General features: G+C 32.4%; 6 protein-coding genes and 3 non-coding genes across 10 annotated transcripts; 6 read left to right on the forward strand and 3 right to left on the reverse strand.

Moving 5' to 3' along the window:
* The first annotated feature begins 10,076 nt into the window (after positions 1 to 10,076).
* LOC130818890 (thioredoxin H-type-like) lies at positions 10,077 to 13,623 on the forward strand. The gene is made up of 4 exons (XM_057685140.1): positions 10,077 to 10,097; positions 10,471 to 10,587; positions 12,221 to 12,343; positions 13,232 to 13,623. Exons 1-4 carry the CDS (start codon positions 10,077 to 10,079, stop codon positions 13,376 to 13,378), a joined length of 408 nt encoding a protein of 135 aa, XP_057541123.1. The 3' UTR covers positions 13,379 to 13,623.
* A 2,871-nt stretch (positions 13,624 to 16,494) lies between these two features.
* LOC130819609 (small nucleolar RNA SNORD34) lies at positions 16,495 to 16,574 on the forward strand. Its single transcript, XR_009044648.1, has one exon. It is a non-coding gene; the product is annotated as a small nucleolar RNA SNORD34 (small nucleolar RNA).
* Positions 16,575 to 16,828: 254 nt separating this feature from the next.
* Positions 16,829 to 16,911, forward strand: LOC130819612 (small nucleolar RNA SNORD34). The gene has a single exon (XR_009044651.1). It is a non-coding gene; the product is annotated as a small nucleolar RNA SNORD34 (small nucleolar RNA).
* A 268-nt stretch (positions 16,912 to 17,179) lies between these two features.
* Positions 17,180 to 17,263, forward strand: LOC130819610 (small nucleolar RNA SNORD34). The gene has a single exon (XR_009044649.1). It is a non-coding gene; the product is annotated as a small nucleolar RNA SNORD34 (small nucleolar RNA).
* A 6,999-nt stretch (positions 17,264 to 24,262) lies between these two features.
* On the reverse strand, positions 24,263 to 32,227 carry LOC130818891 (serine/threonine-protein kinase AtPK2/AtPK19-like). Its single transcript, XM_057685142.1, has 7 exons — positions 31,881 to 32,227; positions 30,919 to 31,529; positions 30,711 to 30,793; positions 25,925 to 26,045; positions 25,635 to 25,808; positions 25,347 to 25,454; positions 24,263 to 25,244 (listed from the first exon to the last, which is right to left on the reverse strand). The coding sequence occupies exons 2-7, from the start codon at positions 31,324 to 31,326 to the stop codon at positions 24,972 to 24,974; spliced, it is 1,167 nt and encodes a 388-aa protein (XP_057541125.1). The 5' UTR covers positions 31,327 to 31,529; positions 31,881 to 32,227; the 3' UTR covers positions 24,263 to 24,971.
* Positions 32,228 to 34,391: 2,164 nt separating this feature from the next.
* LOC130818409 (uncharacterized) lies at positions 34,392 to 36,709 on the forward strand. The gene is made up of 6 exons (XM_057684579.1): positions 34,392 to 34,637; positions 34,788 to 34,973; positions 35,097 to 35,511; positions 35,622 to 35,969; positions 36,052 to 36,245; positions 36,314 to 36,709. Exons 1-6 carry the CDS (start codon positions 34,392 to 34,394, stop codon positions 36,707 to 36,709), a joined length of 1,785 nt encoding a protein of 594 aa, XP_057540562.1.
* A 612-nt stretch (positions 36,710 to 37,321) lies between these two features.
* On the forward strand, positions 37,322 to 37,714 carry LOC130818410 (uncharacterized). The gene has a single exon (XM_057684580.1). The coding sequence runs from the start codon at positions 37,322 to 37,324 to the stop codon at positions 37,712 to 37,714; it is 393 nt and encodes a 130-aa protein (XP_057540563.1).
* Positions 37,715 to 39,666: 1,952 nt separating this feature from the next.
* LOC130818892 (methylesterase 17-like) lies at positions 39,667 to 42,922 on the reverse strand. Its single transcript, XM_057685143.1, has 3 exons — positions 42,377 to 42,922; positions 40,116 to 40,241; positions 39,667 to 40,018 (listed from the first exon to the last, which is right to left on the reverse strand). The coding sequence occupies exons 1-3, from the start codon at positions 42,737 to 42,739 to the stop codon at positions 39,737 to 39,739; spliced, it is 771 nt and encodes a 256-aa protein (XP_057541126.1). The 5' UTR covers positions 42,740 to 42,922; the 3' UTR covers positions 39,667 to 39,736.
* Positions 42,923 to 55,359: 12,437 nt separating this feature from the next.
* On the reverse strand, positions 55,360 to 65,740 carry LOC130818893 (GTP-binding protein BRASSINAZOLE INSENSITIVE PALE GREEN 2, chloroplastic-like). Of its 2 annotated transcripts, none has more exons than XM_057685144.1 (5): positions 65,486 to 65,740; positions 65,270 to 65,399; positions 59,345 to 60,440; positions 57,103 to 57,270; positions 55,360 to 56,149 (listed from the first exon to the last, which is right to left on the reverse strand). In XM_057685144.1, exons 1-5 carry the CDS (start codon positions 65,541 to 65,543, stop codon positions 55,811 to 55,813), a joined length of 1,791 nt encoding a protein of 596 aa, XP_057541127.1. In that variant the 5' UTR covers positions 65,544 to 65,740; the 3' UTR covers positions 55,360 to 55,810. The 2 variants fall into 2 exon arrangements, with proteins under 2 accessions (XP_057541127.1, XP_057541128.1); XM_057685145.1 differs by having other exon boundaries at positions 56,007 to 56,193; positions 65,486 to 65,732.
* Positions 65,741 to 72,089: the final 6,349 nt, after the last annotated feature.

The raw sequence follows: 72,089 nt of genomic DNA on the forward strand, positions 1-72,089 counted from the left end.
ATGTTTAAGAAGATGATAAAAAATAGTAATACATTCACTTATTACTAAGTGGACGTTTGGTTCGTAAACATTTGAAAATATCTTAGTTGCGTGGTCATACGCTTCTAATATTTTCTGTGCACCTATAGCTAGTTCCCATGTGTCATCACTTATATAGCTATCTGTACACTCACTATAAAGTTGTGTTATAACTGGACGATAAGCAATCGCTTTTTTTAATAAATCGTGGATTGAGCCCCAACGTGTAGGAGTATCTAATGACCAATACACTTTTTTTAATTGATAATGGTCACATAATTACTTATATCTTCTCTTTACCTGTCCAACTCTAAGCCATTCACTATGTCTCTAATGGGATCTAATAAATCACTTAATTGTTTAATACCTGCTTGGCAAGATAAGTTTACTATATGAGCACAACAACGTACGTGTAATAATTTACCCCCAAGGATAATACTAAAGGCAGGTTCGTTATACAAAAGTTCGATGCATTTAATGTTGGCAGTTGCATTATCGGTAGAACAACAAAATATCTTATCTAACAAGTTCCATTCTTTACATATCTCTATTAATCTGTATTTTATTTTTCACCCGTATGTCTTTCGAGCATTACCTTAAAAGAAAGTATTCTTTTTTGAATAATCCAATTTTGATCTATCCGATGTGCTGTTACACACATATAAGCTTCTAAATGTGGGGAAGCAGACCAAATATTAGCTGTTATGCTAACCCTACCATTAAAAGATTTAAACATTTCTACTAATTCATAGCGCATTGATTCATATAATTTAATTGTGCGTCGTTTAAGAGTGTTCCTAGATTTCTCTATATTGTGGTTGCAAAGTTATTCTAGTATAATGCTCGTATGCCCTACTTTCACCATGGTTAAATGGCAATTCACAAATTACATATTTAGAAAATTCATCAATCATATCATTACGATTATATTTAAAAGGCATACATCCGCTGGGAATGTCCCACTGTCGGCTTCCACTTATGGTCCCGCTGCCGCTTGCTGCATGAGTTTCTTTTGTGATTCCATGCTTCTTTGCCAAATGTTTGTTAAAAGATCCCATACCACCACCTAACACGTATTCACAAAACACAAAAAATGAATTTTTAATATATTCTTGATTTATAAAATATGAATATCATGTATGTATAAAAACTTAAAAACTATTTACCTCTAGTGAAATTGTATGAAACTAAGGGATTTACTCCTTGACTTTCACAAATTTGACAAGTGCATAAGAAAACATCTCGGAATAACTCGGGTCGTACGAAAAGAGAAAATGACCTTTTCAAAAAAAACGAGATAAGTATTATCCGAGTCAAACCGGGATGTTAAAAGGCAGTTTAAAACGGTTTGAAGTTAAGGAAAGCTTGCGGACCGAGTTCTATTAGTGTTATTATAAACTACTAGATATAAGAAATTCTTAGCAGCGGATAAGAACGAAAGTTAAATCAACTTATTACAACTAGAGAACGAAAATCGCCTCATAAAACCAAATGTTCTTTAACTTAATTTAGAAGTTCTTATCAAGACTTCTATATCCTAACAATTTATTTCTTCAAGAGTCAATCCTCACTCCCCAGACCTACAACTTAACTTACTGCTAGTCATTGCCCAGATAGGAAACAACATCATTGCAGGGTCGTTAAGACCAAAAGTACACGTCAGCAAACGTCGCATACCAAATAAATAATAACACAAGAGAAAGTTTTAATTTATTAGCTGACAATTCACAGAACCGTACGCTTCGAACATGCTTACTAAGAATATTTATTTTCATGTAAAAGTTAGTCAGCCATACTGCTGTACTATCCAGCCATACTGCCGGTACACTTCAAACTCCATAAGTGAGACAATACATTAGGGGGAGCTAACCCCTAAGCAAGTCTCTACCATAGACACTCGCCTTACTTCGGTGCCTATGGTTAAGTATGCATACCCCCGCGGTGGCTCATAATGCCCTCATAAACCGCGAGTAATTCTTTTCCACCAATTGACGTCATACTACGTCCACTTTAAGGTTAGTGAGGTCATACTACCTCTGCTTATCAAAACAATATATCAAAATTATTTATTCGAAAAGATAACATTATTCATACTATATATCCCTACTTTACTTTTGTATACCATTATTATATGATACATCGGTCTAAATGCGAACTTCGCTGCGTGTACATACCTTAAGCAAGATAACCAACTCACAAGCGTCTTAATCAATTCCCGGTCACGAATCGACTTCCTACAAGGTTCAATCGTATTCGGGAAATAAGCACACATACACATTTTCCTCAAATCATCTATAACACACATATACAATCACATCCATACCTAGAATACTACACACAACATGAGCATCCATCACATGCTATAACATGGTAAATACACAAAACATGACAGCCTATACAATCTGTCCAGAAACTCAACTTAAAACTGTCAAATTAAAAATCCGACTTCACCGTTGCGTCCGGAAAGCGTCAAAACCCCCGGGTACCAATTTTCATAATTTATAACATAGTATAAGTATTTTTAACTTAATTTCAAAGCCAAAAATGCTCCAAAAACACATTTTTTTCACCATTTTCAAAACCTACGGGATTTCATTTTTTTTTTATCACAAAAATATAAATTTCAATGCTTTATTTCCTATTAAATCTAAACAATAAAATTTACATAATTTTCATGATCACATACAAAATAAATTTTAATTAATTATATATTTTTTTTTCTCAAAAATAATTCTTTTTACACAAATGTACACACACAAACACATCACATATATACATGTATATTTCTCTACCAACATTATAAATTTCTTCTTTTAATCAATAAAAAATAAAAATAAATTTCCATCACCACATACATTTTTTTATATGAGCAACCATTTTTTTATGTATATATATATATATATATATATATATATATATATATATATATATATATATATATATATATATATATATATATATATATATATATATATATATATATATATATATATATATATATATATATATATATATATATATATATTTTTCAATCATTCATCAAACAATTCTTCACACACATGTAAACATATCTAAAACCCTAAAAACCATACATTAATTTAGATAGAAAAACATCATACTTCCACACATGAATTTTAAATCATGAACAAATCATAAACTATAAAATAACACACATAAAAATCATAGAAATTTAAATTGAAACTTAAAAATAAAACTAGGTTAAGAATTACTCACAATTGCACAAGGACAAAACACCAAAATTGATGAACCAAAGGGGTGATTAGGCGTGAGGATTAGAGTATTTGGGAGTGTTTTCTTTACTTGCAAATGATTTTGAAATGAAAGGATGTAAGGTAAGGAATTAATTAAGGAATTATGGGATTTAATTGTGATAATTTCCTTAACCATTCAATTGCCAAAATGGAAGTTACAATCTTCCCCAAATCCTTCATGTGGCCGGCCAAACCCATACACATTCCCACTTTTATTTTTTTTTTTTTGAAATTAAAGATAGATTAGGAAAAAGGTTTGGACTTAAAATGGTTTTAATTGCCTTAAAAGTTGAAGTCTCATGATTTAATCTACTAACAAAATAAATAATAAAAAGAAATATATTTTTCTAAAAAGAATAATAATAATAAAAATAATAATATTACTAGCAAATCATTTAATATATCGGGAAAACATCGGGGTGTTACACATGTGAAACAGCTCTACCACTAGGGGGTGGCATTGCCGGAAAAGGTTGTCTTACTGGTTCATCTTCATCTAAATTTAAATATAAAGACATACTCAAATACCACAATATATAAATAAATAATAATTTAAAATTTAATCAATTTAAAGAATAAAATTATAAAACTAACCGATAGTTTGGAAATTGACTCGTTTACCACGAGCTTGTATTTGTTGTTGTTGTTGTAGTTGTAGTTGTTCTTCATCTGATCTTGTTGATGACTGTCGAGATCTATGTATCCCAATAGGGGTCGTTGCTTCCTCTTCTTGTTCTTCTTCTTCTTCTTCAATTTGTATTTCTCTTTCCATTTCTTCTGCATAATCGTGTAATTCTTGGTCGTACCCTTCTAGATAATTTGGTTCATAATTATAATTACTAATCCAAGGTGTTGTTGATACCGACAGAGTTGAAGTGGGCTTTCTTTTGGAGCTAGCACCTCCCAATAATTTTGTCACTTTAGTAACTTTTTTAGAGGCTTTTTTCAAAAAAGAAGACATGATAATATTGAAATAGTAATGAAATTAAGAAATAAATAAATAATTAAAAGACTAATTATGCAATTAACTAAATTAAGAAATAATTAAAAGACTAATTATATAATTAAGACAATAATTGCGTAATTAAGTAATTAAGTAATTAAGTAATTAAGTAGAGAGAGTAAGTAGAGAGAGTAGGAGAAGAGATGAGTTGTGAATGAAAATGATTGAAAGTGATGTGTATTTATAGTAAAAATCACAACGGCTAGTTAACGGCTATTTTTTGGACGGTTCCAAAGAACCGCTGGGTCGGTTCACCCGGCCGGTTCCGGTTCCAAGGAACCGTTGGTCCGGGTGAACCGGCCCGCGGTTCTTAGGTCCGGTTCAAGCGGTTTTTTCCGGCGGTTTCACGGTTCCGCGGTTCGGGTCGGTTCGGAACCTGTCGCGAACAGTTCCGGTTCCAGGACGGTTTCAAGCGGTTCGGGACCGGTTCGGTTTCGGGTAACCCGCTCCGTGGCCATCACTAGTAGTTTTATATTATTAATTTCTTAATTATTTTGATTTATGTGTATTTGGTTAAAGAAAAATGGTTTTTTTTTATTATATATGTTTTGTAATTAAAATAGACATAATTTGAATACTTTAAATAATATAAAGTTTATATAGAGTTAAATCGGGTAAATTTGGGTTAACTAATTTTGTTTCATGCGAAGTTTCATTAATTTTGTTTCATGGGATAACTATATATGTTAAAAGTTGTTATTAATTTTATGTTCTCGGTAAAAAAGAAGATCTCGCCGGAAAAGGGACAATCGCCGTTAAAACAAAAAATGGCTCATCAAAATTAATTCATGAAGTATTCTATGTTCCTGGCCTTGCACAAAATTTATTAAGTGTGGGGCAATTAATTAAAAAAGGATATATGGTTAGATTTGAGTATAACAAATGTCAAATTTATGATAAAAATAAGGGTCAGATAATAACAACTGTCGAAATGGCTCCCAACAAAATATTCCCATTAAAACTGCTATTTGAAGAAAAAATGGCTTTAAGCTCAATAAATGATGAATCCACCCTTATGGCATTTGAGATTCGGGCATCTAAATTTTAACAGTCTAAAACTATTAAAACAAAAAGAATTGGTAATTGGACTATCATAAATAAAAAATGAAAGAAAAATTTGCGAAGGCTGTATATATGACAAGATGCACATATTGTCATTTTCTACCGCATCTTGGAGGGCTAAGGCTCCTCTGGAGCTTGTTCATGCAGATATATGGGGTCCGACCAAGAATCCCTCTCTTCGCGGAAAAATATATTTTCTTTTATTCGTAGATGACTACTCCCGCATGATGTGGGTATATTTCCTGGAGAAAAAATCAAAAACTTTTTCCCACTTCATGCAATTCAAAGCCCTTAAAGAAAATCAAACTGGGCATTCTCTTAAGATTCTTAGAACGGATCGTGGCGGAGAATTTACAAGCAACGAATTCAACAGCTTCTGTAAGAAGCATGGAATTAAAAGTGAACTTACAGCAAGGCGTACACCTCAACAAAATGGTGTCGCAGAAAGGAAAAACCGCACTATAGCTGAGATGGCCCGCAACATGATGCAAGGTAAACATCTACCCAAAAGATACAAGGCCGAAGCTGTTCAAACGGCAATATATATCCTCAATAGATCTCCCACAATATATATCCTCAATAGATCTCCCACAAAAGCAGTTAAGGATTTAACACCATATGAAGCTTGGCACAAGAGAAAGCCAAGAGTAGAGCACCTCAAAGTGTTCGTATGCGTAGCTTATGCCCACATCCCGAAGGAGAATCGGGAAAAGCTCGATGAGAAGGAAGAAAAATGTATATTCATTGGATACAGTCACGAAACAAAAGGATATCGCCTCTACAAGCCTGAATCTAAAGAATTAATCATCTCTAGAGACGTAATTTTTGACGAAGCAGCCGAATGGACGTGGAAAGAAAAAGAAATTGAACCTCTCGCGAAGGAGATACTCTCCCAAGAGATTTAAGTGAAGAAGACGGAGCAGACCAACCCATCATCTCCGAGTCCAAGCACACCTGGAAGTACAAGATCATCCCCAAGCTCAATAAGCCAAACATCACGTTCAAATCCTTAACATCAAGAAGCCCGAAGATCAACACGAGATCGGCAACCGCCATCATGGCTACAAGATTACCATTATGACTAAGCAATGATGGCTCTCTTCTCTAGTGAGCCACAAACATTTCAAGAAGCAACACAAAAAGAAACATGGATTGAGGCTATGAATGAAGAAATCAAAATAATCGAGAAGAATCAAACATGGGAACTTGTAGACAAACAACAAGACAAGGAAGTCATCGTACTCAAGTGGGTCTACAAGGTGAAACATAACGATGATGGCTCCATCAACAAATACAAAGAAAGGCTTGTAGCAAACGGATATGCGCAACAACCAGGAATCGACTTCAACGAAACATATGCACCAGTTGTCCGCATGGAGACAATCAAAACAGTCCTGGCATTAGCAGTACAACATCAGCTACCAGTCTTTCAGCTCGATATCAAATCAGCATTTCTAAATAGAGAACTCGAAGAAGAAGTGTACGTCGAGCAACCGCAGGGATACGTCATCAAAGGCCAAGAAGACAAAGTATACCGCCTTCGAAAAGCTCTGTACGGACTCAAACAAGCACCCCGAGCGTGGAACAACAACATCGAAAATTATCTTCTCCAGCATGGTTTCATCAAGAGTCCGAGTGAACCATCATTATACATCAAGACACGAGGTAACAACTTTCTCATTTTATGCCTGTACGTGGATGATCTAATCTATACAGGCACACATCCAACAATGATCGAAGAATTTAAAAAGGCTATGATGAAGGAGTACGAGATGACAGACCTTGGTACAATGAAATACTTTCTTGGCATACAAATCAAACAAAGCCCAGTAAGAATATTTCTATCACAAGAGAAATACGCAGAAGACCTTCTCAAGAAATTCAACATGGGTGAATGTAAACCGCTGGCTACACCAATGGAAATCAATGAGAAGTTATCAAAGTACGATGGCAAACCTAAAGTCGATGGAGCGTATCGAAGCTTGGTCGGCTCTCTCATTTATCTCACACATACAAGACCAAATATTGTCAGCGCTGTCAGCATCGTATCCAGGTTCAGGAGTGAACTGAGCAAGGATCATCTAACAGCAGCAAAGAGGGTTCTCAGATAAATTAAGGGAACGAAAAGCTATGGGATCATGTACGAAACTGAAAAAGATTTCAAGCTCGCAGGATACACCGATAGTGACTGCGCTGGAAGCGTGGATGATAGAAAAAGTACAAGCGGGTACGTATTTCAGCTTGGAAACAAGATGGTCTCATGGTCATAAAAAAAATAGGCGACAGTAGTTTTATCATCAGCAGAAGCAGAGTACATTGCAGCAACAAGTGCAGCATGTGAAGCAGTCTGGCTCAGAAGGATATTAATCGATCTACAACATAAGCAAAAGACACCAACTACAATGTTTCGCGACAACATGTCAACAATAGCAATGACGAAGAATTCAGTGTTTCATAGCAGATCAAAAACACATCAAGATACGACATCACTACATTCGTGAGTTAGTAGACAAGAAAGAGATTGCAAGACGGGGGAGCAACTCGTAGACATTTTCACAAAACCCATATCAACTGATAGATTTATCGAGTTCAGAAGACAACTCAGAGTTCAAGATTTTTCAGATTAGGGGGTGTTTAAATAATCTAGAAAAATCTAGGATTTTAATTAAACATAAAAAAATATCTAAACTAAAGATTTTACAAAAAAAATTTATCTATAATATAATAAAAGTTCCTAGAAAAAGTAATTAAAAAAAATAAAAATATCTAAAATATTTTAATAAACTTGTAACTAAACTATCACTATAAATACCCATTGATGTAATCAATTTTTGGGCAATAAATAAGAATAGCCATTTTACATATTCACTCATCTTCCTCTCCAAATAAATCAATTCACTATTTTTCTATCTAAATTTTCCTACATAAAATTTTATCACATAATCACTAAAATTAAATGGATCTTTTTATTAAGAAAGTAATATGTACACAATTTGTTTTTTTAGTATTAAAAACTAAGTTACTAAATTCAAAAGGGTATTCAAGACTGGTATGGATTTATTTTAGAAAAAAAAAATCCAAATTTATTATCTCTGTACCATTCTATTCGCATCATTTGCATTTTAGCTTGTTCCACTAATTTTGAATCATTTTTATATTTGAAAAGGAACCAACAATTTTTATTTTCAGATATACATTATAACTCTCTTTAAATTTTATCTTTATAATTTAAACTAGTTTTTCATTAATTAACAAACATATATTTTTTCTTAAAAGAAGCTCAATCTATGTTATAGAGGAAGTAGTAAATTCATACGTACGAAGTATTTAAAAAATAAAAATAGTTTTAAAAATGACAATTTTTGGTTTAGAAGGATGTTTGTCTGGCGGGCCTTTTCCCTCATTGGTCATAGAGAAATTATTAGAAATACTTCATGTTATTGCTCCTATTTTTACCATTATTTCTTGGGGGATTTCAGACAACATAGAAACTCAAAGAGAGGAAGAATTCCACCGATTAATCAATCATTGTATTTAAAATGTATTCAAATTTCATATGATTTTTAATATTAAAGGATTTGGGTTTTGTTGACGACAGAACAAACCCAGGTATTGTTTTATATCTTTTTTTTTTTTTAAACAACTTTGATTTTGTATGATCCATGCATCATTTACCATTCTTTTCAATTTGATTATGATTATATGTGAAATCAATATGTTTAATATTTTTTTTATGATCAACTCTCATCTTTTTCACATTATATTATTTGATTAATTTTTTTTAATTTTCATTTCTCATATGCACATCTATAAATTAAGGCTATAAATCTAATGTCTGTACATATGAATAATAAATTGAAAATAGGGAATTGTAGACATACTTAAGAGCTTCTATAAGAAATTTGATGGAAAACATATCACTATGATGATTTAGGGTAGGCTCAAGGGGCATTCACCCAAAGCCATTAATACTCATTGTTAAATATAAAGGCCCCTCGGAGAAAATTCAAAAATTCATAAACGAACAAACTAAATAAATAGGTTTGGGAAACTTAAATTTGGCCCGCCAAACACCAATTCCCTATAAATTATTAAGTAACTTTGACAGAGCTAAAATTAGTTTTTCAAATATATAATTAATTAGCTTCTGTTCCAACCTTTACCACTAACCCATTGAGCATGAATTTTTATGTTTTGAGGGAATGCAAATTGGTTTTAATGGGTTTTTTTGTTAGAGATGCTAAGTTATTAGTTAACAAATTTATTATACAAAACTTTTTTATAATATTATTTATAGTAGATGTTATTTACAACTAAAATTAGACATTTATATAGTTTTTATTTATTTTTTTATTGAGGTTTTAATGAGAGATTGGTTGTTGTTTATTTAATGGGTTACTAAAAAAAGGAGTATTTACATAAGCACGCTCTACAATAATAATATTTTATTACCCTAACGCCATTAAATGGCTCTTCCCTAGACTGTTGTAAAGGGGTTGGGTGTACGCAACCATATTTTATTAGTGAAAACACTAAGAAAGAGGTTGTTATGCTACTTTATATAAATACATTCTATTGCCTCATAATGAAATATGGATATTTAGCAAGTTCAGATTAATCATTTGTATATCTATGGAATAAAGATACATCAAGGCTTAAGAAATTCCAATTCTTCTACAGGAGATTATTGTGTTTGTAAGAAGGCTGGCTTCCTACGCTTAATGGGACAGTGCTGGACTAGGGTAATTTTCATCCATTTTGATTTTGAATTAGGCTTAGAAATACGTTGAGTGTAACATTTGTATTTTTTATTGTTTCCATGTTTTAGGTTTGATGTATTCCTCTTTGCACACAACGTTGAAGCTTAATGCTTTGTTCATGATTAAATGTTTTCTTGAATGCTAACAAGGACTTGTAGTTGTTGTAGTTGTTTTAGTATTATAACTATAGGATTATAGGGTTTATCTTTAGTGAAAACAATATTTTGGATTATTTGTAACTTTATGAGATAATTATAAGATCATGAGTCGAGTTATTTTTATGTAAGATGAATTTTCATTGTGCATGATGGGCTTGAGTCATAATAAGAATATTTAGAATATTTAACTTTGATAGTTACGCAATTGCAAAGGACATCATAAGCGGCGTCAAATTGGTGGAAAAGTTCAAAGTATTTCTAAAGAAGATATTTGGGAAGAGAAACTAACCGAAGCCAGAAAAAATGACAAAATTGTAAGTTGATACACCATCATCCATTTTTGTTCTAAAATTTCCATAGCACTTCACTTTTCTATTAATTTAATTTATATTTACTACACCCTCCGTTCTTTTTTTATCTTTCACTTTGAGTTTTTCACACATATTGAGGAAGATAGAATTTTTGGGTTATAGTGCGTATTGTTTTAATTAAATAGTAGTGTGAAATAATGATTGTATTGAAAATATGAGGTTGTAATGGGTATTATTTTAATTAAATGTGGGCAATGTTACCAACATAATATACCCTAAGAGCTGAGTATAATACTTGATATTTGGACATGTTTTTGTTGTTATAAGGGGGGTTCAATGTGCCGGATAAGTGTCGGGCCAGACTTAAGTAAATATAGGCCAAGTTCGAAAAGAGCTCTTTAAACTTAATATGGCCTTTAAATGAGCCGGCCTTTGAAATTCCGATCCGGCTCAACCTGGCCCATTTTTGTTACTAAAAATTATTAAATATCTATTTATCAATTTATAACAATTAAATTATCATTTATGATAATTAAATTGAAAAAAAAAATTAATAATCCCCATTGACATTGTCATTATAATATTTAATTATACATTAATTATGCTATTTACAAAGACCAATTTCCAACCCTTATTCAACTCTTTTATAACCCGCTTCATTTTAATTATAGTAGAGCCAATTTTCGGTCCAATACTTACAAAACCTATCTAAAAACGGGTTGGATAAGGGCTCAAAATAGGGGTCTGGCCCATTAAACACCCCTAGTTGTTATTATAACATAAAGTAACATATAAGAAATAGTAAGATATATACCTTTTTGAATATGCTTCGTGTCCAACATTTTATTTTATGAGGGATGGATGGGTCATCCTGGTCTCCAAGGAAATTTCTTCAATTAGTGTTATGATTAGTACTAGGGAGTGAAATCATTGAAATAGGTGATGGAACGGTTGAGAAATACGAATAGTAACTGCAGCAGGGGCACTAAATTGCACGTTTGAGAAACAACATATTGTGACCTCTTGTCTTTGAGAATGCTAGGGGCACTAATCATTTATATTTTGGACTCTTCACCAAAGACACACTCAACTCCATGCCATCAAGTACCATGCTTAAAATAGCTAAGTTATCACTTGGGTGAACCAAGCCACCTCTTCCAACTATTACCTATAAAGTTTTCTACCCAATCAGCTGAGACAGTAAAACCTTGATGATACAGTTTAATTCTTATCAATCTTGTAACTGGTTTAGCTATATGGAATTGTTTTGGCTTGTTTTTTATTTTTTTAAATTTTATGTATGATGTATAATAATTGTGTGTGAAACATAAATATCGAATCCCATCATTATAGCAGACTTTAAATAGGTTAAGACATCAAGAGATATGAAACTTTAGCGTTACTCATTAAAAGTTCAATTTCATGTGCGACATAGTTTTTCTCGTTCATCGTGTTAATACTTAGTAGCCCTTTCATTAACTTCATTATATAGTCTTATTATAACTTTTCCGAGCTTATCTTAAAGATGTCTTTTGACTTTTTATTTTGTGAAGAGAAGTGACTCCGAGTGATTAAGTGATGTAAAGGTTTTTTAGGTAATGTGGGACTTAATTTGCCTTGATATTTTGTAACACAGGTTGTGGTGAAATTCTGTGCAAAATGGTGCAAGAATTGTAAAGAGATAGCAACAACCTACCGTGAACTTGCTGATAAATATCCTACTTTAGTTTTCCTCTCCGTAGATGTTGATGAAATGACAGTAAGTTTTCTTACTTTCACATTATTTCTTCTTTAAAAAAAATTAAATTTAGAGAGTTGGATAGAGGTTTTTTGGAGGGTAATTGAAAAGCTTTTATTTCAAAGCACCAAAACATTACATCAAACTTTACATAAATTGTAAACAAACCTTCCAGGAAAGACTCCTTACTAAGTACCAATTAACAAACTCCCAAAACGAAAAGAATTATAATGATAAAAACTTTGTGAAACTTTCCAACACTAGCCTTTCTAGCGCTCTTTGGCCTCAGTCTTACGCGCACCTAGGAAACTTTTCAAGAAATCACTCATTCTAAGATTACTCCCCACCAAGTACGCTTAACAGTGGAGTTATTAGCAAATAGGTTCACATGAAAAAAAAATGCACCTTATTAATATGAGTAGTCTACCAGTTCTTTTCAAATCTCAATTAGGGGTATCACAAAGTTAGTGCTATTTTTGCAAGGTAATGTCAATTTATGTCCATAGGGATCAAGACAATCTGTATTCTTAACCTTTTTTTTATTACTTTTTAATTTTTTTAGTGTCTTTGTATACATCACAACACAACAAACTAAGGTGTGCTGGTTACTTTAGGTTTTAGTAGTGAACCAAAGACGGGCTAAATTTATAAAGTAATGATTTGTGAGTGGAATCTACGCCTGGGCTTCCCTTGATCTTAAACCGAGTTATTTGTTTATAAATTCTATTAATATTAAATTGTCTAACATATAAAATAGAAGAAAGATAGCTAAATTTGTTCAGCATACATAATATAGGTGCTTTACCCACCCTATGCAAGTATACCTTACATTGGCTTTTGCATGGTATTGTTGTATTCTCTTGCATAGTTGTGGATTGATAACAAGACTATTATTGTTTTCCATTGTAGGAATTTAGCGCTTCATTTGATATCAAAGCTACCCCAACCTTTTACTTTCTTAGATCTGGACAACCTATGGACAAACTTGTAGGAGCCAACAAAGTAGAACTTCGCAGGAAGCTTGCTACAATTGCTGAGTTATCATCGAGAATGTAAAAGCTTATCAGATTCATGTTGGAAGTTCTCCTTGATGAAAGTGGCTTTGCAATTGCATATGCTTTGCTAGTCATTCCATGTTGCAAAAGCTCTTGTGCTCACTTATCAATATTAGAAGGCGGATGTGAAGTTTGAAGGACGAAAAGGAATTTATATATATATGTCTTGCTGCAAATTTCGTGCAATTGTGGTAGCCTTTAAATTGATCCCTAAACTATGCTTGATAATGAGTGACAATTATTCGAATAATAATTTTAAATATCAGAATATTTCTATTTTATCCAATGACAACTTTAGTAGAGTATATAATATATTTTCGGCCAATAAGCTTAACTATATGTTGTGTTGATAAATAACTTTTTGTATTGTATATTCTCCTATCCATTCTCATTGTCTCATTTTTTGATAATTTTATGACTTTAATAGATTGTCGTACTTTCATTTAAGTCTCCTTAAATATCATCTATACTTTTTCTTTATTTTGTTTTATGTAAATATCATTATTATTTTCTTCTATTTTAATCTATACATTTTAATCTTTTTAAATATCATCTACACAATTTAAATGTTCTCACTATTTCTAAATTTTAGTGCAAACACAATTTTCTCAATTTCTTAGGGACAAAGTGAGTACTATTTATTGATCACGGTTGTATTTTATTCTTAATTTGTGTTTTATTCTTGAGAAAGATTGTATTTTGGTGAAATGATCTCATACCAAGGAGCTCATATGCTAATAACTGGTACTTTTTGTATCCTTAATGCCCACTTACATCATCCTTAATGCCTACTTACAATATCCTTAATGCCTACTTACAGTATACTTAAATGCGTACATATAGTATCCTTAATGCTTACTTACAGTGTCCTTAATGTGTATTTACATTATCCTTAAATGCCAACATATAATATCCTTAATGCCTACTTATATCATCCTTGAATACCTACTTATCGTATCCTAAATACATATTTACCGTATCCATAATGCATACTCACAATATCCATAATGTCCATCAAGGAAGCATGTAGTATTTACAATATCTTAAATGGCTACTTACAATATCCTTAGTGCCCACCGGGTAAGCGTGTAGCATAGTTATTAGAATCTCGATCCTGATCTACAACTCTATGATGCTACGATCCCACAACTCAAAAATAGGCGATCGATCTGGATCGTAGCTAAGATCTTAATGTGGTAAAATCGTGCGATCCTAGTTAGCTCAACAATTTAGGTGGTAAGATCATAACACGATTCTACGATCCTACGATCCTACGATTCGATCCTAAAAGAGTAGTTTTAATCGTAAAATATTTTCATATAATTAAGATTTTATATGTGTATAAATATTATTTGAAATAATTATATCAATTCTACGATAAATTTCAAGTTTTTGTTGTTTTGCAGTTTAAAAACAATTATTAAAAGTATTAATTTTTAAGACTTAATAGATGAAGTCAAATAAGTTTTGTACTTGCATTTTAAAATTTAAAAACGAAAAAAATATAATTGATAATAAGTAAACCAAAGCACATTATTGCATATATGTAAGATCACACGATCCTACGAACCGATGCTACCGATTTCGATTCTATCCTCTCGATGATCCTAGGTAGAATCTCGATTCTAATAACCTTGGCGTGTAGTACTTTCAATATCTTAAATGTCTACTCATAATATATTTAATGTCCACCGAGTAAGCGTGCAGTACTTACTCTACAGTTTCCTTTATGAGCTAGCTCAATTAAAGATGATCTCTCAAAGAGACTGTCTCTCACTAGAATTTGTAATATCTAGGCCTTAGGTAATCCAACTTGAGAAGAGTGTTAAACCATGTACTATTATGTCCTCTTTAATTTGCATCAAAGAGAAATTGGATTATTATTAAGAAAGTGGCAGTAATGAACATAGAAAATCAATTGTATGGATGAAATTAAAAGAGAGTTAAAATATATGAATGAGAGTAAAACAAAGTGGTGGGCCATTATCTAAAAATAAAAAGTAAAAATTAGCTAGAATAATCTAATCTTTTTATGATTTTTCTATAATAATCCCACCAATTGATTAACTATGAATAATCTTAACTTTATGGAGTATTTACCTAAAGCAAACTCGGGTAACCGAATGACCTGTGTACCATGTTTTATTTTTTTTAAAAAAAATAGAGAAATTAAAATAAATGTCAAAAAAATGTTTTAAAATTTTGAAATTCTTTTAGAATATTTTATGCAAATTTTTGAAAATTTTCTCTAACTTTATATTAATTTTCAGTTTACTTCTTTAGTAAATTACCTACTATAATTAAGTTTATTCTAGGCCAATGTCCTTTAAAGTTGGGATTATTCATGGTTAATTGATAGTTAAGATTATTGTAGAAAAATCATGAAAACGTTAGACCATTTTAGATACTTTTTCCAAATAAAAATAATATAAATTAAGTGTGATGGACCAAATGAAAAGTAATACAAATTTAACGGGTGGAAAGAAGGAACATGTCCTCGATTTATATTTTAGGGCTAAGCCCATGTAAATATATGGTTTAGGGTTATCTTGATTTTGAAATAAATAGAGCAACAAGGAGAAGAGTAGGATTCTACTTTCTCCGCTCACTTTCTCACTACTCTCTATTGCACAACCAGTTTGTCATTGTTCAGACAGAGCAATTTCATATCTCAAAATTAATTTATTTTTGAGAAAGGTATAATCTTTTCTATTAGATCGAATCATCCCATTTAATTATCTCATCTTCCTCCATTTTATTTTCTTTGTTTTTTTTGCAGTAAAAATGGTCTATACATCTCTGTATTATTTCTTGGTTTTGGTTGGGTTGTTTTAATTTTTTACAAAAATTTCACTTTCATTTGGAATTTATGATTTTTGGGTAAAAAGTTTGTACCTTTGATCCAATGAAGCTGCAAATCAGTGTGATTTACTATTTTCATTGGCTTTTAAATTGCTTATGTTAAAACAGTTGAGAAACTATTTGTTTGCTTTTAAATTGCTTATGTTAAGTTTCTACTTTTTATGTTAAGTCTAATCGAGATAAAACCCAATTGTTAACAGCCTGTTTCTTATGCTTCAAGGCTTTGATTTTGATACTACTATCTAAGTACCCTTCAAAGGCCGATGATGATTGAAAGTTTTGCCTACATTGTCTGATTATACAATGATACATCACTCTTTGTATCTGAGGCCTATGCCTCTTTTAGGAAGATGTTTATTGATGTTTCTATTTATCAATCTATATACTTGGGCAAGATCTATTGTTGTATGTGTTTTGTGTCTCACTAGTGAAAGTTGTGGACATTGGAAAGGCTCTAAATGCCTTAGAAAATGTAATTCTTTTGATAAGGATATGATTTTTGAATATGTATTTTTGATTTTTGTTGTATCCCAAAAGAATACTCACTCATAGTGATTGATATTCTTAAGGTGAGTAAAGATGTCAATGGAAGGGCCTGTGATGATGCTTCAAAAGTTTGCCTACATTGTCTGAATATTCAATGATAAGTCATTATTTGTGTCTGAGGCCTATGCGTGTTTTAGTAAGATATTTATTGATATCTTGTATTCCTATTTAAGTTCAAGTAATCGTTATTCGTTTGTGTCTCTCTAGTGAAAGTAGTGGACGTTGGAAAGGGTCTAAATGCCTATGAAAATGTAGTTCTATTGATAAGGATGTTTGATTTTCTTAAAGTGTGCAACCATGGCAACGCAAGGGCCTGTGATGATATTTAATTGGTGATGAGATTTTCAAATGTGTGGTACTCCCAACTAATCTTACGGTGTGCATACACTTAACTAAGGGCCTGTGATGATTGTTTAAAAGTTTTGCCTACATTGTCTGAGAATGCAATGATACGTCGATACATGTATCTGAGGCCTTTGTGTGTTTCACGATAGTGAATTAGTAGTTGGGTTTAATTGTTAGAATATTTTTAGAATATTGTCTGAGAATACAATGATACGTCGATACATGTATTTGAGGCCTTTGTGTGTTTCACGATAGTGAATTAGTGGTAGGGTTTAATTGTTAGAATATTGTCTGAGAATGCAATGATACGTCGATACATGTATTTGAGGCCTTTGGGTGTTTCACGATAGTGAATTAGTAGTAGGGTTTAATTGTCAGAATATTGTTAGAATATTGTCTGAGAATGCAATGATACGTCGATACATTGTCTGAGATTGGATTTTGCTTTAGTTATAAATTTGTTTGAACTTAAATCAATCGTCTAGAATATTGCAATTTAATGTAGTTGTATTTAGTAAGTGAAAATGAATATAATGAAATTACACGTAATGTGAATGCAATTTCAGGGAATTAAAATTTTAAAATTTCTAGTTTTACTTACTCCACTATTAAAATCTCAACTTTTAATTTATATAATTAAGATCGCAATTATTATCATTTATTGAAACTTATTTATTGCACGGTGAATCTGGTATTTATATAGGTATGATAATCCAAAAATATGATTGTTATTATTAATTGTTATTTATTTATATTATCTCATTTATTTATTTTTTTTACATGAAAAAAAATCTAATAATTCTTCCTTAAACCTCTGTATCAATGTGTTCTTCCTTAAACCTCCTCATCAATGGCTTCTTCCTTGGTCTACCCATGGAGTCCTAAGAACAAGCACTGAATTCACTACAAAAATCCCCAATTCTACACCAATTTTAATCAATTCTACTCCTATTCTACTCAGAGCTTCTTCCTTAAACCTCAACCTGATTTTTTTAAATCCCCAATTCTACTCCAATTTTATACAATTCTTTTCTACAAAATCCTAATCAACTTATACTCATAGACGTAAACATCCTTCTAAAAATCTCTTCTTTTCATCTTCATCATGACAATTTGTAAGAGAGCTATTAATTAGTTAGACAAAACTCAACAAAAAAATCTACAAGTTTTTACTGAAAATTGAAAAAAAATGAAACTCAATAACAAAAGTTAACAATGAAATTAACAAAATTCTCCATAAAAAATGTACCTGAAGAACATTTTGAGAAATTCGTTGAAATTAACAAAGTCAAGCACAAAGTTAAGCACCCATCATCCAAAAGTGGAGTACTTGTAACACCCCTAATTTTTATAAATATAAAAATAATATATATAATAAGACACAAATAATATCTCGTAGCATCTGAAAGTAAAAACAAGGTATCCGCCACACTCACAATGTGTAAGGTGAAAACTTTTATCAAGACAGCTGTAGGATTATCAGGAGAGAAATGCTCCTATGAGACGCGTATAGTGTAAGAAAAACAGAAGAGAGAGAAGTTCTTGTGTCTTATTACTTAGATAAAAGAAAGAAAAGAAATACACGGATACTTACATAGGAATAGACAAGTAGAGAGCCAGGTGTACATTAAAGTTGGACCAAACTACCAAAAATAAAAGAACAACAATAAAGCTTAAAAAACAGAATTACACAAACTGACCCCCTCAAGCTTGGAGTGGGTTCACTAACTCCAAGCTTGGATAAAAGAAGCCTAAACTGATCAGAGGGAAAAAACTTTAGTGAGAACATCAGCTAACTGACATGAAGATGGTAAAGAAGTTAGCTGAATAAGACCTTCCAAAACTTTGTCACGTGTGAAGTGACAGTCCACTTTGATGTGGTTAGTGCGCTCGTGAAGAACAAGATTGTGAGCAATGTGGATAGCAGATTGGTTGTCACAATGAAGAGCCACATGTTGAAGCTTGGAAACTCCCAATTCTTTTAACAATCTGACAAGCCAGGTGATTTCACTAGATGCAGCTGCGAGAGCTCGATATTCGGCTTCTGAAGAAGAACGAGAAATAGTAGCCTGCTTTTTGGATTTCCAACTAATAGAAGATCCACCTAATAGAAGAATATAGCCGGTAACGGAGCGTCTAGTGTTTGGACAAGAGGCCTAGTCTGAATCCGAAAAGGCTTGTAAGGATAATTTGTCAGAGGCTTGAAGAAGAATGTCTTGCCCTACTGTGGAATGAACGTAATGCAGTGTGTGAACCAGAGCATTATAGTGGTCAGTTGAAGGACTCTGAATGTGTTGACTCAAAGATTGAACTGTAAAGGAGAGAGTCAGCCTTGTATTGGTGAGGAAATTTAGCTTGCCTACCAAACTTCTGTACTTGGTAGGATCAGCAAACAAGGGAGAGGTGTAGGAATGTAACTTAGTGTAACTTTTAGGAATTAATATTTTAAGACGAGTAAGTTTAACAAACTTATCAGTGTGAGAATGATCTTAAATACACATGACATGAAACATTCTCAATTTAATTTCTTTCCTCTTTTCCTTTTCTTTTATTTTGATTAAAATACCCAAACCCTTTCTCCCTCTCTCACTTCGTAAAACTCTGAAAACAGCCAACCTTCCTCCTTGTTCATTCCTTTGAGACTTTGAATGCCACAAGCAAGATTCGTCCTCAATTCTCGCCTTGATTTTTGATGAAGCAGAACCTTCATCCTCTTCCTCTTGATTCAAAATTTTCTTTCCCCTTTTCCTTCCTTTCTGTGCAGCAGGATCGGGCAGCAGACCCAGACCTCACCGAAGCCACGAACACCACTTCTCACGGTGGTTCTACAATCCTAATCGACGTCCCTCTTCTCGAAGCTAGCACTGTATTCTCTGAAATTTAGTAAGGAAACAACCTTCATCTTTAATCCTTGTCTATTTTTCGAATATAGAACAAATTTATCTCCTTCCTCACTCTATGCGTTTCAATATTATTATAACCAATTCTTTTTTCATTCTTGAAGATTCAAGACACATCAATTAAATTGGATTACTGATTTTTCGTGAGGAAACAAGCAGTTTCTACAAAATACAATCAACACTCAATAGTTGTTTCTTTTGGGGCAAACATCAATTAGAAAACCGCTCCATTTCTCGAAGGCTCCTATTCCTTTAGGATAGGGTAATAATCTCTATTCTTTTGTTATTTTGAAATCCTCCTGCAAGTTCTATAACAGTGTGACTACACTTCTTTCCCTCTTTTTATGCAAATGTTAATACTCTTTTTATATTATATCCAAATCAAAATTATTTGAAGTATGAGAATTAATTAGTGGATTTCATGATTTTGTTATATATACATGTTTTAACTAGAGTAGATGAATAATTTAATTTGTGATGTTGAATTGGTATTTCTTTTAAAGAATGCGAATGATCCTAGATAGTGTTGGATTTATAAAGTCTTTATTTCGTATTTGATAAGATTAGTAGGGCCTGAATAATTATTATGAATTAATAGTAAAAGAATGGATGTTAAAGAAAGTTTGTTGAATCTTGAGGACTAGTATAAATATTACAAGAATTATGAAAATTGGTGGAAATGTTTTAATAGTAGGTTATATAGGAGTTTAAACTCTTGTGTGAAGTAGGAGATTCTTTTGAAAATCATTGATTATGAAATAAGAGCCTAAGTTAAACTACGGTCTTAAGAGGAGATGTAATAAGTTATACTAGTATAGTCGCATCGAACGCCTTTTTGTGATATTGTGATTGTTATGCTTCAGGAGATGACATCATCGAGGAACCCTTTTAGTGATCGCGGAGTACCAGACTTAGCTTCTTGAAGAGTTCTTTTTGGTGAATAGTAGCAGTCCCTTAAAGGGTTTGGCCAGACTACATTCTTAAAAATAAACTTTTTACTAAAGCTCTTTGAAATTGGAAACTGTTGAGACAAATGTTGTTGTGAATGTTTATGTTGATATTATGGTATGGTCAATGGATCGGACTTGCGAGATGGTCATTGACGGAGTTGAGGAACATTGTTTCCTACTCCCTGTTTTTGAAGCGAATTGTCATTCAGATATTGACTAGCTTAACCCGAGAGTGACATAGCCTTAGAGCTATGGATGTTCCTCTCAACTAGACTCCCTGTGCGCACATAGATCTAGGAAACTGATATTGCTTTTAAACTATGATTTGAATTACTGTGTTTTGTTGTTTTGGATTGTTACTTCTCATTCAGTTTAATCAGACCTTCTATTGTTTCCAACTTTTAGCTTGTCTACAGATCGGAACCAGTCGAGAATAATGGATTAGCGGAGGTGATTAGAGGTTCCAAGGATGTATATTGAGCTGAGCACTTAGGAATTTATAGTTTTGTATTAAGATTTTGGATAAATGTAAATTTGATTTGGCTGTGTTGGTTATATCGGACTTGTAAAGAATTGTATGATTATCCTTTGTTTTAGTTAGATGTTTGTTTTGACATATAGCTGAGTTAGTTACGTTAAGAGCTGGTGAGCCCTTTACTCAAGTTTTGGAAGTGTGATTTTAGTTTCTTGGGAAAATAAACCCCGTGATGACCCTGTTACTCAGTCAACGGTAAGTCGAGTTGTTACACTTAGTTCCCAAGGGAAGAGGTGTGGCAACATTTTTGAATTTGGTGATGCCACTGTCACGAAGCAATTCAGAGTGAATTTTTTGTTTGTGAAGAACAATGGATAATAGATAGCGGTGCTAGTGATCACATTTGCTCCTCTCTTGATCATGTTTTGGATTACAAAGATGTATCGTCTTTAAATTACTTCATCCCTATTCCAAATGTAACAATTATAAAGGTTGAAAAGGTGGGTACTATCAAACTTTTTGATAGCATGCAGAGGAGGGTAAACCATACCATTCTTCTAGTTCCCTCCAGATTCGTGTGCTAATTTGTGATAAAAAACGCTTTGAGAAATGAAATCATCTAAAGATGAAAGGATCCAACCTATTACAATATTGTTACACCTATCCCATGCTTTAAGATTCTGGGAGGAAGCTGAAGTTCTTGGAAATGTTCTATCCACAAAATTTATTTTGTTCTTTGCACTAAGGCTAGAATCATAGATCTCTTCCACTTCCCATAATTTGTCCCATTAAAAGTAGTGGGAACAAGCTTATTGTTGGCTTGATCGGAGGGATGGAGATAATACGTGCTAGCCGGATTTTGTGTTGCATCGGTATAAACTATTCTACTTATGTCTTTAGCCATGATCGAGAATGAAGGTTGAGATGAAACTTGAAGAAAAAAAACCCCAAAAAAAAGAGAAAATAAAAAAAGAAAGGAATGAAAGAATTAGAAAGATGATTCGAAACCTGTGTACTGCATTATTGATTTGCAGAAGAAATAATAGAAAGGAAGGGTAATTGATGTCCCTTGCTCTAGTACCATGAAAACTTTTATCAAGACAGCTGTAGGATTATCATGAGAGAAATGCTCCTGTGAGACACGTATAGTGTAAGAAAAACATAAGAGAGAGAAGTTTCTGTGCCTTATTACTTAGATAAAAGAAAGAAAAGAAATACAAGGATACTTATATAGGAATAGACAAGTAGGGAGGCAGTTGTACATTAAAGTTGGACCAAACTACCAAAATAAAAGAACAACAATAAAGCTTAAAAAAAAAAAATTACACAAATTGATTAGTTATTTTAACATAAGGCGTCAAAATAAACATTTAAAATTAATTATTTAAACGCACACATGACGTATGATCTACGCCGCCACACACTCATGCATTAAACAAATAAAAAAACTTGTCATTACCTGTGGAAAACAAAAACATAAAACATGAGCCACAACTCAGTGAATAGTTACTCTAACTTGTCAAACTATTTATACTTGAAAACGTTTGACTTTAAAATAATTTTTTTTTTAATGTTATTTGAAATTTAAAAAATCGTAAAGTATTTATATATTTAATATAAATCAAAATATACTCATATAGTATAAAACAATTAAGTTGTCACACTCTTAAAAATTTATTCACAATATACATTTATATAATGTCATAAAAATTACACATCTTCTTTTATGAACTCCTTCCAAAAGGTCAGTCCACCTGACACATTAGGGAAATAATTTGCTCTTGGCAATATAAACATATGTCACGTTTAGGTGCACCAAGGGTTGACCTACCCTACACAGTCTAAGGCAAAACATTTTTTTTTAATTATTATAATTTACACTCACGACATAACCGTGTATATTCGCATTAACATAAAACTCAATCAATATAAGGAGCAATCAATTAAAAGCAATACTTATGTACAAAAAAATCGTACACTACAAATTTGAAAGTAGTATTTTCAAATTATAAAAATATAAGGTGGCTTTAAAGATAATAAAGAAAGAGATAAAACAAAATAATGAAAGAACAATGGAAAGTCCACGTTTTAACCGTCCATTTATTTTATGAAAGTTAATTAACAAAGTACTCTTCCATTGATTCCTTCATTGAAGCTTGTACTAGCTTCAAGCATTTATTTTAATTTTTTCAAATACTTTTACTCAATAAAATAGAAAAAAAAAAACTAAATTAATATTTAGCAAGATGAGAAATTCACCACAAAAACTCTACTATTATAGTAATGGAAAAGAAGAATGTAGATGTGGATGAGTACTTGACTCTCACCACAGCGAGAGTATTTATAAGGGAAGATAAAGAAGATGAAATGTTAATATATCGATGAAGGAAGTCACAATGGTAAGAAATTCATGGCGTATGCTGTACCATTTCAGAAAATCAAGCACCAAAGGTCAGCTTTTAGAACGATTCTCAAACGTATATTATTATTATTATTATTATTATTATGATAGAGAAGGTAACGTAGTATATTATTATTCTCAATTATTATTATCCTTTTTAGTTTCTTTTTTTTATTATTTTAATTAAATTATAAATTTTATCCTAATAAAAATTAATAACAGTGAACAATTACCAATGTTATAATTTTTAATGATATACGACCCTTCAAGTTATCATTGGTTATATTCTAATAACTATATTCGACATAAAATTTAGTCAATTGGTCATAAAATATTATCATTTAACACACATATAATAACCTTTCTAATTATTCCTACTAAAAGGAACAATCAAATGGTTTAATGGTTGGAAAGGGTTTGGCTTTATTAATCCTAATTTACAAACTGAAAAATGAAAATGAAAATGAAAATAAATATGAATAGGTTTGGTCATTTTGCTGGAGAAAGCTCAAAAGTTGAATACTCAAAAGCTGAATTTAGATGAGGAATAAGAAAACGAAGAAGCCATTGATGCGGAAGAAGAAAGCTGTTTTTGGTGAAGAAGAAAAACTAGTTCAACTGGTTAAAGGTAAAAAGAACCTTAAAAGTGGAGGCACTTCAAAATTCGAACCTTTAAAAAATAAACGAAAGTTCAAACCTTTAAAAAATAAACGAAAGTTTGAACCTTTAAAAGCGGATAAACTAAAGTTCGTACCTTTTAAATTAAATTTTCCTTTTTCATTTGGTCTGATTTTAATGTAAGATCAAACGGAACGGTCTGCATTTTATTTATGCATCACTATCTAGTTAAAAAGAGGTGCTTTGTTCTTGTAAATGCGCTAAAACTTAAAATATTTTGGGTAGCTTATTCAATTTGCTACGCATTCAAAATAGGATATAATATCTCTTTAATGCCTTTAAATCAAGTATAGTTGTCAACGAACAGACCCAAAAAAAAAAAAAAAACTCGTGTGAATAAAATTTATAACAAAAAAATAAAAAAGATTGAAGGAAGCAATATTCGTAATTAAAGAGGCAGTTAGCCAAGTATTTACAATTCCATGGGAAACATGATTTTAGATGATACAATCAAAATCCTTGAACAGATTTTGTTTGTTCTCTCCTATCCTTGGACTTGTTGCTGGTGAATCCAGTATAGGCATTTTGGTCCATTCCTCAGCTATATTAACAAAACATTCTTTTCCTCCAACAACTGGCTTAAAGCTTGGTTGAATTTCTCTTCTTTCCAGCTTCTTCCAGTTGATGCCCTTGAACCATCTATGGCTACGTATCTCGTCACCCCCATTAGCCCCACTTCCAAGTCGCTTGCTCGGGTCTTTTTGAAGCAACTGATATATATTCATCAGAGAAAGAATTAATGAGAACTGTAAAGACATGTACGTAGTAATAATTACATATGAAATCATAAAAGTTACAAATCAAAGACTTGCCCCTTTGAGTAAAGAATGTGCTTCACTTGACAAAAACTTGGGCAACTTGATCTTGTTATTGATTATTTTCTGCTGTAATTTGTACTTATTTCCACAACTGAAAGGTAACTGTTCAACCAAAATCACATACTACTATCAGTAAAAATTAGTCACATGCCATTTTAATACCAAAAAACAAACACAGCTAAAATCGGACGTTTCTATGACAAACTAATCAGCAACAATAACAACGTCAAAGCTTTTAACTGGGAACGGCTAAAACCAAACTAATCAGCAAAAATGGGATACCTCTCCGCTAAGCATCTCGTGTAAGAGAATGCCTACGCTCCACCAATCAACAGCTTTATTATGACCTTTGCCAAGAATAATTTCAGGTGCCATGTATTCTATAGTTCCAACCATAGAGTTCGCCCTAGTTGTGTCGTCGAATTGTTTTGCTAGCCCAAAGTCAGTCAGCATAACCTGATCATCGGAATATTTTTTTAATTTATATAGTCAACGAAAAATTATTGGAATTGATACTTTAACATATTTGGTGTTTAAATATTAGAAAAGGACGAGAAAAAAGACGTACGTACATGACCATCCGAGTCTAAAAGAACGTTTTCAGGCTTAAGATCCCTGTGCATGATGCCTTTGCCATGTAAGTAAGCAACTGCAGAGACTATCTCAGCTGCATATAATCGACCTAAATCCTCCCTGAACCACATAATGTACAAGTGTTCATTTCATTCATGAGATCATGTTTGAATCAAGGATAATAAAATAACCTCTTTGTCTTGTAATTTTGTAAGGGTGTTAAGTAGATGAGAATGAGAATTATGAGAATTATATGTGAGAATTGAAATGAGAATTGGGATGAAATTTTAAGAAAAAATGTATATAGCTTTGTTTGGTAGATTTTATAATGGAATGAAATTAATTAAAAGTAGCCACAAAGTTGTTACACAAAGTCACCAACCATTTTTCTTTTCTCAATGCATAAATTAGTCAAATATTTACAACCAATGGTGGTAAAATTCTACTCCTATCACCCCTCTCTATTAAGCTAAGCGTAAAAATTTTAATTACTTACCAACTTTTGTTGAATTTTGGAGCATTTCTAGTAGTATAAATAGGGTGCTCATCACTTTCATTTTCATCATCCCACCACAACATCATTGAGTGGTAAAACAAAAGTGAGAGCAATATTTTAGAGTGAGTTATTGTAAGAATAAGAGTGAGCTACTACAATATAGTAATAGTATATATTGTAATCTTATATGTTTCTAGAGCTATTATTATTACTTAAGCATTAATTGTTCAATACCGCTCAAAATTTTATTGTCCACATTATTATTTTGCTATCCTTTCAACATAAATATACCTCGAAATTCTCTACAATTGGTATCAGAGCCAAACGGTCTATTGTGAGACTCACTTTAGTAAATTAGTCAGGAACTGGTAAAAATTAGTCAAAATAATTTTTGCTACCCTAGTGATCTAATGATCACATTGAAATTCCATATGTGTGCAATCTGGGGTTGTGAAGTTTTTGGTGAGATACCAAACTTACTCATTACGTGAGAGGCGTAACCAAGTCAAAAATGGCGGATATTGCGAGTACATCTAGTAATATTGAGAAACTCAACAATAATAATTACACTACGTGGAGCACACGTATGCAATTTTATTTGTTGGGTCAAGACCTTTGGTGGTGTTGATACTACGGTACCAACTGATGTAGAAGAGTCAAAAAAGTGGAAGATTAAAGTCGGAAAGGCGATGTACGTGTTGGCAGCAACTGTTGAAGACGAGTTGTTGCACCGTATCAAGGATACAAAGACACCCAAGGAGGCGTGGGACACATTGTCAGGGTTGTTCTCAAAGAAGAATGATGCTCAACTCCAGATGCTAGAGAACAAGCTAATGTCGATTCAACAAAATGAATTGACGGTGAACCAATATTTCACTAAAGTCAAGACTTTGTGCGAGCAAATCACAAAGTTGGATCAGGAGAATCCGGGCACGGAGACTAGGATGCGAAGGATCATTGTGCGCGGCTTGAAGCCGAGTCTTAATGGTCTTTTCACGGCCATCCGAGGTTGGGCTACACAACCAACTCTAATCGAGTTTGAAAATGTGTTAGCTAATCAGGAAGCTCTAGATAATCAAATGTCCGGAGTTTCTGACAAAGATGAAAAGACTGCTCTATTTGGAAACAAAAATCCAATTAAGAGTGGTGAGAAGATTGGTCAGTTGAGTAATCCATTACTTGGCAAGTCAAATCAAAAGTCAGGAGGATTTCGGAAAGGACGAGAAAAAGAAGACTTCCATTAAGGGGGAGCTCGAGATCGACAAGAAAATTAGAATAAAGATAAGACCCCGACACGACGAGAGGTTGTTTGCTACAAGTGTAGTAAAAAGGGACATTATGCTCGATAATGCTGGTGTAAGTCAATAGAAGGGAATGCTGCAACTTCGATAGAGCCAGAAAGCCGAAGCGAAAAAGAATGGTATTTTCAAGCTTCCTATGTCGTTGAAGAGTCTAGCTTAAAATGTGAACTAGATGTGGGAGAACAGTCTTTCGACATGATGGTTGTGTCAATCTGCAACACCGAGCCAAAGGAAATTGCATTTGCCACAACAAATGATAAGATGATCAATTACAAGGATGACTGGATCATCGACTCTAGTTGTTCGAATCAAATGACTGGAGATAAAGAAAAGTTTGTGAGCATGTCCGAGTATAAGCGTGGTCGAGTTGTTATTACAGCAAACAACTCAGAGTTGGCAATTAATCATATTGGCAAAGCGGTTATAACTCCGCGATTTAGCAACAAACAAGTTCAGTTGGATAATATCTACCATGTTCCAGGTTTGACAAAGAATTTATTGTCAGTATCACAACTGACTGCCTTAGGAAACTATGTGCTCTTTGGACCTCGAGATGTAAAGTTGTACCAGAATTTAGAGGATAATTCAACATCGATATTAGAGGGACAACGTTTGGAATCTATCTATGTAATGTCTGCTCAAACAACATATGTAGACAAGGCAAGGAAGAATGAGACAGCTGACTTGTAGCATGCACGCTTGGGTCACGTGAGCTATACCAAGCTAAAAGTGATGATGAAGAAATCGATGCATAACAAAGTCACCAACCACTTCTCTTTTATCAATGCATAAATTACTCAAAAATTTACAACCAAGGGTGGTAAAATTCTACTCGTATCACCCTCTCCCTATTAAGCTAAGTGTAAAAACTTTAATTACTTGCCAACCTTTGTTAAATTTTGGAGCATTTTTAGTAGTATAAATAGGGTGCTCATCACTTGCATTTTCATCATCCCACCACAACATCCTTGAGTGGTAAAGCAAAAGTGAGAATAATATTTTAGAGTGAGTCATTGTAAGAATAAGAGTGAGCTACTACAATATAGTAGTAGTATATATTGTACTCTTATATGTTTCTAGTGCTATTATTATTACTTTAAGCATTAGCTGTTCAATACCACTCTAAATTTTATTGTTCACATTATTATTTTGTTATTCCTTCCACATAAATATACTCCAAAATTCTCTACAAAAGTTACCTATTTACCCTTATTAAATCTTTGCTCATTCTATTTCATTAATGGCAAAATGTCATTTTCTAACAAATCAAAGTCTCACCGTGAATATCCTCCTACCCCTATGACATTAAAAGGTGAGACTTAGAAATTTGAGACAATATTATAAACAAATTTCATAACAGATCAATAAGTTAGTTTTTTAATATGATTTTGAATAGATTATTGTATTAGAAAATAATAATCAATAAGGTATACTGCTTTGTTCTTTTGAGTATATGGATAATACTTGTTTTTAGTGATCTTTGTGGGTATATAGACAAGACTTGTTTTTAGTAACAACTTTAAACAAAATGTACTATTGCATCAATCGAAGTGTGTCATTCTCCTCCTAAGTGAGACGTCAGAGAAATACAATTTTCATTACTTTGAATTTAAAGTAAGGTATACTACTTTGTTCTATGGATTTCATCTCATTTGATAATTTTCTAAGAGTTAGTCAAATGGAGCAAAACTCTAAGAAAGATAAAAAAGTATATTTATTTTGTTAAAGTTTTAGTTGGTGAAAAACAAGAACAAGTGAATTGAAAAATAATTATACGAATGAGATGATAAAAAATGATACTCCTTATTCAGTTTTATCATCACATTTGCTTTTTAAATATTATTCATCGATCAATTTAAATGTGTGTTTTATTCTTTATGTATAATTAAAAATATAATCATGTGAAATTTTACTCAATTCGTCTTAATATAAATTTATTAACATCAATTTACTACATTTAAAATTAAAAAAATATATTGACAAATGTGTGTAAAACAAAATGTGACAATTGAATAAGAAGTATAATACTTTGTTTGAATAGAAGTTTTTTGGGAAAAAAAAATTGAACGAAAAAGGAAGAAATGTACAAATTCCTTTATTTGGATAAAGGATTAAGGGAATAGTGGCCGACTTAGGAGGCTCGAGCGCCCGCAAGTGACATCAACTCAAATAAAATTTTACAATAACATGCTGCCAAGAGTTCGATTAAATATTGTGATTAATTGCGATTACTATCAATGATTACTATTAATTGCGATTACTATCACTTGTATATATATTCTTGATTACTATCACTTATTATCAATTTTGTAAATTAGTTGTATATATGTTCATGATTAATTGTTTGGTTATTATAAAATATTTTTTATAAGATTAAATCGAAAACTATTTTTTGTATTAATAATTTTTATTTATTAAATTTTTATTTTATCGATTGTGTTCTCACTAAGTTTGAATTCTGGGTCCGACACTATAAGGGAATAAGACATGTTGATTAATACTTTATATGTTCCTCTTATATTGTACCTAAATAATATGGATAGAATTTCAAGAAAATGAAAATTAAGTTGGAATGTAAAAAAAAAAAAAACTAAATGAGAAAATAAATTAAAAGCAAAAGACAGGATCATTACTTTAAAAAAAAAGAAAAAATTACGGTGTATAATACAATACAATTTTTTGTTAATTTTCCTACAATAATACAACTATTGATTAATCATGAATAATACCAATTTAAAGGGGTATTTTCCTAGAAACTCCCTCACATGTTAAAAATCAAACTATAAGTGATTATAAGACAAAAAAATTGTATATTAGTTAATATACTAAAGTTGGTATTAATCTAGGGAATATTCCATAAGTTGGTATTATTTATGGTTAATCAATAATTGATATTGTAAAAAAATTAACAAAAACTTGTATTATTTATAATAATTTAAAAAAAAACGCAAAATTAGTGACAACAAATAAAAAAATAGAGCATGTTACTTGAATAAGCCATGTTGATCAAGTTGATATAACAGCTGGCCTCCATTGACAAAATCCATCACAAGATACAGTCTATATTTGGTCTGCACACAGGAATAAACAAATACTTCATAATTAATATACAAATAAATCATTTGTTACACCTATTTTTAATCAACCTAATTAAAGTTTTAAATTATGAGTTAGATTAGAAATCCCATTGCCATACCTGAAATGAGTAAGTAAGCTTAGTAATAAAGGGATGATCAACTTTTGACAATATCTCCCTCTCCAAATTAATGTAATCAACATGATTCTTCTCAATCATTTTATCTTTCCTTATCACTTTCATTGCATATATCTCATCAATTGATCCCTTCTTCTTTACTTGGTAAACTTTCCCAAACGCGCCCTTACCCACAACTTTAAGCACTTCAAAATCATTTACTCCAATTAAATTCTTGTTAAGATCCAGCCGTTGGATATCAGGAATTCCATCCTCTAATCCTTTTTTAGGGCAATAATTTGAATCCTTGGAATCATGGATACAAGTCTCATTTGAAGGTTGTAATGGTAATGGACCAAAAACGTCAGAAAAATCATGAATACTAACACAATCTGAAGTTACAATCACCATTTGTTTTATGTTTTTGGGTTGTTTGGTTTATGGTTTGAATTAGTTGAAACTAAGGAATGGGATTAATGTGCCCAAAAAACTTGGAAGTGAACAAACTAAAACCCAGAAAGAAAAACTATTGTTGTTCCTGTTTCCCTGCTTGTGGGAAACAATTGATGATCCTGAACCACTTCTTGAATTCATCAACTTTATATGATCACAATCTGCAGTCATTAAAACATGAATATTCAGCCAACACAAATCAAAGTATGGAACACACAAAAGTATAATTCAATCATTACAATTACACAAATATCAGTCAAACCAAGAAAATTTTAATTTTTGGAATTTAAGATCAAATTTTATAAACATGAAATTTTTAGCATGCAAAAAAGCTTTTTAATCCAACCAAGACATCATAACACCCAAAGAACATTATTTATATTCTGACAAATCTTAAATTTAAGAAGATCACTCCTGAAGATTAAAAGATTTTACATATCATTAGGTAATAATTTATGGCTAAATGTTGAAAAAATACCCAGAATTATGAAAAAAATAACTAAAATCAATACCATAGATCAATGCAAAGCAGAAAAATGAACGCTATGGAAGGAAAGTTTGGAAAGAGAAAACAGAGGAAAATGCGTAGGCGTCACGCCGCTTATTTTAAAAAGCCAAGTAACTGAATAACTGAATTTTCCGTACACGTGTTTGATTTTGATTGGTGGGTCTTTATAGTATTGTAAAGTGGGCGGATGGGGCGGGGTGGTTGTTGGAAGTGATTAACAAGAATAAGAATAGTTAGGGATTGATCAGTTGGTGATAGATTGAATGAAAGCAATGAAATTTGGGCAATTTTAGGTGTCTTTCTTTCAATAAACAAAAGTAGCAAGTGTTTTCTTCTACGTTGCTTACTCATCTTCCCTTTACTTTCCTTTGTTGTGCTGCCAATTAACCTATGGAATTCGTTTTTCAAACTTTATTATGCTTCTAAGTTGGACGAATAATCGAATAAACTATGAAACTATCCACACATAATAATAATAATAATAATAATAATAATAATAATAATAATACACTATGAAACTATCCACTCATCTTCAAAGACAGGGAAAGATCTTAGGCCAACGAATCTTTTACTGTTTAACTGGCTTCATGGCAAAGATGAATCTGTGGATGTAACCGGAGGTTTGCCCTTTGCTGGCACGGAAGTCTCCTCATGGGTCCCTGGGGCCTCTTTAGCCAATGTTGTAGAAAGAAAGAGAAAGAAATACACAGCTAAGTACGAGGAGAACGACTACAAGTTCATCCCCTTAGCTTTCTCCACTTTTTGAGAGTTAGGTGAAGACGCTTTCGACCTGTATCAAGGATTACATTGGTCGCTTTAAGCAACTCTAGTAGCACCAAGTCTAGGGCATTATTTTTCATAGGTTAACTTCCTGTATTAAAAAGGTGTGGGTGCTCAAATTCTGGCTCGATTCCCCACCAACTTCTTGTAAAGTTTCCTTTTATGATATGGAATACTGGATAATAATAATAATAATAATAATAATAATAATAATAATAATAATAATAATAATAATAATAATCTGGCTCGGCTCAGATTCTGGCTTGCACTGTTTCATTGCTTGCTTGCTTGTTGGCTCCATTTTCATGGCGAGAACGAGGAGAACTCCACAAATTTCTCTGACAACCGTTAAAGCGCCCAGTCAAGCTCCTTCCCAAGGCTTGAGTGAAGTGCAATCTCTTTCCATTTCGAAAAATTGGGGTAGTTCAAAGGCGGATCTTAACAAGAATTTAATTGAAGTCTCTTTTATCTTCTTTTAATCGCAAGAATGCTCTTGCTATTGCTATGGAAGGTCAAGAAGTGCCCCAAGAATCTATGAGTCTTCAGCCTTCAAGTGAAACTCCGGTTCTTTATAATGGAAGTGTTTCTGACCGAGTGAAGAGTGGGTCGTTGACATCTAGAAGGGTCGCTTTTAATCCTCCATCAAGTATGGCTCTGAATTTTGTTGCTCCTTGTGTGAATAATGGTGTTGTTAAGGCTGTGGTTGATAAAGATGAAATTAGGGCTTTGAAGGCTAGATGGGATTATATTGTGGATATGTTCATTGTGGGGTTTCAACCTAACTTGGTTACTTTTAATCGTTTTGTGGGTAAGCATTGGCCTAGTATTGCAAAATTTAATATTATTTTACATCAAGATGGATATTATCTTGTTCAATGTTCTTCTGATGATGATGTTAGATTGATTGTTAATGGGCGAAATACTATGATGGGTAAACGTCCAGTTTTAGTTAGGCATTGGGATAAGGATTTTGATTTCAGGAAGGATATTCTTTGGGTTATTCCTGTTTGGATTCGTTTGTTAAAGCTTCCTATGCATTTGTGGGGGATGAGTAACCTCAGTGGGATGAGTAACCTCAGTAGGATTCGGAGTATTTTTAGCGTTCCTATATCTGTTGATGGTCCAACTGCTAGTCAGTCTAGAGTCCAATATGCTCGCATTTTGGTTGAAGTTGATATCTCAAAACCTTTTCCTAAGGAAGTGCTAGTGGAGGATGAGGATGGTCGAGTGTTTAATTAAGCTTACTAGCTGAATGGGTGCCTCAATTCTGTTCTAAATGTTAGGCAGTGGGGCATATCTATGTGGCTTCGAAGCAGGTTGATTCTGATTTGAATAGGGAAGGTGTTCTTAGGGGGAAGCAAGGTGTAGTTTCTAGTAAGCAACAAGCTGGTTTGACCAGTTCAGGAACTGTGCAGGGTGCTCCTAAGCCTGATTCTGGTGGGAATGAGGAGCAGCAGGTTGTTGGGAGTTCTCATGTGCAGCAGACTGGTTGTTCAGGTACTGTGTAGGGTGGTTCAGATATTGGGCAGGTTGTTTAGCAGGCTGTGTCTAGTTCAGTTCATTCTAGTGGTGTTTCAGGTGTGAATGTTGATAAGCAAGTCTTGGATGGTAGTGTTAGCTATGATATAGTGTATAGGCAGCTTGAGGATGAATGGACTCTTTTAACTCATAGGCATTTTGCTAAACGGATCTCTATTGTGGAAGGTGCTAGGATACCTAATCTCATTAGTGCGTCATGAATTGTTTTGCTTGGAATGTGCGAGGCCTTGGGTTATCATTCAAGGCCAAGGAAGTGGGGAAGTTTTTGCTTACCCATAAAGTTTCTCTTGTTGGTATTTTTGAGACTCGGGTTAACAAGGAGCTTATTGTGCATTCTCAAAAGCTTATTGCTCCCTCTTGGAAGTGGGTTGATAATTCTTTGCATTGGCATAAGGTTCGAATTAAGGTGGAGTGGGATGAGTCTAGGTTTTGTTTGTCTGTTGTATGTGATCATAGACAATTTATTCATTGTAAAGTACAGCTTATTGATAGAGGGAAGATCTGTTGGATTACCTTTGTTTATGGGTTGAATATCATTGCTGACAGGAGGCCTTTATGGCAGCAGTTAATGTAGTTAGGGGGTTCTTTTCAGGGTCCTTGGCTTGTTATGGGGGACTTTAATGCTGTGTATGACCCTTCTCATCGGGGTCATGGTAGGAAAGTCTCTAATTATGAAATGAAGTATTGGGATTGTATTTCTGCCTCTGGTTGGCTTCACCCTAATTCTATTGGGCATTGGTTTTCTTGGAATAATAAAGGTGTGGATTCTGATGGGCGGGCCTCTAGGATTGATCATTGTTTTATCAATGAGGAGTGAATTTATAAGGACTTCAGTACTTCTGTGCATTTTTTGAATCCTAACATCTCTGATCATTGTCCTTTATTGGTGTCTTTTGAGCAGATTTCTGTTATTGGTGGTAGGCCGTTTTGGTACTTCAATTATATGTCTGATCATCCTGAATTTTTCTCTTTGGTTCAGCAAGCTTGGAGTTCTACTTGTAGGGGTAATGGGCTTGAGTTGGTCTGGCATAAAGCGAAGGCTGTGAAGAGGGTCTTGAAGTCCCTTCGTGTGGTTCATTTTAAGAATCTTCAGGAGAAGATTAATTTTTGGAGGTCTGAGTTGGATCATGTTCAACTTGCTCTTCAGCATTCTCTCTTTTCTATGGCTTTTCATCGATGGGAGATTCATGCTAGTGACATGTTAAGGAAGTGGCTTCGTATTGAGGAGGGTGGTTTGCTTCAGAAGGCTCGGATTGCATGGCTTCATGAGGGGGACTCCAACTCTCATTATTTTCATAGTGTTGTGAAAGAGAGATGTAAGAAAAATAGAATTGATGCTTTAGTTGATGATTGTGGGGATATTGTAACTGATACTGATGCCATAAAAAGTTCAATTACCCTTTTTTTTTTTTTCAAAACCTCTTAGGGAAGGCTACTGATTCTCTTAAAGGTATTGATCTTCAGACTATGCGTGCTGGCCCCCAGCATACTATGTCTCAGGCTCAGGATCTTATTAAGCCTGTTAGCAGAGCGAATATTGGTGATGCTCTTAAGGATATTGATGAGTTTAAGAGCCTTGGTCTTGATGGCTTTAGCTCACAATTCTTTAACGTAGCTTGGGATATTATCAAGGAGGATGTCTATTTGGCTATATTTCAGTTCTTTAATGATGGTGCTATGTATAATCCTATTAATATCACGTCTATCACTCTTGTTTCGAAGATATTTAATTGCCTTAAAGCCGAAGGAATTTTGGCCAATTTCCTGTTGCTCTGTGCTTTACAAAATTATTGCGAAGATTCTTATGACTAGACTTTAGAAAGTTGTTGCTCATCTTGTTAATCCGGCTCAATCAGGCTTTATTCCTGGTAGGCAAATCTGTGACAACATCTTGCTTGCTACTGATCGTATTCATGGCTATAATTGGGCTAATGCTAGTCCCCGTTGTATGCTTAAAAATGATATGGCGAAGGCATATGATTCTGTTGATTGGTCCTTCCTTAGGAGTGTTATGCAGGAGATGAATTTCCTTACTCAGTTTATTGATTGGGTTATGTGTTGTGTGTCTTCTGTGTCATATTCTATTTTGATCAATGGTTTTCCCGGTATTCCTTTCAGAGCGCAGAAGGGCTCCGCCAAGGGGACCCTATGTCTCCTTTCCTTTTCACTCTTGCTATGGAGTATTTTAGTAGATATTTGAGGAGTAAGAAGGGTGATATTATTAAGTTCCATCCTAAGTGTAAGTGCTCAGAGGTCTTGGAACTTTTATTTGATGATGATCTTTTGGTTTTTCTTAAAGCTGATATGCCCTCTATGCATGCTTTGAATCTCGTTTTGGATAATTTGACTTTGGTCTCTGGTCTTTCTATTAATAAAACCAAGAGCGCCCTTTATGTTGCGGGTGTTAGTGATGCTATGACTCTTAGGCTTGTCCAAGCTAACCAGGTGTCCAAAGAGGTTCTTCCTTTTCGATATCTTGGGGTTCCTTTATCTGCTAAGAGGCTTGGTATTTAGGATTGCTTAGTATTGGTGGAGAAAATTACGAGTCTCATTACTCATTGGGCTACTAGGAATCTCTCTTTGGCTGGTAGAATTTAGCTAGTTCGTAGTGTTATCCAAAGTACGCATTTCTATTGGGCTTAGATCTTTATTCTTACTTCAAAAATTATTCAGATGATTGAAGCTGTGTGCAACAAGTTCATTTGGAGTGGTGGTCGAAACTCTAAAGCTAAGCCTCATTTAGCTTGGAGTTTTGCTTGTCTTCCCAAGTCTTGTGGTGGTCTTAATTTGAGTCAGTTAGACCTTTGGAATAAGGCTGCTATGCTAAAGAATCTCTGGTCCTTTGCTCACAAGAAGGATAGGCTCTGGATTCGGTGGATTTAATATTACTATCTCAAACATTCTGATGTTTTTAGCTATGTTTTTCCTAGTACAACATCTTGGATGCTTGCAAAGATTTTTGATAGCAGACATTTGGTTGAGAATCTTCATGACTTGAATGCTTGTGCCCCTCATGGTCGATTTAGTATGAAGATTGTTTACAAGAAGTTATTAAGACAATATCCTAAGGTTCCTTAGAGAGGTATTTGGTGCAATAACAAGGCGACTCTAAAGAGTGCGGTGTGCATGTGGCAAGCTATTCTTAATCGACTTCCTACTATTGATAGATTGCGAAAGTGGGAGATGTCTTGGGATCCTATGTGTAGGCTTTGTAATGATGCTCCTAAGATGAGAGATCATTTGTTTGGGGACAGTGCGTATATTCGGAAGGTGAAAGCCTTTGTTTGTAGAGATTTTTCTTGGCTGTCCTCTTTTGACCAAGATGTTCGTCTTATGAATCAGTTGAGTAAGAAGAAACGCAATACCAAGGCTCTTGCTATTACTATGTCCTGGGCAGAGATCATCTACTATGTATGGTTCCAAAGGAATGTCAAAATCTTTGGAGGAAAGAGTATGGATGAGCAACAACTTGGGCGGATGGTGATTTTCAATGTTATAGCTCGGCTTTCTGATAAATAGAAACAATTTCTCCTTGTGTAATTGTTGTCTGTTGCTTCTTTTGCTGTTTTGTTTTGGTTTTTTGTATGACTCTCCCTTTTGTGGGTTTTGTTACTCCCCTCTCAGTGTTTAGGGAGTGTGCTTTTTGGTAATAAGATCTTTAATTGCCAAATAATAATAGTAATAATAATAATAATAATAATAATAATAATAATAATAATAATTCTTTATGGCTCCAATACTATTTCTCTCAATTATACATTCTATTAATTTTATTGTATAATAGCAAAAAAAGAAGTTTGATTATGAGCATGCCATTTGTCTTTTTTTCATTGGTTAGTATTAATGAAATTTGACTGATTTGCATTTTTTACACTTACCATATTTACAAATTTATATTTTCGGAAAAACTCATTTATTAATAGATGCAAATATGCAATAAATGACAAGAACATTAGAGAACGGAGAGAGTACTATTTTGTTTAAGAAAAGCATATAATTACTATATATTTTAATAAAATAATTACTTTGCATACTAATACAACTTTAATTAATATTTAAACTAAATTAACTCTAAAATTATACTAAAATATGTTTTTGATGGTCTCTTCAATTAAAAAAATAAACAAAATATATGAATAAATTAAGCTTGTTTTCATTTAATTCAAATTAATTTATTTGATTTAAAATTTTAGCTATTAAAACATCATTTAATTTAATTACCATATTTTCTAAATATTAATTTCTTACATACATATAAAATGTTTTATTGAACAATTAAACAGTTCAAAATTCTTATTTAATTACTTGACTGTAATGATATATATAGTTTTTTAAATGCAGATTAATTCTAAGCATTATTAATTTTTTTATCCTTAAATGCAAAATCATAATTAAAAGGGATTTAATATAGATATATGTAAAAGAATTTGTCATACTTATGCTAGTTGACATATTGTGATTGACTTATTTTAAATATCAGTTTATTGGTTTCCATTTTTACTTTGAGGTCTCGTATTATATATGGATATGATTAAATTGTATAAATATTTAATTGATATAATCATTAATTATTTCCTTAATCAAAGAATTGCAATGTAGACATTTTTAATCCAATCAAAAAATGACAAATGGCTCAACCATCCTAAGTCTAGCACTTGTTATTATACATTAAAATTATTAGATTGTATGATTTTTACTTTGAGGTCTCGTATTATAAATGGATATGATTAAACTGTATAAATATTTAACTGATATAATCATTAATTATTTCCTTAATCAAAGAATTGAAATATAGACATTTTTAATCCAATTAAAAAATGACAAATGGCTCAATCATCTTAAATCTGGCACTTGTTATTATACATTAACACTATTAGATTGTATGATATATTACTTTGAGGTCTCGTATTATAAATGGATATGATTAAATTGTATAAATATTTAACTGGTATAATCGTTAACTATTTCCTTAATCAAAGAATTGCAATGTAGACATTTTTAATCCAATCAAAAAATAACAAATGGTTCAACCATCCTAAGTCTGACACATGTTATTATACATTAACATTATTAGATTGTATGATTTTTACTTTGAGGTCTCATATTATATATGGATATGATTAGTATAAATATTTAATTGATATAATCATTAATTATTTCCTTAATCAAAGAATTGCAATGTAGACATTTTTAATCCAATTAAAAAATGACAAATGGTTGAACCATCATAAGTCTGTCGCTTGTTATTATACAAAATTATTAGATTGTATGATTGGTGAAGTAAAAATTGAAATTACTATTGTGAAATGTGGTTTGTTGAATGTGGAATGTGTGATGTGGTACTAAAAATCCGAAATTAGTGTTGTAGTTTTGTTGTTTTATAGAAATTACTGCTCAAAATGGATTTGTTTGGTGTGGATAGTTTGGAGCAATGAAATGGACCCAAGACACATATATAAAGGGCCATAAAATGTCAATCAAAACCATTAATATAAAAAATTTGTTCTATTAATTACATGGTTTGGTTAATATATAAACTAATTAATCAGATAACCCTAAATTGGTAGCAACTTTAAGGAGCAATGCCAAAAGATCCAAATGAGCAGAGAACATTGGGGAATGATCAGTAGCAATCTCATAAACTTCAGCTGGTGGCCATTGTTGGATCAGATATTCTTGCATCTCTTTCGAGTAGATATTGTCATGCATGGTCTTGATATAAACTCTTGCTACCTTTTCAACGTCATTCCCTTCTGAAATCTTTTTGTCTCTTAAGGCTATAGTCGGGAATGGTCTTAACATCATTGCCGCCAATGTGCAATCCTTTACAATTTAAGGCATTTAATTAGAGGAATGAGTAAAGTAAGATCAGATGAATGTTAAAATATTCTCATTGTTATGCATGTATATATGTAAATACCTCTAAAGGACTATTATTAAATAAGATTTGTCGCTGAAATTCCTTTTTAAGAATAGCACTTGTTGGAGGATGATCATGTCCATGGTGGTATCCAAATTCAAAGAGATTAGGCTCCTTAACTGTTACCTGCATAAACAATAAGTAATTGATTTTCAGCTCCCTTTCATCTATTCAAAACACCCATAACCCAACTCGCTCTGCAAAGACCACCACCGCGACAACCTAGTTAGTGGAGATATTGTGGAGAGGGGCTAGGGACAGTGTGGCGCATGGGGTTGGGGTAGGATAGCGATACATTGCAATAAGGATGGGGAGGCGGCTGGGGGAGTGGTGACGAAGGCTGCTGGGGTGGGGTACTGGGGGAGGGAGAAGGGTGCAATTTTTTAATTGTAATTATATTCTTACAAAAATTTTCCTCGTGGATGACCTACTTAGCATGTTATAAGTAATTTTTTATATTAGAAAAAAACATTCTTATAAGTTAGTATTATGTATGGTTAATGGATAACTTGTGTTATTCTATGAAAAAAGTTAAAATATTGTACTCCCTCCTATTCAGCTGAACTGTCCCATTTGACTTTTCACACTTGCCGAGGCAACATTTTAACTCTTAATATCTCAAATTATGCTTAATTAAAAATTATAAAAAGTTGATATTAATAATCCTTGTATTGAGACGAATCAAACAAGATCCCATATGACTATGTTTTAACTTATAGATTAAGAGTAAAATACAAATTAAGAGTGATAAGTGAATAGTGCCAAAAAAAAATAGGACAATTCAGCTGAATAGGAGGTAGTATTATTCACAATAATTTTTCTTTATTTTATTACAATATTACTTGTCTAAAAGAATTAACCTTAAATCATGTGAATTATTATATTCTATTTTCCACAAAATTTCTTATTCCCTCGTTGTTCCCATCACAAGGTGCTTACTAAAGTTTTTTGCTATTATCGGTGTATATTTTTTATTAGCCTAGTATGATGTACAAAAACAATTCTAAGCCAAAAACGAATTTTAGTTTATTTTTGCACATTGAATTATATTTTGCTTATAGAGATATAAAATTTTAATGGTGATAATAATATATAAAATATTAGTTTATAAAATAAATATGAGTACCAAGTTTTTGTTTACAAGGTACACAATAGAAAAGGCAGGGGATAACGAAAATCCAGGGCCGGCCTTGAACTTCTTGCGGCCCGGGACGAAATTTTAAGGGGCCCTTTGAAATACTAATACATTTATGTTATAACAATCGTTTAATACAAAGTAATAAACCAAAAAGTGTATGACTAAGTGTAAGTGAAAAAAAAAAAAAAAAAGCAAATCAAATTAAAACGAAAAATTATCATGGCTTTAATCAGTTTCATCATCAAACAATTCTCCATTTCCTCCATTTTTGTATATTATTTTCAAGTAAAAATTATCTTCATAAAACACCCAATTCATTAACGAGTACATATAATATAAATATTCTGATGTATCCAAGAAATAAAAATTATTTTTCCGGTTCATTTACATATTTTGATTGCATTTGGAAAGACAAACCCAAAACTTTTCAGTTTCTCTTTTATCACCTCTTTACTAATTTTCCTAGGCCTTTTCTTCAAGTACTTATACAGGGCTTTAAATTAACACAAATTTACTTAAAATTCTTGGATCCTGGGTGGTGACCTCTTTTGCCCACCCTTAGGGTCGATCCTACAAAAATCTAACTCAAGTCGTTTCCAGTAAAAATGATAGAGATTTTAATTGAAACAAGATCCAATTCTATTATGCACCTAGTTAGTTGTAATTTTTTTATTAATTTTTTTATTAAATGATGGTTATGTTTTCAGCGTCAAAGAAAGGAATATTTTATTTCAAAAAAATAAATTAAGATTAATGGTAGTTAAAGAGTATTATTTCGTTATAATTTTTGTAGTTAAATTTGAATTAACAAGTACATTAAAGATTAATAAGTTAAAAAATATTCTTTAAAAAAAAATAAATAAATAAATTATATGTATTCAAGTATTCAAAATAAATTAAAAGATTTCACACTAACCCAACCTCTTTTATTTGCAAACAAAATACATAAATTTCTCATGATAAGAATATTCTACTGAGCTCACCTATATATATAAAAGATTATGATTTTTTAGAAAAATGTATTAATTATACAATCAAATAAACACCTAATTAATTTAATTCATCATAAATATACCAAATGAAATGAGAAAGGATTGATTAAATTTAAAATATGTAGACTTACGAAAGCCATATCTTGGTGATTTTGAAACCCGTTTTTAAGCATTATGCCAGCAACAAAAACAGCAACTTGAATGGTTGCAGGGTACTTACGAATAGCTTCCATAACACTAAGACCACCAGCACTGTGACCTACCAATATGATCTTCTCTCCAGTGGGCAAAGCTGCAAGGATATCGTCTAGAGGCTGATTGTACTCTTGGAAGCTCATTATGTGGTTCGGATCCCCGGCATCCGCGCCTGATCCTCGCAGATCTGGACAACTAACCTTGTGGCCTATACATTCCAAAACAGTTCTGATTTTGTACCAACACCAAGCTCCATGAGAAGCTCCATGGACTAGGACAAAGTGTGAGCTTTTTCTCATTTTCGTATATACCGTCAATTAATTCTCACTTTGAAGCATGCATTGCATTTTCGCTACAATTTACTTATCTTTTTTCTTCCCTTGCCCTACTACTTTCTAATTTATTTTATTTTAGATAATGGATGTCAGTTTTAGACCGTCCAATATACTTTTTCTGTTTTAAAACAATTGTTAATATTTGACTTTTGAGGTAGTTAAATTTATTAATATCATATTTGGAAACGATAATTTTATTTAAAAATTTACAATTATAATAGTGCAAAATAATTTAAAACGGATAAAGTATTTTATATCATGCTTTCAAATATTAACTTGTATTCTCTTTGTCCCATTAAAATTGCAGTTATTTATTTTTATGAGTAATTTTAGAGTTAAAGAATAGTATTTCAATGTGATAGAAGAATTATTTTTACAATCAAGACTCATCTGTCACATGTATGTGGGGCTCCAACATTAGGTGTTTTTTGGAAACATTCAAGTATTTAATTAAATAGGTCACTTGATGTGGGACAAGGTCAATTCGGCATTGTTATATATCCCCCATTTTTTATTTTATCGCTATCCTCCTAATAAAATTACGAATTTGCTTCTGAATTTAAAACTTGTTTAACAAACGTAAATCGTATTTAATAGCACTATTATCACTTTAAAAACATTAAATTTAAAGTTTAAACGTAATCCCGAACATTTTTATCACGACACTATATATATTGAATTTTCCGACGCGCCCTTGTATGATATACGAATTCAAACACGGTACTATCTCTCTAAAAAAGTTCTTCGATTTTAAACAAGTTGTTAGTTGGAATCGATTAACTATGGCTAACGAAAGCGACTATGAATCGGATCCGATACGTACTTTAATCGATTTGAATCGGTGTATTTTTTTTTTTTTAAAAAAAGAAGAAGTCGCAAAAACTAGGCGAATGAACCATGGTTAAGTCGCACAAAACGTGCGACTGAACCGTGGTCCACTCGCACATTTTGTGTGAGTCCACCGTGGTCTGCTCGCGGTTTTTGTGCGACTGGTTTTTTTTTCTTTTTTTTTATTATTACATTATTATTTAAATTATTATACGTCTTAGTAAATTATTATTATTATTATTATTATTAATATTATTATAATATTATTATTATTAATATTATTTGTATTTTTTTATTATTGTTATTATTATTATTATTATTATTATTATTATTATTATTATTATTATTATTATTATTATTATTATTATTATTATTATTATTATTATTATTATATTATTATTATATTATTATTATTATTATTATTATTATATTATTATTATTATTATTATTATTATTATTATTATTATTATTATTATTATTATTATTATTATTATTATTTTTAGTATTATTATTATTATTATTATTATTATTATTATTATTATTATTTTTTGTTATTATTATTATTATTATTATTATTATTTTTTGTTATTATTATTATTATTATTATTATTATTATTATTATTATTATTATTATTATTATTATTATTATCATTAATGTAAGTAATTTATATTATTAACATTACTATTATTTTGTTATTATTTATTTAAATAATTTATAATTATATTTTATTATTATTATTTTCTTATTATTTAATATTAATTTGTTTTATTATTATTACAATTATTTTATTATATTTTTTGTATTGTTATTATTTTAATATTAATTATTTAAGTAAATTATAATTTTTAATTACTATTAATTTGTATTACTAATATTCTAATATTAATTATTAAAGTTATTTATAATTTTTATTTATTATTGAATGTTTTTATTATTAATGTTTGTATGTATAATTTTTTAATGACCTAATGTATGGTTTGTTTCATATTTCAAATTTGCAGGACTTTGAAAACTTAGGAGACAACGTAGATTACTTCGGTAGATTTATTACGAATAGGGAATTTGATTCCTTAGATGAATTATATAGTTGGGCCGATGCGATAGCAATAACAATTGGTTTTCAATTTACACGTGCTTCTTATAAACAAAAAGAAGGACGTTCTAGAGTTAGTGTGTATTTAAGATGTCACCGCTATGGTAAAATTAGCATGATTTACATAATCTAGATAATGCTGCCCAACCTGCTGGTTCTAAAAGTAAAAGTTGTGGGTGTAAATTTTTGATTGTAGCAAGTAGTCGTAAACCAGGAGAAAGACCTTGGACAATAAGGGTGTGTCCTGGTGAAAAAGGAAGACATAACCACCCGTTCTTAGTGTACAGAGATGGTCATGTAAGGGAAAATAGGATCAATGTTGATATTCGGGAGCACATACGATAGCTTAGTGCAACCGGCCTTTATCATGACTTCTATTAGAGAAAATTTTCCTGGTTTTTTAACTAGTGTGAATAAGATTTATAATGCTAGGCAATCAATAAGGAGGGAAGAGATAGAAGGTAGGACTCTCCTTCAACACTGTCTTTATATGGCCAATGAACTTAATTACGTGGTCTGGACAGACTTGGATAATGAAGGGGGATTGAGCAGATTATTAGTTGCAAATCCTACCTCTATCCAAATGATACGTACGTGGCCGTATGTTGTGTTGATAGATACAACGTACAAAACAAACAAACAAAAGTGGCCACTGTGTGAAATAATCGGAATAACGCCAACCAATCACAACCACTAGTGGAAAAAAATGTATTTGATGCTCATCATTTGCTGCGGTTTTTGTATTAGCAGCAAAAAATAGGAAAATGTATTAGAAAAAAAAAATATACTCTAATTGCTGTGGTTTCCCCCTTGACCGCAGCAAATAACCAAGCATCTTGCACTAATTGCTCCGGTTTTTCCACAACCGCAGCAAATACTTCTTTAAAGTTGATTAATTGCTCCGGTTTTTCTACAACCGCAGCAAATAACCTCATTAATTGCTGCGGTTATCATTAGTACCGCAGCAAATAATCCAAAATAACTGTTCAAATTCAGCACTATTAAAAAACAAAGCATTTATTGCTGCGGTTGGCTAGTGACCACAGCAAATAACCGTTGTAATATTGTATACAACACGGTTCTTCATCACAGCCCGCCATTTTTTTCACAAAACTCGACTACATACACAACGTTTCCTCTTCTCAAACCCATTGAAAAACCGTTCGTGCATTTGCTTGTTCTACTGTGTTCATCTTCATTTTCATTCACAAACCCAGAAATCAAATTGTTGTTCACAAACCGTCATTCAAAACCGTTGATCTACTGTGTTCATTCAAAAACCGTTGTTCACAAACGTTTGCTTGCTGTTTCGTGCATTTGCTTGTTCATCTGCGTGTGTGTGCATTCTTCAAAACCGTTTGAAACCAAAGGCATTTGCTTGTTCATCTTCAAAACTCAAGAATTAAGGTATTATTTCTCTTTTTTATATGATTGTTCATCTTCAAAACTTATGTCGATTGTTCATCTTCTTTATTCGTTTATTCACTGATTTGTTTTTTGAAGTTTTTCTAATTTTGCTGTTGTTGTGACCTTTTAATTGTTATTCAACCAAAATTTTGTTGGCTGTCGCTGCTTGCTTCTGTCTTGCTTCATGGTGAATCACTTTTATTGTAGTACATGATGATAGATACTACTTGCTTCAGGGAGTACTACTCGATACTTGCTATGGGTCACTTATGATGTAGAGAAAGTTAAGGCACTAGCAGCATTGTAGACAATTGATATCACTGTTGAAAAAGGGTGGAAAGACCTCCTTGTTAGAAGGAGATGCTCAGGGGATCTTTCATGCTCTTCAAAGAATCATTGAACCTCAATTTCAGGTACATTGAACTCCCAGGGTTGCTCAAATAACACTAGTAACACCCTGGCCACACAAGACTGTCAATGACTACCCATGGAGGCCCACAAACCAACACTAGTCTACGCACTCAAGAAAACTTCTTATGAAGTCACCAACTAAAGTCCAAATATTGCCTACCGCCAAACATGCTTACATATAAAGTTCTTGGCAAATAAGCTCATTTGAAAAGAAAATAAAACTTACTAAAATGAGTAGTTTATCTAACTTGTTTAAGCCTCAACCTGATATATCTCTAACACTATGTCTGCATACCAAATTATGAAAGAAAAGAAAGGAAGGGAAAGGAATCAAAGAGGTAACGAGACAGAATGCACTTTATTGGTTTAAATGAAAAGAAAGAAAAAATAAAGAAAAAGACTATTTTCAATATCATTTCACTTTAGGAGATATTGTATTTTTATTTTTAACAAAATTTAATATTTTTCCTCCATTTCCTCATCTTCAAATTTCTATGTCTTTTTTGTTATTCAAATGAAAGATCTTTCATTCTTTCAAATTTCTTCTCTTTTTTCTCTTTATTTTGCTCTATTCAAACACTGTGTAAACATTTTGCTTTTTGAAGGTATGTTGCACGAAATTGTATAGAAAAATGGCAATCATCACAATAAGAGCAGAACACTAGTTGTCTTATTTTCCTTTTACCTTTTTTCTTTCTTTTTAAATTAAAGAATTTCCTTTTTTATAAATGCAAATTACTTGCTTTAGTATGTCATATTATTTGCTAGGTATGTTTTGGTCAAAACACCCTCTCAAGTTGGTGAAATATTTAGTTTAAGTTAAATTGGGAATGAGTTGAGAAAATACTTTTTTAAGTTGAATAGAAAATATTATGATTTCAGTAATTAGGAAGGAATAGTATAATGGACATTTTATAATTAACTGATGTTAAAGCGTTTTTTTTAAAAAAATAATGACGATGATTTTAATTTTAAGACAAATCTTTTAAACTTAATTACTCACATAGTTTTAAATTTTCATAACAATTAATACACAGTTACAAGCATGTATAATTTGTGTGTTAAACTCTATAATCATACATACTAATAAAATCATCATATTATATCATACATACTAATAAAAATGCTGAAAAGATAACAAATGTCATCCTTAGAAGAGCCTTGACAGATGTAATTATTTTAGTAAATGATAATTGATTATATGTAATTATTTTAATAGATGATAATTGATTATATGATAATATTTACCTAATTTAGAATATAGTTTTTTTAATTGAAGCTAAATAAAGTAAAGTATTTATATAATTATTATTGCAATTCTGGGCGACGATCGAAGTAGTGGCCGGCATGAGGAATAGATGGTAAGGGAAGCTTCAATGTTAGAGAATTGTTGTGGAAAAGTTGTGGTATTTCTACGGTTCATCGGTTTGAAGGAGGAAGATAATACTTTTAGGATTTTTTGTTTTGGGGTCAACGGAATTTGGTGGTGCTACACCAGCGACGAGAAGATGGCAGATCTGGCCGAAGAAGCTAGGCGGTGGCTGGTCGGCGAGTGGAAGAAATGGGAGATAAAGGTTGATTTCTTTAGGGTTTTTCGTTGTGAGGAGAGAGAGAAAATTAAAAGAGATAAGGAGGGAGTATCGAAACCTGGAATTCAGCAAGTCCAAGTTTTTTGAAAAAGGAATGATGTCAATCTAGCTACTGATGATGTCGGCAATTTTGGAGTGTATTGACAGTATTGTGCTGCAAATTCAAAGATATGATTGGCTGATTTTAAGGCTGCTGATACATTTCTGAAAATAATTTTGAGGGGTGGAATCACTCAATCTGACATTGCTGATACATAGAAAGCTAATTTTCATCCACATTGAGGGCAAGGTGGAACTTCAAATGATCGGTAATGTCATGAATCAGGTTAAAGGGTCCAAGGACATTATCGACATTTCATATTAATTAGTCTTTGTTAATTGTTATTTTAGTAGTTGTGATCTCTTGAGGCTGAGGCTATATAAAGAGCCACCCTTTGTAATAATAAGGAGTTTTGGAATTTTAATAAGAAGGAATAAGTCTTTTGGGAGTTAGTGGACAGACTCAAAGTGTCCATAATATCCAATTTCGATAACGGGTATTGACCGGTGTGTTACACATTATGAGCTAGTTGCTTTCATTTCAATTAAATTTCTTATTGTTTTATATTGTTAAATGAAGTAGTTCCTAACTAGATAAGTTAAAACAAAATAGGATGGTCGTGTAACGACAGCACAACAAAAGGTCATGATAGGTATAATATATATTGAGCACAAAACACGTCGAAAGTTCAAAAATAAAAAAGCTAAGTATACATATTCAAAAAAGATAAATTAATACAAGAATACCATACATCTCCAGCAAAACAACTGACAAGAGATTGTACACATTAAATGCATCATATCCTAAAGTTTGAGTCTTTTCTCGCATATGCATTGACACATAATTCATACAGAATTAGTTAACCTCGTTCACCAGTTCTCTTGGCCGTAATATAACACTACCCCTTTATCTCCAAATGAAGTAATACACTTCTGTCTTAATAATAGGAGTATCATATTAGTATAGAAATCAGCTAATGTGAAACTGCTTATAATAAAACAAAATTGCCCTCCAAGGTTTTTGTGTTTACATTTGCCACCCAGAAGTGGTAATATATGTCTATTGCTAAATGTAAATTCAAGTACTAAGTTATCCTATCCGAAAAGGGTCAAGCACAACTCTTGAGATAATTGGGGAAGACTGAAGGTGCTATAATTCAAGAATTTTCTGTTTCAATGCAAAATATTCCAGACAAAGCTAATTACAAGCATAGTGTTACCTGTGCTCTATTTAAAGGAAAACATCTTACTAAAATGGCTGAAGGCATTTTATCAAGAAGATTCAAAAGACTCCAACAGTTCTCTATGTGTCGCTTAAGAATTATATTACAACATTACATTATCCCAATATAATTAAACGACCCCCACCTAGGTTTAGAGGTGAAATGTACGCAATCTTATACTTCAAAAGAGGTTACTTCCTATTTAACCCTTGACAACAAACATGATATGCAATTTTGCATTAAAAAAGAAGTGCACATGATTAAATAGGAATTCCAAGTCATCATATACGCGCCGAAATCACAAATAACACTTGAGCAGAAATCTGGATTCACAAAAAGGCAAAATTCATGTATAAGACTAACAAGCACCGACTCAATAGGATTGCAAGACAAACAAACAGTTGTGGATGTGTGAATGCTACTATGGTTGGCATTCCCTATGAAGGGCATTCCATGGGCGTGAAAAAGAAACAAAAAGAAAAAAAGGCATTTCATAATGCAAAATGTGAATATCTCGAGCATACATCATAGTGCAAAATATTGCCCACATCATCAAGGGAGGATACTAGTATAAGTAGGGACAAATAACCACCTTTGCATGCAAGCTGAACCAACTCGGCTACCCTTTTTCTACGTTATGTTACACAAGTTGAAATTAATAGGGTTTTCTATCAAATAGCCCATGCCAAGGTCTACTTAGTCTCCTACTCTGCATCATTGGCCCTGGACGATCTACATCAAGAACTCTTCCCAGAAGTGAAATTTCCTTGACATCACTCTTTCGATGTATTATAAAAACAAAATAAGACGTTTTTATAACATACTCATCGATATATGCTTCGGCCATGGCTTTTCTTTCCAAATAAGAGATCCTCTTCCTACTTGTAGTATTATTGATTGGAATGTCACGGGCTGCGGCGGTACCCAATAACCTTTCTCGTTTTACAACATCTGCACCCAAAAAAAGGAACTAGAAACTTGAACTTTTTTAGGAAAATGGGCAATTAGATTTAAAGAATTAGTGAAGTTTAGATTACCTGGGTAAAGAAGCCTAAATAACTGATTCTTAGGAGAAGAAAAAAGTTTGTTAATCATCACATAAACATGAGAAGAAAGGAATAGAAGTGTTTGAAGAACAACCCTAGATCATCATCACCAGCACCGGCAACGGCTAATTCATGAGGAATGGAGGGCAGTGAAAAACTACCCACTACCATCATCATTCCCCTTCTTTTATGCTAATAACTACCCACTACCATCCATGATGATCTACCTCCTCCTAATAAATAACTCCCTCTCTACCATTATAAATAGAGGCGGCCAGCCTCAAGTGGAGGGCAGTGAAAAAGACCACACCAAAACTCTTCTACAGTCTTTACTCACAATCCTCTTCATTAGCCTACCCAAATACTAGTAATCTTTGCCCCGACATCTACATTCCTGTGTTCAATCTCTAATCGCTTGTTCATTGGTCTCTCATCTCCGTTCTAACTTGAGCGTCGGAGGGGTTTTTCCGGGAGATTACCCCGGGCAAGGCTAACGTGTTATGTTGCAGGGATTCAGGTTACTTCCATTCAATCAATTGCTGATCTCGACAACACTTCCTCCTCAAACATTTAAAGTATCTCGTACTTCACGTTTCATTGCAGAAACACTATCGATCAGGACTCAGGCGGCGACTCTTTGGGGGTGTTTGGTGGGTGGGATAAAGGGATGGGAATGGGAATTTACGTCCCAAAAAATTTATATGCCAATATTTGTTTAATGGGAATGAAAAATGAGTATGGGATTGGGAATGAGAGTTGTCTTATGGTTTGTTTGGAAATGAAATTTTCATTTGAAAATATAAATTTGACTCAAATTTAGTGTTTGACGAATTAAAAAAATTTTAAATTTGAATTCGAATCAAATTCACAATGGCTATAAAATGGTCAAATATGAGGATTTGAAAATGACCTCCTAAACCTTGTCATTTTCAAATTCTGAGGTCATTTTCAAATTCCATATTAATAATTTTATAATTGAAATCTATAATTTGAAATAAATTACTTGTTTCCAAACGCAATCTTAAAGAATTCTCAATAATTTATTACTTGGGGGCTAGTATTAAATGGATGGGAATTGGGTTAAAATAATAAAAGACATATTTACAAGTGATCTTGGTATTGCAAAGAACTGGTACGCATTTTTTTTCATGATTTTTTTTTCTAAATAAAGTAGGTAATAAATATGAACAATTGTGTTTGTTTTTCCTTGTAAATTATAAAATCACTACATAATTTGTTCTTAATTATGAAAAATATAAAAGGGTCAAAATGAGGTATGTGTTGAGATGAGTCTCATGGCCAACTCCAATTAACCTTTTTACTCATGGATTTGAGGAAGATATTGTCACTATTAAGGAGGAGGGAGAGAGAAAATAGGTTAGAATGATGAAAGGTAGATGATGTTAATGTTTGAGAATTGGGGGTACTTTTGTCTTACACAGAATGGATGGAGGTTTTATCAATATCAAAATTCATCATGGGGGTTCTTTTTCAAGTGATGGTGTTTTAATGTATATTGGAGGTCAAATGTCTATCTTTCGAAATTGTGATGTCGATCGACTATCCTACTTTGAGCTAGTTGACATAACCAAAGACGTAGGTTTCACTGAAGGTGATAAATTATACTACACCATCCCTAGTTATGATCTTGACACTGGCATTGACGAAATCCATGATGATCAATCTGTCATTCAAATGTTAAAGTTTGCAAAGTCAAATACTTTCATTGAAATTTATGTTCAAAATTTTGATCAACATGGTGTTAGTGGCAATGTTGGAGTCGGTGAAGCAAGTGAACATGTCAATAAAAATTAAATGAGGTACTTTTACATAGCAGATATGACATTAAATTATTGACTTAGTGATAAAGAAACTTAATTGATAATGTTTATGAGATTGTTTGAATTTGTTGATGCATTTATTTGGTGATTTGATACTTCTGTGTGTTGTTATTTTTATAACTTATAAAAATTCATGTCAAATTGTTTGGCTTCTATGTTGATATGCTACCTTTATTTATGTTATGTTTCGCTTTGTATGAAAAATGTTTCTTGTACTTTGATAAACTGGTTGAGATTTATGCTCATGATTTGGCTAGAGGATTGAAGGTAAAAGGTCCAGGGGATGAACTTGGTATGGATGAAGAACACTCCACTTGCAATCCAAATGTTGCTGGTGAACAAGTTGATGAAGATGCCAGTCAAACACCTATTCCAGGTGCCACAAAGACCACTCCCCGTATTTCTAGGCATTCTCACAAAAGAAAGACAGCTAAATTAGATTCTTTGGAGGTAGAATTTATTCAAATATCTAAGTCAATGAATGACATTAAGAAAGCTTTTACACATGAAGTTGATGTCCAAGAAAAAAACTGTGAATCGAGGAAGAAATTATTCCAAGTTCTTTGCTCACTTCCCGACTCACCCCCGAACAAGTTGTGAAGGCTACTCGACTTATTGGGCAAGAAGCTGCAAAATTGGACCTATTTCTCTCTATGCCTGATGACTATAAAGTGATCTTTGCTCGACAAGAAATCGATGACTCAAATTAGCTTATTAAATATGTGGTTAAGGATGAATTCATTTTAAAGAACCAATTAGCTGTCCATTATGTTTATCCGTTAATTAAAAGTATCTCTATTATCAAGAAAAAATTTGGTCTAATTGAAAATATTACTAATTTGAAATTTTGTAATTAGTTATAATTTTTTGGGGGTGATTATAATATTTTCTCCCTTTTTAGATGTATTGGAGCATGATATAATGTATTTTGCCTATTATAATTTTTTGTTTGCTAATTTTGATGTCGTTTTGTGTAGCGAACTATTGTTATTTCTTATTAAACATTATTTTAAAATATGATGTGAAAAAAAAAGGTGGGAATCTTTTCTTTTTACAAAAGAGTAAATTGGTAAATTTATATTTTATTCCCAATTTCATTCCCATCTACCGAACAAGAAATATTATCATTCTTAAATTATTCCCATAAACATACCAAACAAGGGATTGGGTTATATTTTAACAATTTCCAACAATCAATTCCCTATCCCAATCTCATCTAAATGTCCTTAAATTCCTATTCCCACATATCAAACGCGCCCTTAGAATCTAGTGCGTTTTATGGAATTTGAATTTCGAAGGTACGTTTTTATTTTTCTAAGTGTCAAAAAGTAATCAATTCTAATTTTAAATTGATCACTTAGGATTCGTCTGGAATTAAGGGAAAATGGGAGTATTAGTTAAGAGAGGTTTAAATGCTGGATACTTGAGTGTTTGGACATTGGAATAACTGTAAATAGTAATGGAGTAAATCAGTAAGTCAAAAAGAAGATTTAATATTTACTCGAGGAAATATTTTTCCCGTAAAGTTAATGCCCTTTTTCTATCTTTGAATTTATTCCAATCCATCTAGCTCTTCTTCTACATTCTTCTTTTCCTTTTCATAATACTATCCACCTTTTTCCATAAACACCATCAAAAATCTCAAATCTCCACCATTTTAATTGTTGGAAGCTTTAGAAAAAGAGAATTAAGATATAAAATATGGATTTTAAAAACAAGTTGTAGAAAATCTAAACAGAGGATTGATACTAAACCTTCTCCTCTCGAAGAAATTGATGCCACTAATGAAAGGGGTTTTGAGGTTATGAAGGTATGTTGGCTTTGTGAATGAAAATTATGTTAATTTAGTTGGTTGATTTGAAGGATTAATTGAAATGATGAAGAAAACATGTAGATATGAGAACTTAAGAACGGAAATTCTACATCAAACTTCTGATGATTTGAAAAGGAAAGAAAATTATATTTTTATTGGATGAAAATTACCAAACTAACATTTCTCCCACTACTATATTCTGTGGGGAATTTTACTCCACAAATTTTACTGCTTTACTTTATTAGTGGAATTCAAGCGAACCCTTAATGTTGAAATGATCAATTAGAGAAATGATAAATTGTATTATTGTTTTGCAAAAGATGTACTACTTATATATTATTATTAACTTTTCTTGTTTGAAATACTTACAATTAGCAGTGACATGTGTCTAATAAGTCTAAAGCTACCCCTAGAAAATAAACCTCTAATTAAATATTAAATATTAATTAATTGAATAATTTAATAGATTAAAAATATTAAAAATATAATGCTCATAATTAAATACTACTATTAAATATTAATTATTTGAAATATACTACTAAACTAATTAAATAAGAAATAAATAACATTAATAAATAATAATTAAACATGATTTATTACAAAGTGAGACCAAATATTAAATAATAATTAAATAAATATTAATCATAAATTTATTAGCAAGAATTAATAAAATTTTAAAAAGGAACAAGTTGCACAAAAAGTGTCATTAGATCAAGGTCAAGTCGCATGTTTTTAATAACTTGCCCCTTCTCTCTATTTTCTTAAAGAAAAAAGAATAGTTTTAGATTAGAAAATACATTATTGTAGTCAACTTTTAAGATCTTTAATTAATGTTTGAGTGCAAATTTAGTTTTTTTACGGCCCGTTTGGTACATGGTACTAGAGGGCGGTAATGGTAATAAAATTAAGTAATAAAAAATTTGGTTGTTTGGATGCCTTCAATGGTAATGGATGGTAATAAAATAAGGTAATGAAATTACCAAAAAGGGCCATTTTTATTACCATCAAACAACCTGGTATTAGGCGGTAATGGTAATGAAGTATTACTATGGTAATAAAATAAAGTAATGTTGTTTCGAACTGAAGAAAAAAAATAATGAAGAAAAAAAAGGTAATGTATGTAATAATCCAAAAAAATATTATTATTAAAAAAAGAATCATTAGATAGAATAATTTAGATATAATAATGCTTTTAGATACAAATATACAATAATGAAACAAAAGTCATTACCATTTTTTATTACTAACAACCAAATACAATCAATGGAATATTATCTTCCATTACCATTCTTTAGTCATGCACACCAAACAAAAGAATCTTCATTACCAATTCTCATATCCATTCCTTCATTACTATTGCCATTACAACATTTCATTCCCATTACTTCATTACCATCAACCAAACGGGCCGTTAGAGTTCTAAGGAGGGAGTGGCAAAGTTGAAATATTCATGTAAAAAATATTTAATTCAATCAAAGGTTAAATTAAATAAATTTACACTAGCTACAGAAGAAAAGTGAATGCTCATAAACATTTTTAATAACAAAGTAAAAAAACATAGCCATTGAAGAAGCGAAAAATTAAACTAAAGCTAATATTGATCGGATCACTTAAAACCTCAATGTCATCGACAATATAAACTAATAAATCAATCCTAATGGCCAGTGTCCGTCCACATATCAATCTAAGGGATACAAAATACCTCTAACTATATCTAATCCTCTGTTTCTCAAAAATGATATTCTTAACTATATCTACTTTGGCAAGCATTATTTTTCTCTTTCTTTTGGATGTTCAACTTGTTTGAACTTTTGTCTGCCTTAGCAACAAGTTTAGAGACAGTAAAGCCCGCGACTTCAAACTGCTGCGCCTTATGAGGAATTAAGGCATTCCGAAGAAGAACATCTATTCCGTCATAACTCCAAACACTGACGGTTGCCTCTCCTTTAATGCAAATGGCAAACCAGCCGACACCTGCAGCGGCAACATCGACACAACTTGAATTCCAACTATTTCCTGCTATCTGAAACTTCTGTCTCACCCAACTACCAAGCTCTTTGACTCGGTCCTCTCTTACTGGCGGCTGAAGCAAAAGGGTGATTTTAGATGGTTCTGATTTTCCAATTGCTTGCAGAAGTATAACAGAATAAAGATATTGAACGAGAACATGAAATGAAGATAGGATAAGTCATAAGATAGAATGATTGTAATATGTGCCCCAAAAAGAAACTAAATATAATCTCATGTTATTCAGATTAAGGTAGTAAACAGTTTTTTGAGTTGATATGATTTGGGTTCAACTTAGAACTTGGGTTATGAGTCATTCGGTTCAATTTGGTTTGGATTTCTGAACCAGTCACATCATGTCATACTCAAGTCTATTGTTAAATTAACTTATCATTATCACATTAAACATCAGTCAGATCTCTTTTAGGTTTTGGATCTGTGTTAATATTTAATCCAAATTTGATTTGGAGTTCTGAACTGTTCATGTCAAGTCATATTCCAGTTTATTGTTGATCAACTTATCATCATCAAAAAAAAAAACAACCTTACTCTGGTACAAAAAAAAAATCAAATTTTGAGCCATGTTTAATTTTGGTCCAGATTTGGTTGTTATAGCCGGGTACAGCTCTGTTAAGTCCTGTTTGACTTGGATAAATGAGTACGAATCTCTTACACCAGACCCAGTTACACGTACGACAACCAAATTACCTCAAGAGTTGAGCATACAAAAAGCAAATGTAGTAAATGTTTAGCAATCCATAAATTTTATTTCATGATATGAGAAGGAACAAGCAGACTTCAAAGTCATGCAAATGATTGTTTAGTTTACAGTTTGTTTAATTTTGGATTGTTTAAATGTGTAAATTGTTCTAGTGAGACTTGTTTCACTTCTAAGAAAAAATGCAAAATGCAAATGCAAAATCCTAAATTTGGATGACTGCCATTTTCATTTCGACAGCAATGTTTTACATTACCAACACAAACAAACCAATCCAATCAAACAAAGAATTTAGGTTTACGTTTATTTACCTGTAATTGTTGACCAAAATGTTCAGTTAGCATTCTATCAGCATTCTCTGTTTTCCCCATATGCAAGGGTAGTAGAGAAGAAGCCCACACAGTAACATAGATAGAGTCTACAGACAATTCTTCAACATCAAGCCTAGCGAGCCCAGCTATATGAATCGTGTGTCCAACCTGCAGTGGAGAAAAGGATTTAAAAGTAGGAACATAGAGAAATGTTTCCTCATTAGGTTATTAATCAAGACAAAGAGAACAAAAGGGTTTAAGCTACGCAAATTGTTGTGAAGTTAGTAACTTGGAACCATAGAAATTATAGACAAAATAAAAGAAAAAATGTTACGTTAATTTGAGTGAAGGTTGGAAAATGCACAAGTTGGAAAAATTGAAGGTTGGCATTCTGAGGATCTAAGAACAGAGAGGGTAGGCCGAAAATGATGTAGAAAATATGAGTGGAAAAATTGGGATTCACAAGATGGCAAAAGTGTATGATAATACAAATGAATAAATGAAGGGGGAGAATATATGTAGATGATCATTGGAATTAATTTTATTAGTTGTAGATAGTATTAATGGGCCAAACATAACCATTGTTGCAAACGTTTTCACGTAGAATTTTTGTTCATGTAATCAAATTCGTATTAACTCAAAGATTTCCCCTAGTTTGCAATGCACTGCAATTTGAACACCAAGTATAGTGATAAATTTGCAAGATTTCCTATGTTGTCACTTGTCACCCAAAAGTGACAGTGTGACACGCCACACATCACTCAAAATTTAGTGTCACATAAGCAAAGATCTTCACATTACACTTCCTACACCCCCAATAAACCAAAGGTTAAAACATAATCCAAGCTTAAGAAGCAGTTCAAAAGAAGTTTTTTGGCAACCACTAATACAATGAATTTGTATAATAATCTATCTCATGTGGGGCCCTAGATCATTACATAGTAAATCCGTACGGGAAATTGTGGAGGCATAGGAGGGGATCCCTAAGGAAATTGCATCGCCACTTTAGCAAGTATGATTGGGTGTTGCACACGGGGGGAGATATGGGAAGGCAAGGGAGAGCATCTTTAAGAAATCTTTCATCATAGGACTCAAACGTGAGAGAAGTCAAGCTTTTACGCCTGTAAAATTTGGAACACGCAATGCAACTGGCAACACAAGCAAAAAACAAAAAAAAAAAAATCAAACCTGACCTATCCAACAAGAGTCCACAAAAGTGCCACTTACAACAAGTTTCATCCACTTGTCTTAATCACACTTTAATATAGAACAAATGTCATGATACAAGCAAGCCACCAATTACACAGCATTATCAAAGGTCTTTAAGGATGAACAAGAAAACTGTAGTCAAATTGGCTAAAAAAAGATGTTGATGCAACAGAAAAAATAAACAGAAAATCTAACATGAGGGAATATTTTTGTAACAAATCTAAAAAGTGTTATGTGTAACAATGGTTATTGTATAAGGCCTTGTAAGAGTCTATCAATAGAGAAGAGAGAAATAAAACTAGTATCAAGATAATTGTATGAGCTTAAAAGTGTATGATAATCAATACAAGAAGTTCTCAATCCTAATTTCTTCTATTAGGCTCTATATGATTTTAACTCTTATTCTGCTCTTATTTTCTCTTATTATCTTTCTTATTCTTACTTTTTACTCTGTGGCTTCAGTGATTCAAGGCAAGGAGTCATCTTCTTGCAAAATCATCAACAACAACCATAATATTCTAGTAAGTGATCCCCATATCCATTACAAAATTTGAGGGTTAGATGAACGCAATCTTAACCTTGTTATCGATAACAAAAGATTTTTTGATTGACCATTGGTACTAAGTAGCATTTCATTCAGCTAAAGTGTAATTGATTCTTTCTTCCTGTCCTCTTCCATTATTGGTGCGACATAGAAGGAGTATACTCCAACCTATGTTACTTGGATTCGGGTTCTGATATTAGATATTGGTACGTTTCTAAGTGTCAGATACATCTAAATATTCAACTTTAAGTCTAAAACGCAGTGTCTAAATGTCATACCAATATCCAAGCATCAAGGATCAGACACGGATATGTGAAGCCAAATGAAGAGTCCGAGTAACATAAACTCCAGCAAAAACTTTGCTTGACGAAAGCAGAAAATAGCAAAAACATGCTGTACGACAGCTACCACAAGGATTCTTGATCCATCAAAAAATAAAAATACAAAATATAAAGAAACTCCACAAATATAGTGTAGATACAAACTGACCTTGATCCTGTAAGTCCTTGGCTTCAGTTCCTTGTTAATCTGCACAAGCTTTTGTTCCTCCCTTGTCAACCTAGTAGCTATATGATGTGGATGCAAAAGGCCTGGAGTATCAAGCAACTTTGCTTTTCCAGGAAGAATTCCTTCCAACCTTATTATCCCCAATGTAGTACCAGGTACAGGTGCCTCTGTTATAGGTGCAACTTTTCCAGTTATATGCTTTCCAATTGCATTAATCAAAGTAGATTTTCCAGCATTTTGAGCCCCAATTGCCCACACATTACCTCTTGGCCCAACCAATCTCACCACGTCATCAATCAAATTCTTCACACCCCAATCCCTCAATGCACTAACCATATGAACACTAGTCAACTTAGTCGCACCCCCTTCTCGAGCCCTTTGCCTGATCCAATGCTCCAACTGAGTGGGCGACACTGAGCTCGGTAACAAATCAAGTTTAGATAATACCAACACAATTCTAGGGACATTTCCAGACTTTCCTTCCTTCCAGGCCAATGAATTTTCATCAATCGTGGACGAAACCAATTTGGCAACCTTTTTGGGAAATGACCCATCAAAATCAGCTGCATCAACAACCAACAAAACCACAGACCTAACCCCAGAAGCACTAGCAAGCTTCCTACCAACAGTATGATCAAAATCAAAATCCGGCAACAAATTTTCGACCGTAGCATCTTTAACCTTACCATAATGTCTTAAAGAGTGACATCTTGCACAAACAACCAACAAATCAGGGTTCAAGGGAGAGTTTTCAGGCTCTACATGCTCATTAAGAATACCCTTTTTGACTGAATTAGATGCCTGAATCTCATCAACAACAAATTTTCGACTAATGAGCGATTTGTAATTAGCATTTTTAGGCGTAGGTTGTACATAAAATCCAGGCAATTTAGGGTTAGAATCCTGCATAAGAACACCACATCCAGCGCATATTTGTCGATTTTGAGATGCAATTTCATCAAAATTGCCTTCTCTGATACAAGTATAATCCAAAGATGTAAATCTTTCTTTATTTTGTGATGAAAAGGATAAAGATAACACGGAATGGTTTGCTATATCACCAGAAATTGAATTGCTCCTGCAACAAGTGGTAGATAAATTTGAATTAAAGAGATAAGCAGATAGAAAATGTTTGAATTTGTTAGATTTATGAAGAATTCAAGCTCGAGCTAGCATTTTTCAAATTTGGATTGGAGTAATTGAAATAAAAGGAAGAGGGCAGCAGGCTTGGGACCTTCATAGGCATCATAGAAGACAAAGGCGCTTCGATCTGGGGATCAAGCGTTGGCAGACAAGTACCTTTTTTTTATTAGTTATTTTAGTAGCAATTAAAAACGCACTATAATTTTTATTTTTCCCCTTTAATTAGTATCATGTGGTTTTTATGTTAAAATCAAAGAAAATGAGAATTAAGTTGGTTAATAAGACAAAAATTAATGAAGGATAATAAGATTAATTTCTATCATCCATTTGTATTTTATCTTATTCTCTTAGTACAAATTTATTTTTACGATTTAACTTTTTGGGTTTCTAGAGGGGCAAGGGGAGTACTACTCAATACTTGCTATGGGTCACTTATGATGTAGAGAAAGTTAAGGCACTAACAGCATTGTAGACAATTGATATCAGTGTTGAAAAAGGCCGGAAACACCTCCTTATTAGAAGGAGATGCTCAGGGGATCTTTCATGCTCTTCAAAGAATCATTGAACCTCAATTTCAGGTACATTGAACTCCCAGGGTTGCTCAATAACACTAGTAACAACCTGGCCACACAAGACTATCAATGACTACCCATGGAGGCCCACAAACCAACACTAGTCTAAGCACTCAAGAAAACTTCTTATGATGTCACCAACCAAAGTCCAAATATTGCCTACCGCCAAACATGCTAACATATAAAGTTCTTGGCAAATAAGCTCATTTGAAAAGAAAATAAAACTTACTAAAATGAGTAGTTTATCTATCTTGTTTAAGCCTCAACTTGATATATCTCTAACACTATGTCTGCATATCAAATTTAGAAAGAAAAGAAAGGATGGGAAAGGAATCAAAAAAGGTAATGAGAAAGAATGCACTTTATTGGTTTAGAATGAAAAGAAAGAAAAAATAAAGAAAATTACTATTTTCAATATCATTTCACTTTAGAAGATATTGTATTTTTATTTTTAACAAAATTTAATGTTTTTCCTCCAATTCCTCTTCTTCAAATTTCTATGTCTTTTTTGTTATTCAAATGAAAGATATTACATTCTTTCAAATTTCTTCTCTTTTTCCTCTTTATTTTTCTCTATTCAAACACTATGTAAACATTTTGCTTTTTGAAGGTATGTTGCACGAAATTGTATGGAAAAATGGCAATCATCACAATAAGAGCGGAACACTAGTTGTCTTATTTTCCTTTTACCTTTTTTCTTTATTTTTAAATTAAATAATTTTCTTTTTTGTAAATGCAAATTACTTGCTTTAGTAAGTCATATTATTTGCTAGGTATGTTTTGGTCAAAACACCCTCTCAAGTTGGTGAAATATTTCGTTTAAGTCAAATTGGGAATGAGTTAAGAAAATACTATTTTAAGTTGAATGGAAAATATTATGCGATTTCAGTAATTAGGAGGGAATAGTATAATGGACAGTTACAAGCTTGTATAATTTGTGTGTTAAACTCTATAATCATACATACTAATAAAATCATCATATTATATCATACATACTAATAAAAATGTTGAAAAAATAACAAATATCATCCTTAGATGAGCCTTGACAGATGTAATTATTTTAGTGAATGATAATTCATTATATGATAATATTTACCTAATTTAGAATATAGTTTTTTTAATTGAAGCTAAATTAAGTAAAGTATTTATATTTATTGCAATTCTGGGCGACGATCGAAGTAGTGGTCAGCGTGAGGAAGAAGATGGTGAGGGAAGCTTCAATGTTAGGGAATTGTTGTGGAAAAGTTGAGGTATTTCTAGGGTTCATCGGTTTGAAGGAGGAAGATAATATTTTAAGGATTTTTAGTTTTGGGGTCAACGGAATTTGGTGGTGCTAAACCAACGACGAGAAGATGACAGATCTGGCCGGAGAAGCTGGGCGGTGCACCAGGGACCGCCGGTGGGTGGTCAACTAGTGGAAGAAATGGGAGAGAAAGGCTGATTTCTTTAGGGTTTTTCGTTGTGAGGAGAGAGAGAAAGTTGAAAGAGATAAGCAGGGAGTATCGAAACCTGGAATTCAGCAGGTCCAATTTTTTTGAAAAAAGGATGATGTCAGACTGGCTGCTGATGATGTCAGCAATTTTGGAGTGTATTGACAGTATTGCACTGCCGATTCAAAGATATGCTGTGCTGATATTTTTAAAGGCTGATAATACATTTCTGAAAATAATTTTGAGGGGTGGAATCACTCAATCTGACATTGCTGACACGTACAAAGCTAATTTTCATTCACCTTGAGGGCAAGGTGGAACTTCAGGCGATCGGTAATGTCATGAATCGGGTCAAAGGGTCCAAGGGCATTATCAACATTTCATATTAATTAGTCTTTGTCCTTTGTAATTAGATTGTTATTTTTGTAGTTGTGATCTCTTGGGGCTGAGGCTATATAAAGAGCCACCCTTTGTAATAATAAGGAGTTTTGAAATTTTAATAAGAAGGAATAAGTCTTTTGGGAGTTAGAAGACAGACTCGAAGTGTCCATAATATCCAATTTCGGTAACGGGTATTGACCGATGTGTTACACATTATGAGCTAGTTGCTTTCATTTCAATTAAATTTCTTATTGTTTTACATTGTTAAATGAAGTAGTACCTAACTAGATAACTTAAAACAAAATAGGATGGTCATGTAACGACAGCACAACAAAAGGTCATGATAGGTATAATATATATTGAGCTCAAAACACGTCGAAAGTTCAAAAACAAAAAAGTTAAGTATACATATTCAAAACAGATAAATTAATACAAGAATACCATACATCTTTAGGAAATAGCTGACAAGAGATTGTGTAAAAGATTAGCATCATTGTACACATTAAATGCATTGACACATAATTCATACAGAATTAGTTAAACTCATTCACCAGTTCTCTTGGCCGTATTATCAATTGAATGCACATTTCTCTCATGAAAGAAAATTATCTCAAATTTTACCTAGTTGAGTTTTGTAATTTTCCTGCCTCCAGCATTCTTTTGCTATTTCAAGTTTTAGACTGCTCCATTTAAGTCATTAAAAATCTATTCTCAATTTTGTTTAACACAGGTTTAATATCTTGTAATAAAATATAACTACCCCTTTATCTCCAAATGAAGTAATACACTCCTGTCTTAATACTAGGAGTATCATATTAGTATAGAAATCAGCTAATGTGAAACTGCTCATAATAAAACAAAATTGCCCTCCATGATTTTTGTGTTTACATTAGCCACCTAGAAGTGGTAATACATGTCTATTGCTAAATGTAAATTCAAGTACTAAATTATGCTATCCAGAAAGGGTCAAGCACAACTCTTGAGATGATTGGGGAAGACTGAAGGTGCTATAGTTCAACAATTTTCTGTTTCAAAGCAAAAATATTCCAGACAAAGCTAATTACAAGCATAGTGTTACCTGTGCTCTATTTAAAGGAAAACATCTTACTAAAATGGCTGAAGGCATTTTATCAAGAAGATTCGAAGGACTCCAACAGTTCTCTATGTGCCGCTTAAGAATTATATTACAACATTACATTATCCCAATATAATTAAACGACTCCCACCTAGGTTTAGAGGTGAAATGTACGCAATCTTATACTTCAAAAAAGAGGTTACTTCCTATTTAACCCTTGATAGCAAACATGATATGCAATTTTGCATTAAAAAAGAAGAGCACATGATTGAATAGGAATTCCAAGTCATCATATACACGCTGAAATCACAAATAACACTTGAGCAGAAATCTGGATTCAAAAAAAGGTAAAATTCATGGATATGACTAACAAGCACCGACTCAATAGGATTGCAAGACAAACAAACAGTTGTGGATGTGTGAATGCTACTATGGTTGGCATTCCCTATGAAGGGCATTCCATGGGCGTGAAAAAGAAACAAAAAGAAAAAAGGCATTTCATAATGCAAAAAGTGAATATCTCGAGCATACATCATAGTGCAAAATATTGCCCACATCATCAAGGGAGGATACTAGTATAAGTAGGGACAAATAACCACCTTTGCATGCAAGCTGAACCAACTCGGCTACCCTTTTTCTATGTTATGTTACACAATTAGAAATTAATAGGTTTTTCAATCAAATAGCCCATGCCAAGGTCTACTTAGTCTCCTACTCTGCATCATTGGCCCTGGATGATCTACATCAAGAACTCTTCCCAGAAGAGAAAATTCCCCAACATCACTCTTTTGCTTTATTGTAAAAGTTTAGAGCTCACTGCGAACCGAAATATAGGGAAAACCACAAAACAATCCGCGTCAACATCAAAAGCTGTTTCACAACCGTTACCATAAAGCACATTTTTGAACTATAACATACAAGATTCAGGCATGTGACTATCTCCCATAACAAAAAGTTATCAACCATCAGATGTTCCCTCCACAATAACATTCAAAATGATATCAAATAGTACCATTTTCTTAGCTTAAAAACTGAACCATACCCAAGTACCCGAGTTTGACACAAGTAACTACAGGCTTGCCATTATCACCCATCAGAAAAAGGTTTTCCCCCATACATACCCATTGTAATAGGGATCAAATACCTATTTTGAATCAAAAAACACAAAACCATACCCAATTCATCTTTCAACGAAATTAAACAAGAAACCAACGTAGACTAATGAACTAATTAAAAATAAATAAATTTCAAAATCCATCATGGAATCAGACGCCAGAAAACAAAATAAGATGTTTTTATAACTTACTCATCGATATATGCTTCGGCCATGGCTTTCCTTTCCAAATAAGAGATTCTCTCCCTACTTGTAGCATTATTGATTGGAATGTCACGGGCAGCGGCGGTACCAAACAACCTTTCTCGTTTCCATACAACATCTGCACCCAAAAAAAGGAACTAGAAACTTGAACTTGTTTAGGAAAATGGGCAATTAGATTTAAAGAATTAGTGAAGTTTAGATTACCTGGGTAAAGAAGCCTAAATAACCGATTCTTAGGAGAAGAAAAAAGTTTGTTAATCATCACATAAACATGAGAAGAAAGGATTAGAAGTGTATGAAGAACAACCCTAGATCATCATCACCAGCACCGGCGACGGCTAATTCATGAGGAATGGAATGCTGTCGATCAGGACTCACGCGGCGACTCTTAGGGTGTGTTTGGTGGGTGGGATAAAGGGATGGGAATGGGAATTTATGTCCCAAAAAATTTATATGCCATATTTGTTTAATGTGAATGAAAAATGAGTATGTGATTGGAAATGAGAATTGTCTTTTGCTTTGTTTGGAAATAAATATTTTATTAAAATTTTATAGATTTGATTCAAATTTAGTGTTTGACAAATAACAAAAATTTTAAATTTGAATTTGAATCAAATTCACAATTGCTATAAAATAGTTAAATATGAAGATTTGAAAATGACCTCCTAAACCTTGTTATTTTCAAATTTTATATTAATAATTTTATAATTGAAATCTATAATTTGAAATGAATTACCTATTTCCAAAGGCAATTTTAAAGAATTCTCAATAATTTATTACTTGGGGGCTAGTATTAAATAGATGGAAATTGGGTTAAAATAATAAAAAAACATATTTACAAGTGATCTTGGTATTGCAAAGAACTGGTACGCATTTTTTTCATGATTTATTTTTTCTAAATAAAGTAGGTAATAAATATGAACAATTGTGTTTGGTTTTTCCTTGTAAATTATCATATCACTACATAATTTGTTCTTAATTATGAAAAATATAAAAGGGTCAAAATGAGGTATGTGTTGAGATGAGTCTCATGACCAACTCCAATTAACTTTTTTACTCATGGATTTGAGGAAGATATTGTCACTATTAAAGAGGAGGGAGAGAGAAAATAGGTTAGAATGATGAAGGTAGATGATGTTAGTGTTTGAGAATTGGGGGTAATTTTGCTTCATTTTTGTGGAAATTGTTTTAATCAATGTATAATCCCAAGCATGCAAATTAAATACTCAAAAATTACCATTACCAATTATAGCTCTAAGCATCTTTCCTCTCCATTCATCTTTGCTTATCGATAAATCACAACTTTTAGATAGTATTATTGATATATGTGTAAAATTTAATTAATAATTTTGGTAGTTGTTTCATATTTGAAGTTATATGCAACTTATCCATTTGTCTTTCTTTTATCATTTGTTGAAATTTAGTTAGTGACTTTGGATGTTAGTTTGCTAGAAGCAATGCCATTTTGATAAAGAATTATAGTAATTTTAAAAGTTGAATATCCATTTTCATGCAATTACATAGTAATATACTCATGTCTGATGATGCAAGAATTTGAGTGATAGTGCTAATTTGTCTTACACAGAATGGATGGAGGTTTTATCAATATCAAAATTCATCATGGGAGTTCTTTTTCTAGTGATGGTGTTTTAATGTATATTGGAGGTCAAATGTCTATCTTTCGAAATTGTGATGTCGATCGATTATCCTACTTTAAGCTAGTTGACATGACCAAAGACGTAGGTTTCACTGAAGGTGATAAATTATACTCCACCATCCCTAGTTATGATCTTGACACTGGTATTGACGAAATTCGTGATGATCAATCTGTCATTCGAATGTTAAAGTTTGCAAATTCAAATACTTTCATTGAAATTTATGTTCAACATTTTGATCAACATGGTGTTAGTGGCAATGTTGGAGTCGGTGAAGCAAGTGAACATGTCAATAAAAATTAAATGAGGTATTTTTACATTGCAAATATGACATTAAATTATTGACTTAGTGATAACGAAACTTAATTGATAATGTTTGTGAGATTGTTTGAATTTGTTGATGCATTTATTTGGTGATTTGATACTTCTGTGTGTTGCTATTTATATAACTTATAAAAATTCATGTCAAATTGTTTGGCTTCTTCCTTCTAGGTCAATGAATTTTCATTAATCGTGGACGAAACCAATTTGGCAACCTTTTTGGGGAATGACCCATCAAAATCAACTGCATCAACAACCAACAAAACCACAGACCTAACCCCAGAAGCACTAGCAAGCTTCCTACCAACAGTATGATCAAAATCAAAATTCAGCGATAAATTTTCGACCCTAGTATCTTTAACCTTACCATAATGTCTTAAAGAGTGACATCTTGCACAAACAACCAACAAATCAGGGTTCAAGGGAGGGTTTTCAGGCTCTACATGCTCATTAAGAATACCCTTTTTGACTGAATTAGATGCCTAAATCTCATCAACAACAAATTTTCGACTAATGGGTGATTTGTAATTAGCATTTTTAGGCGTAGGTTGTACATAAAATTCAGGCAATTTAGGGTTAGAATCCTGCATAAGAACACCACATCCAGCGCATATTTGTCGATTTTGAGATGCAATTTCATCAAAATTGTCTTCTCTGATACAAGTATAATCCAAAGATGTAAATCTTTCATTAATTTGTAATGAAATGGATGACGATAACACGGAATGGTTTACTATATCACTAGAAATTGAATTGCTCCTGCAACAAGCTGTAGACATCTTTGAATTAAAGAGATAACCAGATAGAAATTGTTTAAATTTGTTACATTTATGAAGAATTCAAGCTCGAGTTAGCATTTTTCAAATTTGAATTAGAGTAATTGAAATAAAAGGAAGACGACAGCAGGCTGAGACCTTCATTGGAATCATAGTAAACAAAGGTACTTCGATCAGGAGATCAAGCGTTGGTCGGAACAAGTACCTTTTTTGTTATTAGTTATTTTAGTAGCAATTAAAAACATACCGTAATTTTTATTTTTTTCCCTGTGCTTTTTATGTTAAAATCAAAGAAAATGAGAATTAAGTTGGTTAATAAGACAAAAATTAGTGAAGGATAATAAGATTAATTTCTATCATCCATTTGTATTTTATCTTATTCTCTTAGTACAAATTAATTTTTACAATTTAACTTTTGGGGTTTTTGGAGGGGCAGAGGGAGTACTACTACTCAATACATGCTATGGGTCACTTATGATAGAGAAAGTTAAGGCACTAGCACCATTGTAGACAATTGATATCACTATTGAAAAAGGGTGGAAACACCTCCTTATTAGAAGGAGATGCTCAGGGGATCTTTCATGCACTTCAAAGAATCATTGCACCTTAGTTTCAGGTACATTAAACTCTCAGGATTGCTCAAATAACACTAGTGACACCCTGGCCACACAAGACTGTCAATGACTACCCATGGAGGCCCACAAACCAACAACTAGTCTACGCACTCAAGAAAACTTCTTATGATGTCACCAACCAAAGTCCAAATATTTCCTACCGTCAAACATGCTTACATATAAAGTTCTTGGCAAATAAGCTCATTTGAAAAGAAAATAAAACTTACTTAAATGAGTAGTTCATCTATCTTGTTTAAGCCTCAACCTGATATATCTCTAACACTATGTCTGCATATCAAATTCAGAAAGAAAAGAAAGGATGGGAAAGGAATCAAAAAAGGTAATGAGAGAGAATGCACTTTATTGGTTTAGAATGAAAAGAAAAAAAATAAAGAAAATGACTATTTTCAATATCATTTCACTTTAGAAGATATTGTATTTTTATTTTTAACAAAATGTAATGTTTTTCCTCCAATTCCTCTTCTTCAAATTTCTATGTCTTTTTTGTTATTCAAATGAAAGATCTTCCATTCTTTCAAATTTCTTCTCTTTTTCCTCTTTATTTTTCTCTATTCAAACACTGTGTAAACATTTTGCTTTTTGAAGGTATGTTGCACGAAATTGTATGGAAAAATGGCAATCATCACAATAAGAGCTGAATATTAGTTGTCTTATTTTCCTTTTACCTTTTTTCTTTATTTTTAAATTAAATAATTTCCTTTTTTGTAAATGCAAATTACTTGCTTTAGTAAGTCATATTATTTGCTAGGTATGTTTTGGTCAAAGCACCCTCTCAAGTTGGTGAAATATTTAGTTTTAGTTAAATTGGGAATGAGTTGAGAAAATACTACTTTAAGTTGAATGGAAAATATTATGCGATTTATGTAATTAGGAGGGAATAGTATAATGGACATTTTACAATTAACAGATGTTAAACGTTTTTTTATCAAAAAATAATGACAATGATTTTAATTTTAAGAAAAATCTTATAAACTTAATTACTCACATAGTTTAAAAATTTCATAACATTTAATACAGAATTACAAGCTTGTATAATTTGTGTGTTAAACTCTATAATCATACATACTAATAAAATCATCATATCATATCATACATACTAATAAAAATGTTTAAAAAAATAACAAATATCATCCTTAGATGAGCCTTGACAGATGTAATTATTTTAGTGAATGATAATTCATTATATGATAATATTCACCTAATTTAGAATATAGTTTTTTTAATTAAAGCTAAATTAAGTAAAGTATCTGTATAATTATTATTGCAATTCTGGGCAACGATCGATGTAGTGGCCGGCGTGGGGAAGAAGACGGTGAGGGAAGCTTCAATGTTAGGGAATTGTTGTGGAAAAGTTGAGGTATTTCTAGGGTTCATCGGTTTGAAGGAGGAAGATAATATTTATAGGATTTTTGGTTTTGGGGTCAACGAAATTTGGTGGTGCTACACCAGCGACGAGAAGATGGCAGATCTGGCCGTACTCAAGAGATGAATTGAATAACAAATGACTATCTCCATAATTCATTTGAGCATGGCCATGCATTTACAATTCCAACTCTCCGAGTGGTATGAGACTAATAACCCCATGAGGGTATGACAATTTCATCTTGTGCCTCTTCTATTCCCTATGTGATTCATAAAATTCCTGAGCACAACCCTTACAACCCCTTTTTACGGCATAACGTTAGACTGCATCAAAGAACAATAAACATCACGTACGAAGTCAGAGAGAAACTCAGATCTTCGGATTCTATTTACAAGTCAATTTGAGATATTCTTATGACGCTAGTGTTCTTAAAGAATACTCAAAAGCTAGTAATGTCCAAATAGAGATACTTAACCTCTATCAATGTGATTGACTAGACATCCAACGTCTCTATGATCTATGAACGCGATCATCAATCAATAACATTCTGACAATTATAGGTAATTGGCATCCAATTTAACTACCTGCCCAAGGACCTAAAATAATCTAATTTCTCTAGTTCACATTATAGGGTTCATTTGTCAGATCACATCTAATAACCTATATAGACTTTATAGATTATAGTTTGGACTTCATTTAATTCTAAACCATCATTAAATGAATAAGTACAAACTTTAAAACGATAATCATGAATCTTATATTACATTGAAGACCATTGCAAATGTAAAATAACTTATATATGCGTCTCATACACATAACTGATATCTAAACTATTAATGTCTATCCCAACTAAATGCATCTCATGATTTTATTGAGACAATGGTTTAGTTAATAGGTATAGTTACCTAATAATATTTACGCTTCTAGTTTACTTTACATCATTTGTAGAATTTTCTATAGTTCAGTTGGAACTCTTCCAGCTAACATCGCTTTCGTTTGGATTAAAGAAGTAACTGTATTACAATCATAAACAACCTTATCAATTAGAATGTTAGCATTTATGTAACCCTTTACACATAATTCAAATACACCTCCAAAACCAAGAACTTATCCTTAATCCTGTTAAGGTACTTTAAGATTCTTGACCGTCGTCCTATGGTCATTGTCAGGGCACGATCAGTACATTTTCTTCATGTTCAAGGCACACGAAAACATTTGGTCGAGTAGACATCATAGCATACATGATAGATCCAATCGCAGAAGCGTATGGAATCCTGCTCATGTTCTCTAGTTCATCAGGTCTCAATAGACACTGCTTCTTGCTAAGAGACATGCCATGAGTGATGTAGGATCACCTACATCTAGTTCTCCTGAGCTAGCCAAGATCAATATAATGATAAATCAAATGGAAGACGCTCAAATTCAAGGTCCAAAACTGAAGTCCTTTAATTTCGTAGTCATAAACTAAGTCTTCTCTTTTGGGTCGTATTATTATTTAAGTCTTTTATTTTATTTCGAATATTTGAGTCTATTTGTTTTCTTTTACAATAAAAAGTCTTAGAGATGATTAAGCCAGATTAGGATCAAGCTTAATCATGTCTCATGTTTAGTTAGTTGAGTTGTAATTTTCTTTTAAGTCTAGTATTTATTTTTGGCTCAATTGGGTTCGAAATTTACAAAGCGTGCGAAGCAAGAATCGAAACAAAGCATTCAGCCACAAAATCAATAAAATGGCTTAAAATCATCAAGGATATATGAAGATTATTGAAGGACATTTGCAAATCAATTCAAATCAAGCCAATCACTTTATTTCCAAATATCCTCAAGATAAAAAAATATAGTTGTTGGAGACTTGCTTTTATCCACTAGATTTAAAAATATAGCTGTTAGGAGCTTGCAAGTTGTAATCTTTGGTAGCTGAATGCTTTAGTATAAATAGGCTACTTGCTCTCTTGTAATTCATTCACTTCCATAACATCTTTAATACAAACAACCTTTGAGCATTTCTTGTTCTTTCTTTGCAATTTAATTTTAACTTGGAGTAGTTGAAAGCAAGTT

Source organism: Amaranthus tricolor, chromosome 7 (genome assembly GCF_026212465.1).
Source record: "Amaranthus tricolor cultivar Red isolate AtriRed21 chromosome 7, ASM2621246v1, whole genome shotgun sequence".
NCBI lineage: Eukaryota > Viridiplantae > Streptophyta > Magnoliopsida > Caryophyllales > Amaranthaceae > Amaranthus > Amaranthus tricolor.

Excerpts from the sequence above, each read along its gene's own strand:
- LOC130818890 (XM_057685140.1), top strand. The coding sequence starts at position 10,077 with ATGGGACAGTGCTGGACTAGG. Across the intron at positions 10,098-10,470 it reads TGGGACAGTGCTGGACTAGG|TTACGCAATTGCAAAGGACA; the intron begins GTAATTTTCATC and ends TAACTTTGATAG. Across the intron at positions 10,588-12,220 it reads CCAGAAAAAATGACAAAATT|GTTGTGGTGAAATTCTGTGC; the intron begins GTAAGTTGATAC and ends TTTGTAACACAG.
- LOC130818891 (XM_057685142.1), bottom strand. The coding sequence starts at position 31,326 with ATGGTGATTGTAACTTCAGATTGTGTTAGTATTCATGATTTTTCTGAC. Across the intron at positions 26,046-30,710 it reads GATCAACATGGCTTATTCAA|GGAGGATTTAGGTCGATTAT; the intron begins GTAACATGCTCT and ends TATGTGGTTCAG. Across the intron at positions 25,245-25,346 it reads CACATTCTTTACTCAAAGGG|TTGCTTCAAAAAGACCCGAG; the intron begins GCAAGTCTTTGA and ends AATATATATCAG.
- LOC130818409 (XM_057684579.1), top strand. The coding sequence starts at position 34,392 with ATGAATTGTTTTGCTTGGAATGTGCGAGGCCTTGGGTTATCATTCAAG. Across the intron at positions 34,974-35,096 it reads GTGTGGATTCTGATGGGCGG|ATTTCTGTTATTGGTGGTAG; the intron begins GCCTCTAGGATT and ends TCTTTTGAGCAG. Across the intron at positions 35,970-36,051 it reads GGCCAATTTCCTGTTGCTCT|GCTTTATTCCTGGTAGGCAA; the intron begins GTGCTTTACAAA and ends CGGCTCAATCAG.
- LOC130818410 (XM_057684580.1), top strand. The coding sequence starts at position 37,322 with ATGTGGCAAGCTATTCTTAATCGACTTCCTACTATTGATAGATTGCGA.
- LOC130818892 (XM_057685143.1), bottom strand. The coding sequence starts at position 42,739 with ATGAGAAAAAGCTCACACTTTGTCCTAGTCCATGGAGCTTCTCATGGA. Across the intron at positions 40,242-42,376 it reads ATCACCAAGATATGGCTTTC|GTAACAGTTAAGGAGCCTAA; the intron begins GTAAGTCTACAT and ends TTGTTTATGCAG. Across the intron at positions 40,019-40,115 it reads TTAATAATAGTCCTTTAGAG|GATTGCACATTGGCGGCAAT; the intron begins GTATTTACATAT and ends TAAATTGTAAAG.
- LOC130818893 (XM_057685144.1), bottom strand. The coding sequence starts at position 65,543 with ATGATTAACAAACTTTTTTCTTCTCCTAAGAATCGGTTATTTAGGCTT. Across the intron at positions 65,400-65,485 it reads ATTTAGGCTTCTTTACCCAG|ATGTTGTATGGAAACGAGAA; the intron begins GTAATCTAAACT and ends TTTTGGGTGCAG. Across the intron at positions 60,441-65,269 it reads GCCGAAGCATATATCGATGA|GAGCAATTCAATTTCTGGTG; the intron begins GTAAGTTATAAA and ends CACTTGTTGCAG.